The sequence below is a fragment of the Pelobates fuscus genome, chromosome 2 (assembly GCF_036172605.1).
Source record: "Pelobates fuscus isolate aPelFus1 chromosome 2, aPelFus1.pri, whole genome shotgun sequence".
In the NCBI taxonomy this organism is placed as follows: domain Eukaryota; kingdom Metazoa; phylum Chordata; class Amphibia; order Anura; family Pelobatidae; genus Pelobates; species Pelobates fuscus.
This window is the reverse complement of record NC_086318.1, coordinates 101,392,729-101,464,817: the sequence shown is the minus strand read 5'-3', so window position 1 is coordinate 101,464,817 and position 72,089 is coordinate 101,392,729.

Here is a 72,089-nt window from a genome sequence, read left to right as displayed (position 1 = left end):
CCCCCAGGCCCACATCGGAAGCATCGGTTTGCAAAAAGAAATGCTTCTTAAAGTCTGGGGCTACCAAAACGGGGTGCATGCATAGAGCTGTACGCAAATCTGTAAAAGACATTTCTGCATTATCATTCCATTTCACTGTATCTGGCGCCTTTGCTTTAATCAAATCAGTGAGATAGGCAGCTCGGGTTGCAAAGTGGGGAATGAAGCGTCTATAATAGCCAACTAATCCTAAGAAAGCTTTAACCTGCTTCTTTCTTAGAGGGAGTGGCCAATTTTCAATTGCCTCAACCTTAGTCATTTGCGGCTTTACCAGTCCCCTCCCTACAGTATAGCCAAGATATTTGGCTTCCATACAACTAATGGAACATTTGGAGGGATTAGCAGTAAGACCAGCTTTCCTTATGCGGTTTAATACTGCTTCTACCTTTTCCAAATGGGAGACCCACTCTTGGCTATAGATGACTACATTATCTAAGTATGCTGAAGCATACCTGGATTGAGGTCTTAGCAGTTTGCTCATTAACCTCTGAAAGGTTGCTGGGGCTCCATGAAGTCCAAATGGTAAGACTGTATACTGGTACAGACCCTCAGGGGTCACAAATGCAGTCTTCTCTTTAGCTGATTTTGTCAGCGGGATCTGCCAATATCCTTTTGTTAGGTCTAGAACACTTAGAAACCTGGCCTGTGCCAGTTTCTCAATAAGTTCGTCCACTCGGGCCATAGGATAAGCATCAAATTTAGAGTGTTCATTAAGTTTTCTAAAATCATTACAAAAACGTACTGACCCATCTGGCTTAGGGACTAAAACTATGGGGCTAGACCACTGGCTATGTGACTCCTCAATAACTCCTAGTTCAAGCATTTTTGCTACTTCCGTTTGTATCACCCCCCTTGTTGCCTCAGGAATTCTATAGGGCTTTAATTTTACTGTAATTCCTGGTTCTGTGATAATGTCATGGCAGATTTCGCTAGTTCTGCCAGGAATGCTAGAAAATACATCTTTATTTCTGGATATCAATTCTATGGCTTCCATCTGCTGTTCAGGGGTGAGATCAGTGCATATACTAACGTCAATCGGGGATTCGTCTACAGCAATCATACAGCTTTCCCTATCCTTCCAGGGCTTTAATAAGTTTATATGGTAAACTTGTTCAACTTTCCTACGATTAGGCTGTCTAATTTTATAGTTTACTGGCCCTAGTTTTTCAATAACCTCGTACGGGCCTTGCCAATGAGACAGGAGTTTGCTCTCAGCTGTGGGAACAAGTACCATCACTCGGTCCCCAGGTTGGAAGGACCTTACTACTGCCTGATTGTTGGCTCCTTTGAGCTTCTTCCAGGTATTGCCTGACTATTGGAGAAATTTGTGTAATGTGCTCTTTGAGTTGATCTACATAGTGAATCACATTCTTTCCAGGTACGGTTTGCTCTTCCCATTCTTCTTTTGCTATATCTAATAGACCCCTTGGGTGTCTACCATAAAGGAGCTCAAAAGGGGAAAACCCTACAGAAGATTGGGGAACCTCCCGAATAGCAAACAGCAAGTATGGTAAGAGAGTGTCCCAATTTTTCCCATCTCGACCTACAACCTTGCGCAACATGTGTTTTAGGGTTCTATTGAATCTTTCTACTAAGTCATCGGTTTGAGGATGGTACACAGATGTCCTCAAGGCTTTTATTTGCAATAATTGGCAAAGCTTTTTATTAGTCGGGACATAAAAGGGGTACCTAGGTCAGTTAAAATCTCTTTTGGTAACCCTACCCGAGAAAATACCTGGAGCAATTCCTTTGCTATGGTTTTGGAAGCAGTATTGCGAAGCGAAATAGCTTCTGGATAGCGTGTGGCATAATCCAATACAACCAGAATGTACTGATTACCCTTAGCTGACTTTTCCAATGGTCCCACCAAATCCATAGCAATTCGCTCAAAAGGGGTTTCAATTATAGGCAATGGGATTAGGGGTGCTCTTAAGTGAGGTTTTGGGGCTGCTAGTTGGCAGTTTGGGCATGAGGCACAGTACCTCTTGACCTCTTCATATACCCCAGGCCAGAAAAATCTCCTTAGAATCCTTTCCTGAGTTTTTTCAACCCCCAGGTGCCCCCCAAATAAGTGAGAATGAGCCAGATCTAACACCTTCCTTCTGAAAGATCTGGGTACCAAAAGCTGTTCAATCTCTAGCCCCTCATCTTTGATCACTCTATAAAGCAAGTCATTTCTAAGAATGAAATGGGGATACATCTCTCTGGATTTCCCATCAACCATAGTACCATTAATTTCTATAACTTGGTTACGGGCATGTTGCAATGTTAAGTCATTAACTTGTTCCCTTCCAAATTGACTTGAACCAATGCCCAAGTCCTCCATATTAACCTGTTGTAGGGTTTGGACATGGGGTTCAATCAATATTTCAGTTGAAGGTGTGGAATTAGTACTTGGGCTAGGTAAGACCACACCTTCATTACTCTCAGCTTCATTAATCAAAGCCATTTGTAAATTCATAGTTCCCCTATGCTTATCTTCCCTTTGTTCATGCCTTGACTTGTGCCTTTTACATTGATCATAAAACAAGTCAGGGTGTGTAAATGAAAAAATACATAAAGGGCTCTAACTTATGGATTCACACTGGGTCTGAATAAGGCTTTCAATGCCTGGGAAATTGCGCCAGAGAATAAGAGCATGTGGCAATTTAGGCACAACTGCTGCCAATACTGGATATGTTTGGCCAAGATAGCTTATTTTTATAGAGGTAGTAGGGTATGATACAGTACAGCCAGGCACACAAAGTACCTTAACCTTCTTTTCTGGGATCAATTGAGAAGGCTGAATCAAACTGCTTGTCACTAGAGTAATGTCACTACCTGAATCCACAAGAGCCATGGTTACCTTCCCATTTAACAAAACAGTTTTATCATATATGCATGTTTCAGTATGTTTCTCCACCACACAGATCAGTCCACAAAAGTCTTTGTTTACAGAATTATACCCACATTCCATAGGTTCTTGCAAATGTGGACACACAACCTTTATGTGTCTTAGCTCCCCACACTCAAAGCAGGTAACTTGGGTTCTCCTGGTCTGTATCAAAGGCTTTTGAATTGGGCCATAGTTCAAGGTCTTTGAGCCTGGAATCAGTCCTTGTTTCTGTTGTACTGTATGTGGTGCTGTAGATTTTAACTCTCTCACTGCTGTATATCTTTCAACCAGCGCCACCATTGAATCAAAAGTGGTAGGGCTACCCTGTCCTGCCCACTGTCGCAGACCTTGGGGTAATCCTTGCAAGAACCGATCCAAAACTAATGTCTCAATTATTTGTGCAGGTGTTGAACTCTCTGGTTTTAACCATCTCCTTGCCAGATGAATCAAGTCAAACATTTGTGACCTGGGTGCCTTCTGTTCCGTGAATTTCCAATTGTAGAACCTTTGGGCACGGATCACTGGAGTCACGCCAGTCCTTGCAAGAATCTCTGCTTTAAGAACCTCATAGCTTGCAGCCGCCTCTTCCTCTAGGTCAAAGTAAGCTTTTTGAGCATCACCAAGCAGAAAAAGTGCAACTATGCCAGCTCATTGATCATGAGGCCATTGCTCTCTGATAGCAGTTCGCTCAAAAGCAATGAGATATGCTTCCACATCATCTTGCGGTGTCATCTTTTGCAGATACTGATTTGCACGTATTGGTAGTTTTCGAGAGTTGCTGCATAATCTCCTTCAGGACCGTCCTGTCCTCTTGCTGTGCCTGCAACAAAACCCCCATTTGAGCAGTTATCAGCCGGTTAGCTTCCTGTTGCACTGTGGTAGCATGCAGCAAGGCCTTTAACACATCCTCCATGTTAATACAGGGTTCAAACAGCTAATCCCACTTCTGACACCACTTGTAGCAGGATGGCCAGGCTTTTCACAATAAACTTCAAATGCAACAGTCAGGATAAAATAGTACTGCAGTTTATTGTCACTTTCCACAATATATACAAGGTTGTGCTCTCCCACAAAATAAAACAAAAAGAAAATAAATCCTACTCCAACTTGGAGACTTACTAAACAACAGTATTACTAACTATCCAACTGGCCAGCTAATCTGGTTCCCAGTTTTAAACAAAATTAAATACAGCACTTTAAGTAGGTTTCACACAGTACCTTTGTCTCAGAGTCTCAGCCTTAACTGCCTCCTCTCTCCCAGCTGTTAGACTCCCTGATGTCTTCAGATCAGGCCCGTCACTAGCAGGCAGGCAAACCAAGCAATTGCTTGGGGCCCCGAGCTGGCCCGGGGCCCCAAGCAGAGCCGGTGTTTCCTATAAGGCTGCAGCCACCTGAGCGCTCTATAGAGAGCCTCAGGCGGCTGCAGCACTCCTGTCTCGTCCCCTCCCCTTCCCTGTAGCGTGGCCGAGCTCCTCTTCCTCCTGGCTGTCAGTCCGGCCGGGTACCGCGCGGTAGAGGAGATTCAGTTTCCTGTTCCCGGCCGGACTGACCGGAAGAGCACTTCCTTTCAGTCCTGCCGGGAACAGGAAACTGAATCTCCTCTACCACGCGGTACCCGGCCGGACTGACAGCCAGGAGGAAGAGGAGCTCGGCCACGCTGCAGGAAAGGGGAGGTAACTGAGAGGAACATAGGGGGTGGGTGGTTGTAAAAAAAACATAGGGAGGGAGGGAGAGGGGTAGTAAAAAGAACATAAGGAGGGGGAGTAAAAAAAAAAGAACATAGGGAGGGGGAGTAAAAAAAACAGGGAGGCAGAGGGGGGAGTAAAAAAACATGGGGAGGGAGGGAGGGGGGTAGTAAAAAGAACATAAGGAGGGGTGGAGTAAAAAAACATAGGGAGGGGGAGTAAAAAAAAAGAACATAGGGAGGGGGAGTAAAAAAAACAGGGAGGCAGAGGGGGGAGTAAAAAAAACATGGGGAGGGGGAGTAAAAAAAACATAGGGATGGGAGGGGGAATAAAAAAACATAGGGAGGGGGAGGGGGAGTAAAAAAAACATAGGGGGGAGTAAAAAAAACAGAGGGGGAGGGGGAGCGGGGAGTAAAAAACATGGGGGAGTAAAAAGGACACAGGAAGCGGGGAGTAAGAAGGACACAGGGAGGGGGGAGTAAGAAGGACACAGGGAGGGTGGGAGGTGAGTAAGAAGAACATAGGGAGGGGGAGGGGGAGTAATAAGAAGAACACAGGGAGGGGGAGGAGTAAGAAGAACACAGGGAGGGGGATGAGTAAGAAGAACACAGGGAGGGGGGAGTAAGAAGAACACAGGGAGGGGGGAATAAGAAGAACACCGGGAGGGGGAGGAGTATGAAGAACACAGCGAGGGGGGAAGGAGTAAGAAGAACACAGGGAGGGGGGAAGGAGTGAGAAGAACACAGGGAGGGGGGAGGAGTAAGAAGAACACAGGAAGGGGGAGGAGTATGAAGAACACAGCGAGGGGGGAAGGAGTAAGAAGAACACAGGGAGGGGGAAGGAGTAAGAAGAACACAGGGAGGGAGGAAGGAGTAAAAAAAACATGGGGAGGGGGAGTAAAAAACATAGGGAGGGGGAGGGGGGAGTAAAAAAACATAGGGAGGGGAGGGGGGAGTAAAAAAAACATAGGGGGGAGTAAAAAACAGAGAGGGGGAGGGGGGAGTAAAAAAACATGGGGGAGTAAAAAGGACACAGGGAGAGGGGAGTAAGAAGGACACAGGGAGGGGGGAGTAAGAAGGACACAGGGAGGGGGAGGGGGGAGTAATAAGAAGAACACAGGGAGAGGGAGGAGTAAGAAGAACACAGGGAGGGGGAGGAGTAAGAAGAACACAGGGAGGGGGAGGAGTAAAAAGAACACAGGGAGGGGGGAGTAAGAAGAACATGGAGGGGGGAGGAGTATGAAGAACACAGCGAGGGGGGAAGGAGTAAGAAGAACACAGGGAGGGGGGAAAGAGTAAGAAGAACACAGGGAGGGGAGGAAGGAGTAAGAAGAACACAGGGAGGGGGGAAGGAGTAAGGAGAACACAGGGAGGGGGAAGGAGTAAGAAGAACACAGGGAGGGGGAGGAGTAAGAAGAACACAGGGAGGGGGTGAGGAGAAGCGGAGATGAGTTGAACAGGGGGGGGAGGGTGAGAAGAGACTGGTAGGGGAGGGTGGGGGGAGAGGAAAGACCACCAAGAGGCAGGGCAGAGCTCTAAGGGACAGAAGAGAGCTCTCTAGGACAGGGGGCAGGACAGGGAGCTCTTTCACACTAAGTGCACAGCAGTTATAGATAATTTGCACATGTTTGTGAGAACTGAAAAACGTGTATGTATGTATGTATGTATGTATGTATGTATGTGTGTGTGTTTTTAGTATGTTGGGATTTAGTTATTGTGCACTTTTTAAAATTTATATTTGATTTTATGGTACAGTGGTGTTTTTTGCAAATGTTCAATTGTGAAAAATGTTAAAATTTTATGCACATTATATACAACAGCAGTATTTGCACTGTAAACCTGTTTTAGTTATATAAAGTGTGGGTGAACTTAAACTGTATGGCTATGCTGTGGTTCCTGTAGGCTTTGCGTATTTGTGGGGAGTGTTGGGGGGGCCTCCATGTCCATTTTGCTTGGGGCCCCCAAATCCCTTCAAACGGCCCTGCTTCAGATGCTAACCTTTTAAAACCCTAGTGCTGGTTAATTACATTCACCTGGTTGATAACATTCAAGGGGTGACTCCCACCAATTAACCCCATCATGCTGGGAATAGAGAGCACTCCAATCTATTACTAACATAGAAAGCCTCTCTCACCTTGCCACAATATATATATATATATATATATATATATATATATATATATATATATATATATATCTCACTGCAACTTGTAAAGAGAAAAAAAAACACCCAAGGCTCAAAAAAGTAAATCTAAAAGAGCAAAACAAAAATCTAATGCTTCTACCAGGAGTAAATGATATATAACACAAAGAGATAATGTAAATGGAAACACATCATAAAGGGTATATTCACTATACAGTAAATAGGAAGAAAATCAATACAGTGCACTATAATATAAAAAAAGCATCAAGTGAGAATCTACAGATAGAAGTAGTAACATTCCTAGTTAGTTACATATAATAGATAATATAAAGCTGTTACAAAATGGATACAAAATGTTAATAAAATGTTAACCACAATGTATCAGCTAAAGATGGTGCAGTGCAGGAACTCCTGCTATGAAGAAAGCCAGGAGACTTGTTTGCTCTGCTGAAGTGATCTAGCACCAGACTAAAATCCAAAACATTTAAAAGTTCTGATACATGAAAATATATATATATATATATATATATATATATATATAAAAAAAAAGAAAACATCATAGGAAGTCTGGAGAGTGACAAACCTTCAGGAACAAGATAGCCACTTTCAGAAACAGCTTGTTTAGTGAATATACCCTTTATGCTGTGTTTCCATTTAGATTATCTCATTGTGTTATGCAGATGCTCCTCAATTACCGACCGGGTTCCATTCTTACGACCCGGTCATAAAACTAATTGAGGCGCATGCGCACCATTGTAGGTCTATGTTTGGGGAAATTTCCCCAAACATAGACAAGTGCAGCAGAGCCTCAATCCCTCAAATCTATGTTTGGGGAATGTTGATGGATTCCCTGCTCTGCTGCGCTTTTCTATGTTCGGGGAAATTTCCCCAAATGTAGGCCAGCACTCTAATGTAGAGAGCTGGTAATAAGTGCAGGTAGGTCACAAAAAGAGGAGAGAACCACCTGTATATAATTTACTCATGTATATATGTACTGCAATAAATGAAGAGGTCCATGTTTTATTAAGCAAAAGTAATATACTTTTGAAAAACATGAAAATCTACAAACAGAATGTACTAAGTATTACTAACCACAAGCTGACAGAGTTAAGAAACAAGAAATATATCCAATTAAATAAAGGCTGAACAAAGGAACTAGGTTTCCCAAAAAAAGAAATCCGTGAAAGCAGTGATTCAAAAAAATGTAATGAAAGTTGATTAAAGAGAAAGTATAAATGTTGCACAGCCCGGAAAGCTAAATTTAGATGAAAGCTCCAAATTGTATGTTACCAGTAACTTGGTTTAGAAAAGAGCACTCTGAGAGAACTCTAAAAGCAGACAGGCTCACTGCAAGAGCTCGATTAAGAGCCTACTGGGCCAGGTGCCAGTGATTATGATGGGCCCAATTACATAATCATTCTGATAGAAAGCTCTATAATAGCCATACGTCCCCAGTGTCTTGTATTTGGTACATGTGTTGCTAAAGGGACACTTGCCGGATGCATTTTCTAGCCTACAAATCTTAATCTCCCTCTTTTAATTCTCAGTCCAGTCTGCTTGTCCATCTTAAACACACACCAAACAGGGCCGGATTAACATAGGGGCTGATGGAGCTGCAGCTCCAGGCCCATGCCCATGGAATAGGCCCATTGATTTAAAAAAAAAAAAAGAATACATTTATATTTTTTTCATTTTTTTTTTTACACACTACACTTAGGGTTGCCACCTGGCCGGTATTTATTTGAGGCTGCCTGGCCGATGCCGATATTGCAGTAATACCGGCAATACAAATGCCGGTATTTTTCTCAGTATAAACAGAGATTACTCTGCAATACCAGCACTGGCCAGTAGGGATCGCTGTCTGTGTGGAGAGAGGCAGGGATAGGAAGTTACAGCATATACCTGCATCTCTGTACTCACTGATCCGCGGGGGGAGCAGGTACACAGCACAGAGAGTCCAGACAGCAGCTCTCAGCCTGCAGAGACAGCCTACAGCTCAGGGATGTGAGGGAAGGGGTAAAGGCTGCAGGGAGACATGGGGACACTTAGGGACATGGGGACATGAGAACACAGACACTTGGGGACACAAACACAAATGGGGACACTGAGACATGGGGACACTGAGAGACTAGGGATACAAGGTCCCCAATTGTCTGTGTCCCCATGTCTTCCAGCCAGTGTACCTGGTGTCTCAGTGTCCCCATGTCTCCCAGTATCCCCAGTGTCTCAGTGTCCCCATGTCTCCCAGTGTCCCCAATTGTCTGTGTCCCTTAGTGACATGAGGACACTGGTAGACATGGGAACACAGACACTAGGGGCCACTAGGAGACATGGAGACACTGGGCAACATGGGGACAAAGAGACATCGGACACTGAGACACTGTGATACATAGGGACACTGTGATACATAGTCTCAGTGTCCCCCAGTGTCTTCAAATCTCACAGTGTCCCCAAGTCTCACAGTGTCCTCTAGTGACATGGGGACACTGGGAAACAAGGGGGACACAGACACTAGGGGAAACTGGGTGACATGGGGACACAGAGAGCAATCCATCTATATAGCATAATCAAACTGCAAGTAGTTTTTTGGTGATTTTACAGACTTTTCACTGTCACTCCTTGAGATTTACATCATGTGATGTCACGCATACATAATTAGTTATGCAAATTAGTAAGGCCTGTGGTTTTTTTTCCAAGATACGTGGCAATCCTAACTATTCTTCACATACTCGTGCTTAAGTATGGAAACTGGTTTTTACTATATATTGGGGCTGATGTGTATTGTAGTCCTTGCTGCTTAAGCGCAGGACTTCTCTTTTTGTATTTGTATTTACTTTGTATCACACAGCCTGGTTACAATGCTGCTGCCCATCCCATGTGTTCCCTATTAAGGTTTAATAAGTATAGGGGTGTATATAAAAAATACCCCTTTCTGTCTCATTAGAGATATCTTTGCCAGAAGCTCAAGGAAGCAGGCTGAAGGGTCAGTGTTAGGACCCGCTTAGGGGGGTCTGCCTTGACGTTGGCAGGCGGGCATTCCCTCCAATGGCCATTGGAGCAACTAAATGACCTCCATTTGTCTAAATATACATAGGGATTAAGGAGAAAGCGCAGGTAACATTTTTATTTTCTTTGGTTTTTACTATATATTGGGGCTGATGTGTATTGTAGTCCTTGCTGCTTAAGCGCAGGACTTCTCTTTTTGTATTTGTAAGATAGATATATGGAAACAAAACTTCTGTGGACTAGCTAAAATGAAATTAGTTAAGGTAATGCTGACCTTGGTCTCTCTAACACTGTGGAATGTTCCCTTTCTTTTACACTCACTACATCCACCTTTTTGCTGTCTCAGACTGTATACCAGGAGCTTCTGCCTGCTACTAAGAAGGGATAAGGAGACAAGTGGACATGTGAGTGCTAGGGGACAATCCTTAGAGAGAGCGCATCATTAGATGCATTTATGCCAAGCTCAGGAAGCTGTTCACCAGCATGCATTATTGGCAGGCAGCCTGACATGCATTCATGCCAGGCTAGCCTTCCAATTCTTTGGGCAGACACGCCTCCTTTTTGGGCATGTAGGTCCCTTTCGGGAGTTCTGGTTACATGATCCGCGTAAGTGGCCCACCCTTTTACACCGCCCATTTACTTCCTACTTCACTGGACACTGTTAGGGAGTATGGATTTACTTAAAGATTAAAGCATGAATTAGAGAGAAATTAGCATATTTTAAGAGAATCTGAGTTTTCTTATAGCTGCATCCTATGAGTTTCCCTCCAGCAACATCTCCACTAGATACATAATGCTTGAGAGCTATGACTGTTTTAGGTTGATAAGATTATGTACTTAGGCCCCTTATAATGGTCAACACCAGGCCCACTGGGCTCTTAATCTGGCCCTGACCCCAAAGCTCTCATCTCCTCTCTCATTAATCACAAACTCAAAACCTCTCCAGTGGCGTCGCTGGGGGGGGGGGGGGCAGGGGGGGCCCCTACATCATGCTATGCCCCCCCTTGGGCCCCCCCAAATGCCAGCAACCTGCTGGTGATGTGTTTAAATTCTATTCCCTCGGGCTGTAACAGTGTGTTACAGCCCGAGGGAATGCAGGAGAGAGGAGCTGGAGCGGTGCTGGGGGCTGTCTGTGGCCGAGGGAGCACTGACAGGCTCCCTGGCACAGGCCCCGCTCCCAAATGAAGCCCCGCCTCCCGAAAATAAGCCCTGCCCCCGCCGTTAAGCAGCAGCCCATGCTGCTGCTGCTGCAAAGGACAGAAGATGGCTGACCCCCAGCAACAGGTAGGCTTGATGTGCTCAGGTGTGTGTGTGTCTCTGCTAGTGAGGAAGCTTGTGTGTGTGCTTGTGTGTGTGTGTGTGTGTGTGTGTCTGCTAGTGAGGAAGCTTGTGTGTGTGTGTGTGTGTGTGTGTGTGTGTATGGACTCAGCAGTATGTGTGTGTGTGTGTGTGTATGGACTCAGCAGTCTGTGTGTGTGTGTGTGTGTGTGTATGGACTCTGCAGTCTGTGTGTGTGTGTGTGTGTGTTTATGGACTCAGCAGTCTGTGTGTGTGTGTGTGTGTGTGGACTCAGCAGTCTGTGTGTGTGTGTGTGTGTGTGTGTGTGTGTGTGTGTGGACTCAGCAGTCTCTCTGTGTGTGTGTGTGTGTGTGTGGACTCAGCAGTCTGTGTGTGTGTGTGTGGACTCAGCAGTCTGTGTGTGTGTGTGTGTTTGTGTGTGGACTCAGCAGTCTGTGTGTGTGTGTGTGGACTCAGCAGTCTGTGTGTGTGTGTGTGTGTGTGTGGACTCAGCAGTCTGTGTGTGTGTGTGTGTATGGATTCAGCAGTCTGTGTGTGTGTGTGTGTGTGTATGGATTCAGCAGTCTGTGTGTGTGTGTGTGTGTGTATGGACTCAGCAGTCTGTGTGTGTGTGTGTGTGTGTGTGGACTCAGCAGTCTGTGTGTGTGTGTGTGTGTGTATGGACTCAGCAGCAGGGCCGCCATCAGGGCATGACAACCATGACAGACTCAGCAGTATGTGTGTGTGTGTGTGGACTCAGCAGTTTGTGTGTGTGTGTGTGTATGGACTCTGCAGTCTGTGTGTGTGTGTGTGTGTGTGTGTGTGTTTATGGACTCAGCAGTCTGTGTGTGTGTGTGTGTGTGTGTGTGTGTGTGGACTCAGCAGTCTGTGTGTGTGTGTGTGTATGGACTCAGCAGTCTGTGTGTGTGTGTGTGTGTGTGGACTCAGCAGTCTGTGTGTGTGTGTATGGACTCAGCAGTCTGTGTGTGTGTGTGTGTGTATGGACTCAGCAGTCTGTGTGTGTGTGTGTGTGTGTGTGTATGGATTCAGCAGTCTGTGTGTGTGTGTGTATGGACTCAGCAGTCTGTGTGTGTGTGTGTGGACTCAGCAGTCTGTGTGTGTGTATGGACTCAGCAGCAGGGCCGCCATCAGGGCATGACAACCATAACGGTTGTCATTGGCCCAGCGGTCCTGGGGGGCCCGAGCCCCACATTCATTATGTGCACATATATATATTTAGCGATTTTCACTATATATATGTGCACAGAGGGCACCCTGCTACCTGTACATTGCAGAGGGGGGCCCAGCAGCACACACTGTCCTCCTTTCCAGCTGCTCTCTGTCTAACTTTCCTGCGGCCGCCAGAGCGTTGCCACGGGTTACTATGGCAACGCTCCGCACAGCACGCAGGCCTGTCTCGCAAGAGTTAGTCAGAGAGGAGCTGGAAAGGAAGACAGTGTGTGCTGCTGGGCCCCCTCTTCAATGTACCGCAGCTGGCTCCCTCCACCATGCCACTGGACCAACAGGGAATGCGATCTCCCCCCTCCTGGAACCAGGGAGGGGGGAATAAAATTGAAATATACACACACACAAAACAAAAATACTACCCTCCCCCCTATTTTACACACACACTGAATCCTTACAAGCACACTCTGCACTACACACACACACACACACTACGTTCACTAAACACACTCTGCACTACACACACACTACATTCACTAAACACACTCTGCACTACACATACACTACATTCACTAAACACACTCTGCACTCACTACAAACACTACATTTACTAAACACACTGTGCACTACACACACACACTACATTCACTATACACATTTTGCTCTACACACACACACTACATTCACTATACACATTTTGCACTACACACACACTACATTCACTAAACACATTCTGCACTACACATACTCACATTACATTCACTAAACACACTCTGCACTACACACACACTACATTCACTAAACACACTTTGCACTACACACACACTACATTCACTAAACACACTTTGCACTACACACACACTACATTCACTATACACGCATTTCACTCACTACACACTACATTTACTAAACACGCTCGGTACTACACACACTACATTCATTAAACACACTTTGCACTACACACAAACACACACACTGCATTCACTATACACACGTTGCACTCACTACAAACACACTACATTTACTAAACACACTTTGCACGCACTACAAACACACTACATTCACTAAACAAACTTTGCACTCACTACAAACACACTACATTCGCTACAAACACACTACATGCTCTATACACACTACATTCACTATACACACTACATCCACTACAAAAACACACACTCTGCATTCACTATACACACCTACATTCACTACACACACACTCTGCATCTAATGCATGCATACAAACATTACATACATTACACAACATGTACAATCTGCATCCACTATACACACTGCATCCATGACACACATACTGCATCCACTATACACACTGCATCCATGACACAAATACCGCATCCACTACACACATTCTTCATCCACTATACACACTGCATCCATGACACACATTCTACACCCACTATACACACACACACACTTCATCCTTGTGGGTGGACTGTGTGCTGGCCCCAGGGGTCCCAGATCTTGATCTGTGTCAGGGGCCCTAAAATGTCTGATGGCAGCCCTACTCAGCAGTCTGTGTGTGTGTGTGTGTATATGGACTCAGCAGTCTGTCTGTGTGTATGAACTCAGCAGTCTGTATGTGTGTAAGGACTCAGCAATGTGTGTGTGTGTGTTTATGGACTCAGCAGTCTCTGCGTGTGTATGGACTCAGCAGTCTGTGGGTGTATGAACTCAGCAGTCTGTGGGTGTATGAACTCAGCAGTCTGTGGGTGTATGAACTCAGCAGTCTGTGTATGTGTGTGTGTGTGTGTGTGTGTGTGTGTGTGTATGGACTCAGCAGTGTGTGTGTGTGTGTGTGTGTATGGACTCAGCAGTGTGTATGTGTGTGTGTACTCAGCAGTCTATGTGTGTGTATGGACTCAGCAGTCTGTTTGTGTATAGAATCAGCAGTATGTGTGTGTGTGTCTGTGTGTGTATGGACTCAGCAGTCTGTGTGTGTGTGTGTGTGTCTGTCTATGGACTCAGCAGTCTGTGTGTGTATATGGACTCAGCAGTCTGTGTCTGTGTGTGTGCATGGACTCAGCAGTCTGTATGTCTGTGTGTGTGTGTATGGACTCAGCAGTCTGTATGTATGTGTGTGTGTGTATGGACTCAGCAGGCTGTGTGTGTGTGTGTATGGACTCAGCAGTCTGTGTGTGTGTATGGACTCAGCAGTCTGTATGTCTGTCTGTGTGTGTGTGTGTATGGACTCAGCAGTCTGTGTGTACGTGTATAAATCAGCCTGTGTGCATTCAGCAACGCCTGTGTGCATTCATAAATCTGTGTGTGTGTGTGTATGTATTCAGTGTACTGTGTGTATGTACTCAGCAGTCTATCAATAATTAAAAATTTTATTCCTGTGAGTTGTTGTGTAGGAAGGGCCCCAGTGCACCGATTTGACCGGGGGCCCTTAACGCTGTTAAGATGGTACTGCTTGTGTGTGTCAGTGAGCTTCTATTTAGTGAGCATGTGTGTGTCAGCGAGCTTGTCTTTAGTGAGCTTGTGTGTGTCCCTAAACTTCTTTGTAGTGAGCCTTGTGTTTTTACAAGTGAGTTTGTCTGTAGTAAGCTTGTGTGTGAGTCAGAGTAGTAAGCTTTTGTCTGTGAGTAAGCCTATTTGCGCATGTCAGTGAGCTTGTGTGCTTACTGTACAATATATACATATTGACTTATAGAAATGGCATCCATTTTTTTCCAGGGCTGCTTTGGATTCTCAGTTTGGCTCTGCCAGCGAGTGCGCTTACCGCTGAATCATCTGTGTGAGCTGCCGCACACTTTAGCCCTATTACACGCGTCTGGGAGCTGCTGTTGACAGGTACTAGTAGTCTAGAGATTGGGACATGGGGTATATGCTCAGCTATCTATATAATACTATAGTGCTGTTATCTGTATAATACAGATCTGTGTGTGTATAATATCCCGGGATAGTCAGTGTTCCTGTATAGTGCTGCTCTCTGTCTTGGGATATTATACACAAACAGACCTGTATTATACAGAGAGCAGCACTATACAGGGAGCACTGACTGTCCTGGGATATTATACACACAGCCATGTATTATACAGAGAGCAGCACTATACAGGGAGCACTGACTGTCCTGGGATATTATACACACAGCCATGTATTTTACAGAGAGCAGCAATATACAGGGAGCACTGACTGTCCCAATTTATTATACACACAACCCTGTATTATACAGAGAGCACTGACTGTCCAGGGATATTATATACAGACAGTAATTGATAGCTGTGCTGCAAAATGTCCTTGGAATTTTTTTTTCAAATGTTGGCAACTATGGCACTGTATCAAAGGAAATGTGTTTGGTTTTTTAATAATCCCTGGTGGAAAATAATGAATCCTCCACCAGGGATTATAAAAAAAACAATAAAAAACAACACATTGTGTCGGGGGCGGGGCTTAATATGCGGCAGGGCGGGGTTGAATGAGCCCCCCTACTTTTGTCCCTGACCCACCATGTGCCCCCCCTAAAAATGAATCCTGGAGAAGCCACTGAACCTCTCTGCTCAGGACTGACATTCTACCACTTTCCTTAATTTCTTGTAAGCATGCAGAAGCTTTCTCCTGGAATGCAGCCTGGGGCAGAGAAAGAGATGGATGTAGTAAGTGAAGCAGAAAGGAGACATATCACACTGCCATGTGATGATGGGAGGAATGCTGGGCTTTTAAAGAAATAGGAATAAAAAGAGCATTTACACAGTGCACAAAGTCAGCTTTACCGTAACTATTTTTAACCAGTCAGTCCGCACAAGCTTTGTTTCCCTGTATTGCACTTAAAGTAGCACTATAGGATCAGGAACACAAACAAGTATTCCTGACCCTATAGTGTTAAAAACACCATCTAGCCCCATTGGCTGCCATAAATATAGTAAAATCTTACTTGTATTCTAGCCTGCTGCTGCTGGCTCTGCCCCTGATCTGCCTACTTGGCTGACATCATCAGAAATGTTATTCAAAGTCAATCGCAATGCCCATAGGAAAGCATTGGATTGGTTTAGACTGTCAAGGAGGCAGAGCAGTGGCAGAGCCAGCACAAACCAAACACAGCCTAGGACAATAAGTATCTCCTCCTAGAGATGCATTAAATCAAGCACCTCTAGCAGCCATCTGAGGAGTGGCCAGTGGAGGTATCCCTCGGCTGTAATGTAAACACTGTATTTTCTCTGAAAAGACAGTGTTTACAGCAGAAAACCTGAAGGGAATGATTATACTACATAGAACAAATACAATAAGCAATAGTTGTTCTGGTGACTATAGTGTCACTTTAAATTCATATTTGCCATTCCCACTGCACAAGATCATAGAGCAAGCACATAAGAAACTAGCAAAGCAAAATAGGGTCAATGGGCCTATTTCATGGGCATGGGCTTGGTGCTGTAGATTAATTAGCCTCTATGCTAATCGTGCCCTGCTCACAGTACATAAAATACTATAGAAAAGTAAGAGACTTTTAACACTCTGGCCTGTTTACCAGAGTACAGTGATATTGTAAATTAAGTAGGAGAAAAAATACATTTGAAAACATATGATAAGGAGAGCTGACAGAAAGCAATGACAAACCTGGACTGCTCTGAACAGATTGCAGGGTGATGACAGATGACGTCATTGGTCCGTGCAAGATAGAGACCATGGGACAGATAATGACAGAATCTGACTCAGGGTCATTCCATGTGGCAGCTTTGACAGTCGGGGGGGAAGGGCGAGATTTTCCAAAAAAATCAATATACAACACACACAATCTGATTTCTTTAAAAAAATGACAATCTTTCTAAAAATAAATTGTAAAAAGTTATTTTAGTTCTTCAATCAGTTTCTGCTCGCAGTACCAGGAAACATGATTTGTAGAGTAAGTGCTCTATGTCTGTTACTAAGGAAAAGGTACTATTAACACTAAGAATGTACAGTCTCTCAATCTGGTTTATACAATTTTTGGAGGATAAATAAGAGGAATACTCTAAGCACCATAACCACTACAGCTCACTGCAGTGGCTATGGTGCCTGAAGATAATTCCACTTCCTCCTCCCATTGTAAGACCTGGAACCCTTTTTTAACAGTTTTACTTGTTACATTGTGTCCACAGGGAACCACCATGACTCCACTACTAACGCAGGAGAGAGGAATATTCCTAAGCAGGTACTTCCATTACCTCTCCTGAGCTTGCTTGTTGTCTGGGAGCATCAGCTGCTTAGGAGCTTTAGGCTCTCTGGTGTTTTGGAGCCGGTAAGTGGCTAATCAAACCAAGCTAATAAAACCGTTCACAAAACAGTTTCACTACTTACAATGGTGGTGGGGGCGGCAGGGCACTCCTGGCACCATACTACTGCATATAGTTGTAGTGGGCATGGGGCTTTGTAGTGTTTCTTTAAAGCAGCCATTTCAATAGCTGATCCTAATAAAACTCAGACACAGAGCTTCTCCTCTTTTTTTTTTTTTAAATATTCCTAAAACCTGTAACTCCTGCATATTTTTAAAATACAGTAATCTGACACCTACCCCAAAATAGAAAATCTAATTATACCTTGTCAGATTAATTGTAGAGAATGTAAGAGAAAATAACTCGATTTCCTCCACCATCTTAATTAAGCACGGGTATGGTTATCATGCTTAAGGATTCATTCACTAAACATCGAATTGTAGTGAATTATAAAACTATGTTTTTTTTTTAAAGTGCTGATTTGGACCCAAACATCAACCCAAGTCCCAAATTTTGCAATCTGTCTTTCAGTTCATTACATTTCACTTTTTAGTGAGTAAGCCACATTGCATTTATTGCCTTTCGTACATCTGCTATAATTCAGACACAGCGAGGTATAGTCATATAGAAAACTAAAGACATTTCGTGTCAATTATGTGTCAAGGTGCAAAAGAAACTATTGATGATTTTTAAAAAAAGTATCACATTCCCAATGGATCACTACAGATTTGACTTTATAAATATAGTTAAATATGGTTAAATAACACAGTTTTAATCTCTTTCCTTCCAAAGCTTTATATGCAAGCTTTATACACTAAATTTCATTTTGCAGAACAAAGCCATCTTAATCCGCAGTTACCATACGATCTTCTCCAGTGCTGGTCTTCACTGTACACTGTACAAAGAAATACATTTTTCGGAATGGTCTCCAGTCAGTATTTACCTATGAACCAAAAAAGGGCCCTCATGTCATTTTTATGAGTCCCTGCTCATAGGAACAGGCACGTCATATTCATTAGGCCCCAGGCACTTGCTCACAGTAAGTTATTGACTATAGTTGCACTGTCTTCCCTGGTGATATAACGAATCATCTGATTCTTAGAACAGAACACACACTCTAACACAAACACCAACACTCACACTAACACACACACACTAACACACACTAACACTCACACACACACTAACACTCACACACACACTAACACTCACACACACACTAACACTCACACACACACTAACACACACACACTAACACACACACTCACTCACACACACACTAACACTCTCACACACACACTAACACTCACACACACACACTAACACTCACACACACACACACTAACACTCACACACTCACACTAACACTCACACACTCACACACACACACACACACACACACACACACTAACACTCTCACACACACACACACACACACACACACACTGTCACACACACACACACACACACACACACTCACACACACACACACACTCACACACACACTCACACACACACACTCACACACACACTAACACACACACACTAACACTCACACTAACACTCACACACACACTAACACTCACACACACACTAACACACACACACACACACTAACACACACACTCACTCACACACACTAACACTCACACACACACTAACACTCTCACACACACACTAACACTCACACACACACACTAATACTCACACACTCACACTAACACTCACACACTCACACACACACACACACACACTAACATTCTCACACACACACACACTCTCACACACACTCACACACACACACACACACACACACACACACACACACTCACACACACACTAACACTCACACACTCACACTCACACACACACACACACTAACACTCACACACACACACACACACTCACACACACACACACACACACTAACACTCACACACACTAACACACACACACACTAACACTCACACACACACATGTTTGTTTGTTTTTTTAATTTAATCCCCCCAGCCTCCCTACCTTTTGGAGTGCTGAGGGGATTCCCTGGGGTCCAGTGGTGCTGCTGGGCTCCTAGGCGGGCAGTCAGGCTGGCCGGTGCGCGAGGGAGCACTCTCCCCTGAGTGCTTCCTCTTCAGCTCCCTCGCGCGCCGCGTAGGGATGCCGGCGCCGGAAGATGACGTCATCTTCCGGCTCCGGTATCAGTGCAGTGCGCGAGGGAGCTAAAGAGGAAGCACTCAGGGGAAAGTGCTCCCTCGCGCAGCAGGGCCAGCCTCGGGGGGCCCGGAGGTGGCCGGCTCCAGGGCCCCCCAGGAGAAGAGGCTGACCCAGTGGGTAGATACAGGGTTGCAGGGGCGGCCGGGCCCCCTGGTGGGCCGGGCCCGGTCGCAGCCGCGAACCCTGCGACCCTGGTATGTACGCCACTGCCTATGGCGAAGGTTGTCTGAGAGACGATTGCACAGGACGAGTGGCTTAATACAGTATAGCATGTATTATAATATCATATCTTCTATTAAGTTTCATGAAAAAAAAAAAAAAAAAAACCTTGACGGGTAACTAGACAAGCCCACCACTAATGTTAAGCTGTAAATGTTAGGAGTTGCCAAATGTTATACAGCGTTTCAATATATCGCAATCTTTTTTAGGCTTCTGCATAAGCCATGCTGCCAATGTTATTTCACTATCCTTGTCAAGATGAATAAATAAAGAATTTAAAAAAAAAAGAAAAAAGACATTCAGGGCCTGTCGGACCGTATGAGTGCCGCCGAGCGAGACTCCAAAAGCCATACACAGCAACTCACCGTGCTACAACGAGACGTAGTCTCCTTACAACGACAGCACCTGCTGGTAGAACAAAAAATGGCGACGATGGAAGACACGAGGCAGGCCCAAAACCTCAAAGTAAGGGGAATTGCGGACTCAATCTCCGAGGTGCCCCACCTCATACGACGCCTGGTAAGCACGATCCTCCCTGCGAAGCAGGCCAAAGGTATAAGCATTGAAAACACATTCCGCATACCCAAACCCACGACAGCCCCAGCTGCGGCACCCCGGGACATAATAATTAAATTTCAAAAACGTCAAGACAAAACGGCAATAATGGCCGCCCTTAGGGGACACACTCCGTATATCTTTGAAGACATGTCCCTCACATTTTATGCGGATCTTTCTAGAGGTACGATGGCATGGCGCGCATCCCTTAGGCCACTCACCGCCTTACTCCGCGCACACAGCGTAAAGTACCAGTGGCGAACACCCCATAAACTACAGGTGCTTCGGGGGGACGATGCTTACCTGATAGCCAACCTAATGGAGGCAAGAAGACACCTGGCGGCCTGGGGCCTCCCTCAAGACGCCTTGCAGCAGCCTACTAAACCCACAGCCACTCATGCATGGAATCCGGCCACCTCCGAGACATTTGTCCCGAGAAGATCCACCTGTCAGGATCGGGATCGGGACAGGGATCCAACACGCAGAGTACGAACAGGAGAGATGTACGTATACCGGACCTTAGAATGGCCGGACTAACGTAAGGAGAAAGCAGAGAATAGTCAGAGACAAGCCGGGGTCGAGGGAACGAGAGAACAGGTAAGCGAGAGACAAGCCGAGGTCAAAGGACACGAGAGGTAAACAGGAACGATAGTACAAGCCGAGTCAAAACCAAATAGAACGATAAACATGAGAGCACTGAGGAACCAGACAAGCTAGAACCACGACAGGGCAATGAACCATTACACACATCCCTCTTTTATACCCTGGTTCTCTAATTCATGACTCCGCCCTTGCCGAGACCTGATTCGTTGTTCCGAACCAGATTGACAGGTCGGGATGTGATTGCCGTCATGACGTCGGCTCCTGAGCGTCGTGTCATAAAAGGAAGTGGGGTTCTCGCGGCCGGCGTGGGAATGACTATGAGAGCTGTGAGGATTGGATGAATCAGCCCTGCTGAGAGAACGGACGTCGGGAAGTCTAACCTCCTCCGAGGTAGAGACTTCAGGTACCCTGACAGTACCCCCCCCCCCTCAGAAACGCCCACCGGGCGGAAGGAACCGGGGCGAGACGGAAAGCGAGCATGAAAAGCCCTGAGAAGGCGAGGAGCATGCATATCCTCCTGGACCACCCAAGACCTCTCTTCAGGACCATATCCTTTCCAGTCCACAAGATATTGCACCTTCCCCCGAGAAATCCGAGAATTGAGAATGGAATTGATCTCATACTCCTCCTGACCCTCAACCTGGACAGGACGAGGGGAAGGCACAGTGGAGGAAAATCTGTTACATACCAAAGGCTTCAATAAAGAAACATGAAAGGAGTTCGGGATGCGTAAAGCAGGCGGAAGAGCCAGACGATATGCAACAGGATTTATCCGAGACAGAACCCTGTAAGGACCTATGAAACGAGGAGCAAATTTCATGGAAGGAACTTTCAAGCGGATGTTTCTGGTACTCAACCATACCCTATCGCCCGGAGAGAATACAGGAGCCACCCTTCTGCGTTTGTCAGCATGTCGTTTGGACAACATGGAATTATGAACAAGGATTTGTCGAGTCTGATCCCACAACTTTCTCAGATTGGCAACATGAATATCAACCGACGGTATCCCCTGGGAGGGGGAGGCCGACGGAAGAACGGAAGGATGGAAGCCATAATTCATGAAAAAGGGGCTAGAACGAGTAGAATCGCAAACACTGTTGTTGTGCGCAAACTCCGCCCAAGGAATCAGACCGACCCAATCGTCCTGGTGTTCAGAAACAAAACAACGCAAGAACTGTTCAACCTTTTGGTTGGTGCGCTCGGCAGCCCCATTGGACTGGGGATGATAGGCAGAGGAAAAATTTAATTTGATACCAAGCTGGGAACAGAAGGATCTCCAAAACCGGGAAACAAATTGGGAACCTCTATCAGAAACGATTTCAGAAGGAATCCCATGTAAACGAAAAATCTCCCTCGCAAAAATTTCAGCCAATTCGGGAGAAGAGGGCAATTTGAGCAGAGGTACAAAATGAGCCATTTTGGTAAACCTGTCAATTACTGTGAGGATAACCGTATGTCTTTTAGAAACCGGTAAATCAACGATGAAGTCCATAGCCAGACAGGACCATGGTTTCACAGGAATTTCTAGGGGTTGCAAAAGCCCACATGGAAGCGTATGAGGTTGTTTAGTCCTCATACAGACATCACATGCCCCGACGAATTCCTTAAGATCCTTACGTAATGAAGGCCACCAGAAATCTTTAGAAATCAGAGAACATGACTTGCGTATGCCAGGATGTCCGGCAAATTTACTGTTATGAAAACAATGCATAAGTTCCAGTTGGAGTTTAGGAGGAACGAAGTAACGGTCCCCCGGAATAGGTCCGGGTGCCAGATGTTGTAACTTCTTGATCTCATCCAGCAACGGAGAGTGAATCTTAATGCTAGTGCTGGCAATAATATTACACTTGGGAACTATAGAAGAAAAAACCATATCAGGCATAGTAGAAGGTTCATGTTGGCGGGACAATGCATCGGCCTTAGAATTCTTAGAACCAGGTCTATAAGTGAGAACATAGTTGAAATGAGTAAGGAACAAAGACCAACGAGCCTGCCTGGCAGATAATCGCTTGGCTTCCCCTATATATGACAAATTCTTGTGATCCGTCAAAATAGTAACCGGGTGTAAAGTGTCAGGATCGGGACAGGGATCCAACACGCAGAGTACAAACAGTAGCCAGATACGTATACCGGACCTTAGAATGGCCGGACTAACGTAAGTAGTACAGTATAGAATGGTCAAAGACAAGCCGAGGTCGAGGGTAACAGAAGACAGGTAAGCGAGAGACAAGCCGAATCAAGGGTAACAGAGATAAGCAGAGTAAGGTAAACAAGCCGGGTCAAAACCAAAAGGGATAATAGAATATACAAGCACTGGGTGACTAGAACAAGCTAGAACCACGACAGGGTAATGAGCTAATGAAAGAAGCTCTGTTAAATACCCTGTTCAGAGCAGTAACCACGCCTCCAAGGCGTCCTGATTGGTCCTGCAGCAATTGAGTGACAGGTCGTTCCGGAGGAGTGTCCTGATGACAACTTCCTGCCTAGATGCTGTAAAAGGCAGTCACTCCCTCGCGGCCGGCCTTGCATGACCGGATAGACCGTGGGGAAGGGAGCCATCAGGCCGTCTGGATGGAGGAACAGCTAAGTCTCTACCTCTTTCGGAGGTAGAGACCACAGGTACCCTGACAGTACCCCCCCTCTCAGATACGCCCACCGGGCGGAATACACCAGGGCGAGAAGGGAATCTAGAGTGAAACGCCCTGCGGAGACGGGGAGCATGCACCTCCTCCTGAGGTACCCAACTTCTCTCCTCAGGACCATAACCCTTCCAATCGACCAGATATTGCAGTCTCCCCTGGGAGATTCGAGAATCAACGATGGAATTGACCTCATACTCCTCCTGACCCTCCACCTGAACTGAGCGGGGAGGGGCGATCGTGGAGGAGAACCTGTTACTTATTAATGGTTTTAGCAAGGAAACATGAAATGAATTAGGAATGCGTAAGGCATTAGGCAACGCTAAATGATGCGCAACTGGGTTGATTTGAGACAGTACCCTGTAAGGTCCAATATATCGAGGAGCAAACTTCATAGACGGCACTTTTAACCAAATGTTTCTAGTACTTAACCATACTCTATCGCCTGGAACAAACACCGGTGCTGCCCTTCTACGTTTGTCAGCATGTCTTTTAACCAGCGTAGAATTGTGCAGAAGGATTTGTCGAGTTTGATCCCACAACTTTCTTAAATTGGCAACATGAACATCCACCGACGGTATCCCTTGAGAAGAAGACTCCGAAGGAAGGATGGAAGGATGAAAGCCATAATTCAAGAAAAAAGGGCTAGAATGCGTAGAATCACAAATGAGATTGTTATGTGCAAACTCCGCCCAAGGAATCAAACCGACCCAATCGTCCTGGTGTTCTGAAACGAAACAACGTAAATATTGTTCAACTTTTTGGTTAGTGCATTCAGCAGCTCCATTGGACTGAGGATGATAGGCAGAGGAGAAATTCAATTTGATGCCTAGTTGGGAGCAGAATGATCTCCAAAAACGGGAAACAAATTGGGAGCCTCTGTCAGAGACAATTTGGGAAGGTATCCCATGCAAACGGAAAATCTCCCTGGCGAATATCTCCGCTAATTCGGGCGAAGATGGGAGTTTAGGTAAGGGAATGAAGTGAGCCATTTTAGTAAATCTGTCTACCACAGTGAGGATGACAGTCTGCTTTTTGGAAATAGGCAAATCAACAATGAAGTCCATTGCCAGGCAGGACCAAGGCTTTTAAGGAACCTCTAAAGGGTGCAGAAATCCGCATGGAAGCGAATGGGGTAGCTTGGTCTTGGTACAAACTTCACATGCCCCGATGAATTCTTTAATATCCTTGCGTAAGTCAGGCCACCAAAAATCTTTAGAGACCAGCGCATAAGTCTTGCGGATGCCAGGATGCCCAGCCACCTTGCTGTTATGGAGACAGTGTAGCACCTCCAGTTGGAGAGCGGCAGGAACGAAGTGTCGATCCCCAGGAGTCTGTTTGGGTGCCAAATGCTGAAACTTCATGATCTCAGAAAGCAATGGAGAGTGAATCCTGAGATTCGTGTTCGCGATGATATTCCCCTTAGGAACTATGGAGGACAGAAGTGGTTCAGTTATAGTGGATGGTTCATATTGACGAGACAATGCATCGGCTTTAGAGTTCTTAGAACCAGGTCTATACGTAAGAACATAATTAAAGTGAGTGAGGAACAAAGCCCAGCGAGCCTGCCTGGCGGACAAGCGCTTAGCCTCCCCAATATACGACAAGTTCTTATGATCCGTTAGAATAGTAACAGGGTGTAGTGTCCCTTCCAGTAAATGTCTCCACTCCTTTAAAGCCTTAATGACCGCTAACAGTTCCCTCTCCCCGATGTCATATCTGCTCTCAGGCCCAGAAATTTTTTTAGAGAAGAAACCACAAGGGTGTAACGGTTTATCCACCCCTAACCTTTGAGACAGAACAGCCCCAACTCCTGTCTCAGAAGCATCGACCTCAAGCAAGAAAGGCAGAGTCGTATCAGGATGAACTAGAATGGGAGCTGAGGCAAAAAGTTCCTTGAGAGTCTTAAAAGCAACAAGAGCTTCCTCAGACCAGAACTTAGTATCAGCCCCTTGTTTGGTCATATTGGTAATAGGCGCAATGATAGAGGAGTAACCCTTAATGAAGCGCCTATAGTAGTTGGAAAAACCGATAAACCTTTGGATAGCCTTGAGACCTTTGGGCAAAGGCCAGTCTAAAATAGATTGGAGTTTACCAGGATCCATTTTAAAACCTTCCCCAGAAATCACGTACCCAAGAAAATCTACCTGAGACTGATCAAAACTGCACTTCTCCAATTTGCAGTATAGACCATGTTGCAGAAGTTTGTGTAACACCTTTCTGACCTGTCTATGGTGAGTCTCAATCTCCTTAGAGTGTATTAGTATGTCGTCCAGGTAAACAATAACACAATCATGCTGAAACTCCCTAAGTACCTCATTAATCAACTCTTGAAATACTGCAGGAGCATTGCATAGTCCAAATGGCAGAACAGTGTATTCGTAATGGCCATACCGGGTATTGAATGCCGTCATCCACTCGCGACCTTGCTGGATTCTCACCAAATTGTAAGCCCCTCTGAGATCTAACTTGGTGAAGATTTTGGAGCCCTTAAGACGATCAAATAACTCGGTAATCAGTGGGATAGGATAGGCATTTCTGACAGTTATTTTATTCAAGCCTCGGTAATCGATACACGGTCTCAGCGTACCATCCTTCTTCTTAATGAAAAAGAACCCCGCCCCGGCCGGAGAAGAAGACCTCCTGATGAATCCCTTTTCTAAATTCTCCTGAATATACTCCTCTAGAACCGAGTTTTCCTGAAAAGACAAAGGATATACATGGCCCCTCGGAGGCATAGTCCCGGGTAGAAGTTTAATTTTACAGTCAAATGACCTGTGTGGCGGCAAAGAATCGGCATTCTTCTTGTCAAACACTGCCCTTAAGTCTAGGTAAAGGTCTGGTATTTGTCTTTCTGTGGCCTGAGTAGGGTTCTCCTGTATGTTAATATTAGCTAATGGAGAAACCTTGCACAAACACCGATCCTGGCAGCCCTGGCCCCACGAGAGTATCTCCCCTAATTCCCAATCGATAATAGGGTTATGTTCTTTCAACCATGGGTACCCCAGAACTATGGGAACGGAAGGAGACGAAATGAGCAGAAGAGATAAATTCTCCACGTGTAGGATACCAACATTTAACTCAATGGGTATGGTCTCACGAAAGATAACAGGGTCTAGTAGTGGTCTACCATCTATGGCCTCAACGGCCAAAGGTGTCTCCCTTAGCTGGGATGGGAAATTGTTTTTACTAGCAAAGGCTTGGTCGATAAAATTCTCAGCAGCACCAGAATCTATCAAAGCCATAGCCCTTACTACTTCCCCCCCGCAAGTTAAGGAAACTGGTAGCAGAAGCCTGTGATCTTTATAATTAGGAGTAGAGGACAAAATAGAAACACCCAAGGCCTGTCCTCTAGAGAGACTTAGGTGCGAGCGTTTCCCGGGCGGTTAGAACAGTTCGAGAGTAAATGACCCTTAGCTCCACAATACATACACAAACCCTCTCTTACCCTGTACTGTTTTTCCTCCTCAGAGAGGCGGGTATACCCTATCTGCATAGGTTCAGGAAGCAAAGATACCGTGGAGTCAGGACTTGGAAAAGCGGGAGCTAACCTAAAAGAAGGTCTCCGGTTCCTCTCTCGAGTGTTCTGTCTCTCTCTTAAACGTTCATCTATACGAGAGATGAACGAAATTAAATCCTCTAAATTCTCAGGGAGTTCTCTGGTAGCAACCTCATCAAGGATTACTTCAGATAAGCCATTCAAAAATACATCCATATACGCCTGCTCATTCCACTTGACCTCTGACGCCAGAGACCTGAACTCTAGTGCATAATCCACCAGTGTTTGGTTCTCCTGTCTCAGACGCAACAGTAATCTGGCTGCATTAACCTTTCTACCTGGAGGGTCAAATGTTCTTCTAAAAGCAGCTACAAAGGCGTTATAGTTATAAACTAATGGGTTATCGTTCTCCCATAATGGGTTGGCCCATCTCAGAGCTTTCTCAATAAGTAGGGTGATAATAAATCCTACCTTTGCCCTATCTGTAGGATAAGAGCGAGGTTGCAATTCAAAGTGGATACTAATTTGGTTTAAGAAACCACGACACTTCTCAGGAGACCCACCATAGCGTACTGGGGGGGTAATGCGAGAAGAAGCACCCACTGTGGCTACCTCTAGACCTGAACCGACAGGAGAAACAGGGGTATTACGTATCTCCTCTGGTGGGTTATTGGCACGAGATAATAGAGCCTGTAGCGCAAGCGCCATCTGATCCATTCTGTGATCCATGGCTTCAAACCTAGGATCAGGAGAAGCCAGCTGACTGTTTGTACTTGCAGGATCCATTGGCCCTGTCGTAATGTCAGGATCGGGACAGGGATCCAACACGCAGAGTACAAACAGTAGCCAGATACGTATACCGGACCTTAGAATGGCCGGACTAACGTAAGTAGTACAGTATAGAATGGTCAAAGACAAGCCGAGGTCGAGGGTAACAGAAGACAGGTAAGCGAGAGACAAGCCGAATCAAGGGTAACAGAGATAAGCAGAGTAAGGTAAACAAGCCGGGTCAAAACCAAAAGGGATAATAGAATATACAAGCACTGGGTGACTAGAACAAGCTAGAACCACGACAGGGCAATGAGCTAATGAAAGAAGCTCTGTTAAATACCCTGTTCAGAGCAGTAACCACGCCTCCAAGGCGTCCTGATTGGTCCTGCAGCAATTGAGTGACAGGTCGTTCCGGAGGAGTGTCCTGATGACAACTTCCTGCCTAGATGCTGTAAAAGGCAGTCACTCCCTCGCGGCCGGCCTTGCATGACCGGATAGACCGTGGGGAAGGGAGCCATCAGGCCGTCTGGATGGAGGAACAGCTAAGTCTCTACCTCTTTCGGAGGTAGAGACCACAGGTACCCTGACATAAAGTCCCTTCCAACAAGTGTCTCCACTCCTTTAAAGCCAAAATTACCGCTAACAGTTCCCTGTCACCAATATCATACCTGCTCTCAGGCCCAGACAATTTCCTAGAAAAAAAACCGCATGGATGCAGTGGTTTATTCAAACTTAACCTTTGGGACAGAATAGCGCCTACACCTGTTTCTGAGGCGTCTACCTCGAATAAGAAAGGCAAAGATGTGTCTGGATGGACTAATATCGGTGCTGAGGCAAACTGTTCCTTGAGAGTACTGAAAGCAACAAGCGCTTCTGGAGACCATGTCTTAGTATCAGCACCCTGTTTAGTCATGTTGGTAATGGGAGAGATAATCCGATGAATCTCTGAATGGCCTTGAGTCCCTTGGGCAATGGCCAATCCAAGATAGATTGGAGTTTAACAGGGTCCATCTTAAACCCCTCTCCAGAAATAACGTAACCAAGAAAATTTACCTGAGATTGGTCAAAGCTACACTTCTCCAATTTGCAGTACAACCCATGCTGTAGAAGTTTATGCAATACCCTTCTGACTTGTTTGTGATGAATTTCAGGCTCTTTAGAATGTATTAGTATATCATCCAAATAAACTATAACACATTCATGTTGAAATTCCCTAAGAACCACATTAATCAAGTCCTGGAATACAGCAGGAGCATTGCAAAGCCCGAAGGGCATTACCGTGTACTCATAGTGGCCATACCGGGTATTGAAAGCCGTTTTCCATTCATCACCCTGCTGAATTCTCACCAAGTTATAAGCTCCCCTCAGGTCTAACTTGGTAAAAATCTTAGAACCTTTCAGGCGATCAAATAGCTCAGTAATCAGGGGAATCGGATAAGCATTTCTGATTGTTATCTTGTTCAAGCCCCGATAATCAATGCAAGGCCGTAGTGTGCCGTCTTTTTTATCTACGAAAAAGAAACCGGCTCCGGCTGGAGAAGAGGACCTCCTAATAAAGCCTTTGTCTAGATTCTCCTGAATGTACTCCTCTAAGACTAAGTTCTCCTTAGCGGATAGAGGATATACATTACCCCTCGGGGGCATAGTACCAGGTAGGAGATTAATCTTACAATCAAAGGACCTGTGTGGAGGTAAAGTATCAGCCTTCCTCTTATCAAAGACTGCCTTTAAATCCTGATACTGGGAAGGTATCTGTAAATCTGTGGGCTTGTTAGAGTTGCTAGGTGTGTCCACTAGGCACAACGGTGAGACTTTCTGTACACAACCTTTCTGGCAACCCTGACCCCAAGAGACTATTTCACCTTGTTCCCAATCAATAGTAGGGTTATGCTTTTTAAGCCAGGGATACCCCAAAACTATAGGAACTGAAGGGGATGAGATAAGCATGAAAGAAATCTCCTCCTCGTGTAAAATACCAATGGTTAGTTTAACTGGTAAAGTTTCACGAGAAATAACTGGATCTAATAACGGTCTACCATCTATGGCCTCAACGGCCAGGGGGGTCTCCTTTAACTGAGATGGGATAGCATGTTTCTTGACAAAAGTTTGATCAATAAAGCTTTCAGCTGCTCCGGAATCTATTAATGCCATAGCTTTCAGTACTCCCTTTTCCCAAGTTAAAGAAACCTGTAATAGTAGCCTATGATCCCTGTAATCATATGTAGAGGACAAAATAGAAACACCCAAGGCCTGTCCTCTGGAGAAACTTAGGTGCGAGCGTTTCCCGGACGGTTAGGGCAATTAAGGCGTAGGTGACCTCCTACTCCACAATACATACACTGACCCTCCCTTTTCCTATATTGTCTTTCATTCTCTGAAAGGTGAGTGTTACCAATCTGCATAGGTTCTGGGAGAGCTAGAATAGTAGATTCAGAATTCTGAAATGCGGGAGTTAGTCTTAAGGAAGGTCTATAGCCATAATCACGAGTGTTCTGCCTCTGTCTCATGCGTTCATCTATACGAGAAATAAATGAAATTAATTCCTCTAAATTTTCAGGAAGCTCCCTTGTGGCAACCTCGTCTAAGATCGCATCTGACAATCCGTTCAGAAATACGTCCATATAGGCTTGTTCATTCCACTTGACCTCTGCCGCCAAGGATCTGAACTCTAGCGCATAATCCACAAGGGTTAGACTATGCTGTCTAAGACGTAATAGTAATCTAGCACCACTGGCCTTTCTCCCTGGAGGATCAAAAGTCTTCCTAAACGTAGTAATGAACGCATTATAGTTATAGACTACTGGATTATCATTTTCCCACAGAGGGTTAGCCCATCTAAGAGCTTTGTCAATGAGTAGCGATATTATGAATCCAACCTTCGCCCTGTCTGTAGGATAGGCGCGGGGTTGTAATTCAAAATGAATTCCTATCTGGTTTAGGAAACCACGACAAGTATCCGGAGCACCGCCATACCGTAAAGGAGAAGTAACACGGGAAGAAATTCCCCCTGTGGCTACCTCTAGGCCTGTGTTAACAAGAGAGATAGATGGAGTACGCATCTCCTCTGCTTGATTACTCGGATGGGATAGTAATGCTTGCAGCGCTAGAGCCATTTGGTCCATTCTATGGTCCATGGCTTCAAACCTTGAGTCAGGTGAACCAAGCTGAGCGTTTGTACCTGCAGGATCCATGGCCCTGTCGTAATGTCAGGATCGGGACAGGGATCCAACACGCAGAGTACGAACAGGAGAGATGTACGTATACCGGACCTTAGAATGGCCGGACTAACGTAAGGAGAAAGCAGAGAATAGTCAGAGACAAGCCGGGGTCGAGGGAACGAGAGAACAGGTAAGCGAGAGACAAGCCGAGGTCAAAGGACACGAGAGGTAAACAGGAACGATAGTACAAGCCGAGTCAAAACCAAATAGAACGATAAACATGAGAGCACTGAGGAACCAGACAAGCTAGAACCACGACAGGGCAATGAACCATTACACACATCCCTCTTTTATACCCTGGTTCTCTAATTCATGACTCCGCCCTTGCCGAGACCTGATTCGTTGTTCCGAACCAGATTGACAGGTCGGGATGTGATTGCCGTCATGACGTCGGCTCCTGAGCGTCGTGTCATAAAAGGAAGTGGGGTTCTCGCGGCCGGCGTGGGAATGACTATGAGAGCTGTGAGGATTGGATGAATCAGCCCTGCTGAGAGAACGGACGTCGGGAAGTCTAACCTCCTCCGAGGTAGAGACTTCAGGTACCCTGACACCACCCCAACGGTACCGTCAGAGAGCCAACCATGACACCTTACGTGGAATTAAGGATCCTCACTTCTCAACTATTGCTGTTTCCTGGGCTATAAGAACTGCACTGTTCATATAACGGATTACCCCCTAAAGAACACCAGGAACATTTTTTCTTCGATTTGTTTTACCCATTCACTCAGGAACTATCCGACACCAAGATGCTGCAGCATTATATCTGAGAAATGACCCACCAGACTACGCTCTAGACTGGGCGACCCCGCATAGGTCTCCTATCTATGACCGAACTTTTACAGGAACCCGTTGACCAAGTTTATTCGGCAGTTTGTTTTTTTTTGCTTTTTTTATGTTTTGTTCTTCCCATAGGCTTTTACTTATGTTTTTTTTTTTTCGCTACAAAGGTGTGGGTTCTCTAATGAGCTCACCCCTCCTATACCTCCCCCTGGGGGAAGCTGCAACTAGATAGGCCTTATGGCATAGTAGACTAAGGGCAAGTTCAATGCCTCTCATACGGATCAAATCACACTTAGAGTCAGTTAATTAGTCTGCGGCCCTACTGCTGATACTTACCTACACAGAGAGTCCGGTGTCCTAGGGCACGCAGACTCGCCCAACTGATATCTCTGAATTACTGTATTGTGATTGTGATTATGTTTTGTTAAGCTGCCCTGGTCTATTTTGCTATGCACGCACTGAATGGCGCTAGATATATGTCCAACGTCTCAATATACCACAGCGCGCAAGCTACCCATCGCTAGTAATTGGCCTATCTTCCCTGGGCAAACTATGTCACCGAGCAACCAGCCACAGAGCTGAACCCCCCCAATTATTTGTTTAGCCTACTACTGTCACGATTCGGGGAACCCAACACGCTAACACACACACAGACACACACACAGAAAGTGTGCAGTACCGGACCTTAGAGTGGCCGGGCTAAGCACACACAGAATAGTCAGGAGATAATCCGAGTAAGGGGAACCAGAAAACAGAATAACGAGAAACAAGCCGAGGTCAAAGGGTAGGAGAAAGTCACAAAGTCAATATAACAAGCCAGGGAGTACGTAACCAGAAAGCACACGTTCAGTATCAATACTCTAAAGCAAAGACCACAACAGGGCACTGAGAGACAGGAAAGGTAAGTATAAATATCCTTGCCTTAATTCTGATTGGATAACTTCCAATCAGAATTAACAAACACACGTGGGGGGTATCTATACCCCCCACTGTGATTGTTGTACTGTCGCTTTAACGCCGGGTCACGTGAGTGACCCCGGCGTACTGATATGGGTGCCGGCTCCCAGCGTGCAGCGTTAGACATGCTGCCGCTGGGGGGAGGAGGAGGAGAGGACGCGAGCGGCGTGTCAAGAGGAGAGGACGCCGCTCGCCGACCGGTAAGAGGAGGGGGGACCGAGGGTGAGTGCTGCGACGGACAGAGGGTGAGTGCTGCGAGCGGATTGCAGCCTCCCCTCACCGCTGCCCGCGGAGCCCTGACAACTACTGCCTCCACGCAGGCTTTGAACGTAACAATCCACCACTGACCACCCTAACTCTCTAGCGCAGTCAAGATGATGTGTTAAACTGTTCTGCTCTAGTTAAACGAGTAATTCACAGGTCCGGCTGAGTAGAGCAGAGAACAAGTGAACAAGAAAAATTCCCGGAAAGCGACACCAATGCACGTAAAAATGTGTAGCATCATCCTATGCCTAAGTACTATGAATCCAAGTCAGAATAAATGCTCAACCAGGCAGTGTAAGCATAGTAAACCTGATTAGCAACACTCAAATGTCTAGAACCACTCTTATATTATCTCATGCTATTTAGTTACCTTTAACCTAGTATCTCGCCTCTTGTTAAGCGGACCAGGCCAAACTCCTTGGCAAGCGACAGTAATATATAAAAATAACTGTGCAATGTCCTCTAATGCCTCATTACTGTAACACGGTGTTGGAATAACTGTTTACCCATGCTGTTGTGGCTTTGTAAACATAATATGTTTTATTCGTGCACAAATAAAATAAAGAATTGAAAAAAAAAAATTAATTGCCAACATCTTTGCAGCCTGATAGGGCACTAAGCACACTATGCAATAGCAGTCTGCAATGCCCATGCATTGTGTAAATTAATGTTTTTAGCCAAGATACTGTATGTGGACAGTCTTTATATCATTATTTATTTATTTTTCCCTAAAAATACCATCACAATATTACAAATAACCATAAGCAAGATGTAAGTATTATTATGTATTTATGTAATTTTTTTTAAAAAAATGTAATATTTTTGCAGTGCATACGATAGGTACATATAAGCCTGAGATACCCCAACAGCTATCCTCTGGCATCATGACAAGCTTTACAATTGGGGTAGTAGAATGAACATGCACAATTTTATATTATAGTGAACATGCTAAAACCTAAGAAACATGCTGAACTTTTGCGTGAACTTATGTGGAGAGGAATCAATCAAGATTTTGTTAGCAAGAGTTATTTAAACATGGTCTTAAGTGTGCAGACTATGCTAGGCTTTTGTTTGCCGATTCAAAAATATAACAAGCTAGCAGGCAATAATAGAGCAGGCTGATAACGGGTTTAACCCCTGAAATGCCTCACTCTATCGTGGAGTGTGTTTGGAGAGAGGCAGGCAACCAAAAGATTAACGAAAACATAAAGTTAACTAAAACATCATATCAACGGCATCGTCAGTCTAGATGCAGACAGGCAGCATATAGCATTGCGTCCTGGGGAGACATGGGTGATGCGTTCGGGACTGTAGGGCAATGTCAGCCAATGCCTCAGCTTAGTATGGCGAGAAAGTATTTGGAGGCTGCTGGGATCATCTGGGTGCCCACCAGAGACAATTCTAGGCAGAGGTAACACTATGAGTCCAAGTCCTTCCTCTCTTGGAGGGGACAGAAGCTCTGGGTAGTCAGTTGTCTCTTGTGGGGTCTGTGCTTCTGCCTCTTTGGGGGATGCTTAGGGAGGGAATCCCTTTTGACTCTCTGCCCAGGTGGGCTCGGTGTGGGGTTTGGATGCTTGGTAGTAGGTTGTGTCCAACAGGGCCTCATGCACCCAATCTCCTGCTCACCTCCGTTTGCTCCTCTGTCCCCCTGCTGCTGCACGTACCTCCAACCGCTCCCAGAACTGGAAAATATCTCATCGAGGTGCTGCAGCATATGAGCCAGTGTGGTGCACCCGACTGCACCCGACTTCTGCTGCGTGTCTCTTGAAGGGGGCGCGTCCGCCATTTTGAGTACGAGTGCTGGGTCTCAGTTCCGTTAATTGCCTGCAATCAGCAAGGTAAGTGGAGCTGCTTTGTGTGGACCGGGGTGACAGCTTCTGCTTAAGAGCCTGGAGAGCGGCCGCCTCTCCGTGACTCAGTCTCGTGTAGGCCGCAAGCCTCGTTGTGTCCGTCCGACTTCGCAGTAGCTCGGGAGAGGCACCGTCTGATGCAGCAACCCCTCCCGGGTGAGAACAGTGTAACTTGCAGTGTGTGAGTGCCTATTATCGGGTATAGCACCCTGGTTTTTGTCCCCAGATGTAGGAGTATTCGTGCTGAACATGTCTGGGCTGCTTGCCTGCGCCGCTTATGCAATTTGTTTTTATGTATTTTTGCAAGATAAAGAAAATCTTAATTATCCAAAACTTTTTATCTGGTTACTATTTCTGAATAAGATTCTGAAGCATGTATGAAATAAAAGGGGGGAAAAATGCATGTTTAAGGAATTTACATTTTTGGGCAACCCTTTAACAACGTTCTATAACCAAAATAGTTTTTGTTCTTTAATAATGTGCTATTTATTCATCCCATGGTTATTTTTTTCAATGTTACGCTGTATTTTTAATAACTTACTAATATGGTTGTAGCGGAGGGCAGTATTAAAGACCACGATCTCCGCTGGTTCCACGAGTAAATCCCCAGTCAGCGCTGAAAAGTAAGGCAAGTCCCCAAATCCTCCCAATAACCGGACGAAACACAGTTTGGGAGTCAACTAACTCGCTTTATTCACAAGCTGGCATATTTAAGCAGTTCCCCATGCAAGGGGTTTCCGTATAGATAATTCAGGGGATTTCTCCCAACATGCATTGTTCTTTTCCCAACAGGCATTGCTGCACGAGAGGGATACTCCCACTAAAATGGACGATTAAGTGGATTATCCCCTCGTGCAACAGAACCGACAATTTACTTTAAAATATACATTTTACACAATATTCGGTACTTTGAGATGACCGAACGTTTGGTAGATAGCTGGGGTCTGAGCGCACCTTTTGTGAGAATACCGCTCAGATCCCAGCTGAAATGACCGAACGCCGCACAAATACAGTTTTGCATAGAAGTTCCCCTCAATCTGTTGAACGTATCTAGGGGAACGATTCTACCGAAAACCGGGCTCCCGAATGGCTTGGAAGTGCAGCGGTGTTCGCATCATCGAGTAGCCGTTTTTAGTTCCAGGCACTCGACGACCAAACACCGCTGCGAAATAGACGAATCCAAGATGGCCGACCGCCGCATGGTCGGTAGTCGAACGACGGCCACCCAGGATAGTCTATAATTACCGATTGCAACATTGTTGCAATCGGTTAACAAGTGCCACACGACCCTAAGTGTGTGATCTACCAGGGGGGCCCTTATTCGTTCGGCGAAAGGCTTAGATCGCCGCTGTTCGCCGAACAAAGTACTTGTATGCTGGTAGCTTACGGCTGCCAGCATGCGAATCACCATAGCATAACATACACACAGCAAATATACATGGCACATATTACAGCCTCCAGACAACCTTCCCATATTATAGTCCAAAAGTGGCTAGGATTGCCACAATGCTCCCCCAGAATCAAGCCGGCATACACAGTCTGATCCCAACGGATCGGCTTGGGGAGGTCCGGGAAAGTACTCACAGATCACTTTTCAAGTTCAGTTTGTCTAGATAACCCGTCGGCGTTACCGTTTTGCTTCCCTGGGCGATAGTGTATTGTAAAGTCGAAGGGCTGCAGCGCCAAACTCCAGCGCAGCAGCCGGGCGTTGTCCCCTGCTACACGGTTAAGCCACACCAACGGGTTGTGATCTGTGAGTAGGGAGAAAGGTTGTCCCTATAGGTAGGGCTGTAATTTCTTAAGGGCCCACACCACGGCCAGGCACTCCTTCTCAATGGCGGCGTAGCTTACTTCTCGTGGCAATAGCTTTCGGCTCAAGTACGCTACGGGGTGTTCGCCGCCATCAGTTCCAACTTGGCTCAGCACTGCCCCCAATCCAAACATTGAAGCGTCTGTGTGGACAAGAAATCGTTTAGTTGGATCAGGAGCAGCACGTAATGGAGCATTAATTAGTGCAGTTTTTAGTTGTTGGAATGCCTGTTCACACTCTGGGGCCCAGACAACCTGTCGAGGAAGATTCTTACGGGTCAAGTCAGTCAGGGGTTTGGCCAGGGCGCTATAATTGGGTACAAACTTTCTATAGTACCCGGCGGTACCCAGAAATGCTAACACCTGGGTTTTCGTTCTAGGGGTCGGCCATTTAGCTACCGCTTCCACTTTAGCTGGTTCGGGTTTCTGTCGCCCGCTTCCCACCCGGTGGCCCAAGTACTGCACCTCTGCCATCCCTATATGACATTTACTGGGTTTCAGCGTCAACCCTGCCTCTCCAATGCGATCTAGTATGGCCCCTATGTGTTGTAAATGCTCGGCCCAGGTCTGACTGAATATAGCTATATCGTCTAAGTAGGCACAGGCATATTCCTGGAATCCATCCAGTAGCCGATCTACCATCTGCTGAAACGTCGCCAGAGCATTTTTCATCCCGAATGGCATGACTCGAAATTGATACAAGCCAAACGGGGTGACAAACGCCGACTTAGGGATGGCATCCTCGGCTAGCGGAATCTGCCAGTATCCCTTACATAAATCTATGGTAGTGAGATACTGACCCCGTGCCATCTTATCCAGCAGCTCGTCTATCCGGGGCATCGGATAGGCATCAGACACCGTTTTGTCATTTAGCCTCCGGTAGTCGACACAGAAACGTGTTGTGCGGTCCTTTTTGGGTACCAGCACTACCGGCGATGCCCAGGGGCTATCGGAATGTTCGATCACCCCTAGCTGCAACATCTCCGCTATTGTCAGGGTACCTGTGGTCTCTACCTCCGAAAGAGGTAGAGACTTAGCTGTTCCTCCATCCAGACGGTCTGATGGCTCCCTTCCCCGCGGTCTATCCGGTCATGCTAGGCCGGCCGCGAGGGAGTGACTGCCTTTTACAGCATCTAGGCAGGAAGTAGTCATCAGGACACTCCCCCGGAACAACCTGTCAGTCAATGGCTGCAGGACCAATCAGGACGCCTTGGAGGCGTGGTTACTGCTCTGAACAGGGTATTTAACAGAGCTTCTTTCATTAGCTCATTGCCCTGTCGTGGTTCTAGCTTGTTCTAGTCACTCAGTGCTTGTGTTTTCTATTATCCCTTTTGGTTTTGACCCGGCTTGTTTACCTTACTCTGCTTATCTCTGTTACCCTTGATTCGGCTTGTCTCTCGCTTACCTGTCTTCTGTTACCCTCGACCTCGGCTTGTCTTTGACCATTCTATACTGTACTACTTACGTTAGTCCGGCCATTCTAAGGTCCGGTATACGTATCTGGCTACTGTTTGTACTCTGCGTGTTGGATCCCTGTCCCGATCCTGACATTACGACAGGGCCAATGGATCCTGCAAGTACAAACAGTCAGCTGGCTGCTCCTGATCCTAGGTTTGAAGCCATGGATCACAGAATGGATCAGATGGCGCTTGCGCTACAGGCTCTATTAGCTTGTGCCAATAACCCACCAGAGGAGATACGTAATACCCCTGTTTCTCCTGTCTGTTCAGGTCTAGAGGTAACCACAGTGGGTGCTTATTCTCGCATTACCCCCCCAGTACGCTATGGTGGGGCTCCTGAGAAGTGTCGTGGTTTTTTAAACCAAATTAGTATCCACTTTGAATTGCAACCTCGCTCTTATCCTACAGATAGGGCAAAAGTAGGATTTATTATCACCCTACTCATTGAGAAAGCTCTGAGATGGGCCAACCCACTATGGGAGAACGATAACCCATTAGTTTATAACTATAACGCATTTGTAGCTGCTTTTAGAAGAACATTTGACCCTCCAGGTAGAAAGGTTAATGCAGCCAGATTACTGTTGCGCCTGAGACAGGAGAACCGAACACTGGTGGATTATGCACTAGAGTTCAGGTCTCTGGCGGCAGAAATCAAGTGGAATGAGCAGGCGTATATGGATGTATTTTTGAATGGCCTATCTGATGTAATCCTTGATGAGGTTGCTACCAGAGAACTCCCTGTGAATTTAGAGGATTTAATTTCGTTCATCTCTTGTATAGATGAACGTCTAAGAGAGAGACAGAACACTCGAGAGAGGAACCAGAGACCTTCTTTTAGGTTAGCTCCTGCTTTTCCAAGTCCTGACTCCACGATATCTTTGCTTACTGAACCTATGCAGATAGGGTATACCCGCCTCTCTGAGGAGGAAAGACAGCACAGGAGAAGAGAGGGTTTGTGTATGTATTGTGGAGCCAAGGGTCATTTACTCTCGAACTGTTCTAACCGCCCGGGAAACGCTCGCACCTAAGTCCCTCTAGAGGACAGGCCTTGGGTGTTTCTATTTTGTCCTCTACTCCTAATTATAAGGATCACAGGCTTCTGCTACCAGTTTCCTTAACTTGGGGGAAGGAAGTAGTAAGGGCTATGGCATTGATAGATTCCGGTGCTGCTGAGAATTTTATCGACCAAGCCTTTGCTAGTAAGAACAATTTTCCATCCCAGCTAAGGGAGACACCTTTGGCCGTTGAGGCCATAGATGGTAGACCACTACTAGACCCTGTTATCTTTCGTGAGACCGTACCCATTGATTTAAATGTTGGTATCCTACACGTGGAGAATTTATCTCTTCTGCTCATTTCGTCTCCTTCCGTTCCCATAGTTCTGGGGTACCCATGGTTGAAAAAACATAACCCTATTATCGATTGGGAGTTAGGAGAGATACTCTCGTGGGGCCAGGGCTGCCAGGATCGGTGTTTGTGCAAGGTTTCTCCATTAGCTAATATTAACATACCGGAGAATCCTACTCAGTCCACAGAAAGACAAATACCAGACCTTTACCTAGACTTAAGGGCAGTGTTTGACAAGAAGAATGCCGATTCTTTGCCTCCACACAGGTCATTTGACTGTAAGATTAAGCTGCTACCCGGCACTATGCCTCCGAGGGGCCATGTATATCCTTTGTCTGTTCAGGAAAACTCGGTTCTAGAGGAGTATATTCGGGAGAATTTAGAAAAGGGATTCATCAGGAGGTCTTCTTCTCCGGCCGGGGCTGGGTTCTTTTTCATTAAGAAGAAGGATGGCACGCTGAGACCTTGTATCGATTACCGAGGCTTGAATAAAATAACTGTCAGAAATGCCTATCCTATCCCACTGATTACCGAGTTATTTGATCGTCTTAAGGGCTCCAAAATCTTCACCAAGTTAGATCTCAGAGGGGCTTACAATTTGGTGAGAATCCAGCAAGGTCACGAGTGGATGACGGCATTCAATACCCGGTATGGCCATTACGAATACACTGTTATGCCATTTGGACTATGCAATGCTCCTGCAGTATTTCAAGATTTGATTAATGAGGTACTTAGGGAGTTTCAGCATGATTGTGTTATTGTTTACCTGGACGACATACTAATACACTCTAAGGAGATTGAGACTCACCATAGACAGGTCAGAAAGGTATTACACAAGCTGCTGCAACATGGTCTATATTGCAAATTGGAAAAGTGCAGTTTTGATCAGTCTCAGGTAGACTTTCTTGGATACGTGATTTCTGGGGAGGGTTTTAAAATGGATCCTGTAAAACTCCAATCTATTTTAGACTGGCCCTTGCCCAAAGGACTCAAGGCTATCCAAAGGTTTATTGGTTTTTCCAACTACTATAGGCGCTTCATTAAAGGATACTCCTCTATCATTGCGCCTATTACCAATATGACCAAACAAGGGGCTGATACTAAGTTCTGGTCTAAGGAAGCTCTTGGTGCTTTCAAGACTCTCAAGGAACTTTTTGCCTCGGCTCCCATTCTAGTCCATCCTGATACGACTCTGCCTTTCTTGCTCGAGGTCGATGCCTCTGAGACAGCAGTTGGGGCTGTTCTGTCTCAAAGGTTAGGGGTGGATAAACCGTTACACCCTTGTGGTTTTTTCTCTAAGAAATTTTCTGGGCCTGAGAGCAGATATGACATCGGGGAAAGGGAACTGTTAGCAGTCATTAAAGCCTTAAAGGAGTGGAGACATTTGTTGGAGGGGACCCTACACCCTATTACGATTTTGACGGACCACAAAAACTTGTCCTATATTGGGGAGGCTAAGCGCTTATCCTCTAGACAAGCTCGTTGGTCCTTATTCCTGACTCACTTCAATTATGTACTGACTTACAGACCTGGTTCTAAAAACTCTAAAGCCGATGCATTATCTCGCCAATATGAACCTTCTACTGTACCTGAACCAGTTCTTTCTTCTATAGTTCCGAAATGCAATATCATTGCTAATACGAATCTCAGGATTCATTCTCCATTACTGGCCGAGATCATTAAGTTGCACCTAAACAGACTCCTGCGGGCCGTCATTTCGTTCCTCCTGCTCTTCAACTGGAACTTTTACAGTGTTTACATAATAGCAAGATGGCGGGACAGCCTGGTATTCGCAAAACTTACGCGTTGATCTCTAAGGACTTCTGGTGGCCTGCTTTACGGAGGGATATTGAGGAGTTCATCGCTGCATGTGAAGTTTGTACTAAAACCAAACAACCCCATACGCTTCCATGTGGATTCCTGCACCCCTTGGAGGTTCCAGAAAAACCATGGTCCTGTTTGGCCATGGACTTTATTGTCGATCTACCTATCTCTAAAAGACAGACTGTTATCCTCACCGTGGTTGACAGGTTTACTAAGATGGCACACTTCATTCCCCTGCCTAAAATCCCGTCTTCTCCCGAATTGGCAGAGATATTCGCTAAGGAGATTTTTCGCCTACATGGGATACCCTCTCAAATTGTATCGGACAGAGGCTCCCAATTTGTTTCCCGCTTTTGGAGGTCCTTCTGCTCTCAACTTGGTATTAAATTAAACTTTTCTTCTGCCTATCATCCTCAGTCTAACGGAGCTGCTGAACGTACCAACCAGAAAATCAAACAATATTTACGATGCTTTGTTTCTGAACACCAGGATGATTGGGTCGGTTTGATTCCTTGGGCGGAGTTTGCACACAACAATCTCGTTTGCGATTCTACTCATTCAAGCCCCTTCTTCATGAATTATGGTTTTCATCCGTCTATTCTTCCTTCGGATTCCCCTTCCCAGGGGGTGCCGTCGGTTGATGTTCATGTTGCCAATTTGAGGAAGTTGTGGGATCAAACTCGACAAATCCTTGTGCACAACTCTATGTTGGTCAAGAAACACGCTGATAAACGTAGAAGGGCGGCTCAGGTCTTTGTTCCAGGTGATAGGGTATGGCTGAGCACGAGGAACATCCGTTTAACCCCTTAAGGACCAAGCTTCTGGAATAAAAGGGAATCATGACGTGTCACACACGTCATGTGTCCTTAAAAGTGCCCTCCATGAAGTTCGCTCCTCGTTATATTGGACCCTACAGGGTGCTGACCCGTATCAATCCAGTTGCGTATCGTTTAGCTCTTCCTAATACCTTACGCATCCCGAACTCGTTTCACGTTTCATTGCTGAAACCACTCATATGTAACAGATTTTCCTCCACAATAGCCCCTCCTCGCCCCGTTCAGATGGAGGGTCAGGAGGAGTATGAGGTTAACTCTATTATTGATTCTCGAATCTCCCGGGGGAGAGTACAATATCTGGTTGATTGGAAGGGATATGGTCCTGAGGAGAGGAGTTGGGTACCTCAGGAGGATGTTCATGCTCCCCGTCTCCGCAGGGCGTATCACTCTCGCTTCCCATCTCGTCCCGGTTCATTCCGCCCGGTGGGCGTATCTGAGAGGGGGGGTACTGTCAGGGTACCTGTGGTCTCTACCTCCGAAAGAGGTAGAGACTTAGCTGTTCCTCCATCCAGACGGTCTGTTGGCTCCCTTCCCCGCGGTCTATCCGGTCATGCTAGGCCGGCCGCGAGGGAGTGACTGCCTTTTACAGCATCTAGGCAGGAAGTAGTCATCAGGACACTCCCCCGGAACAACCTGTCAGTCAATGGCTGCAGGACCAATCAGGACGCCTTGGAGGCGTGGTTACTGCTCTGAACAGGGTATTTAACAGAGCTTCTTTCATTAGCTCATTGCCCTGTCGTGGTTCTAGCTTGTTCTAGTCACTCAGTGCTTGTGTTTTCTATTATCCCTTTTGGTTTTGACCCGGCTTGTTTACCTTACTCTGCTTATCTCTGTTACCCTTGATTCGGCTTGTCTCTCGCTTACCTGTCTTCTGTTACCCTCGACCTCGGCTTGTCTTTGACCATTCTATACTGTACTACTTACGTTAGTCCGGCCATTCTAAGGTCCGGTATACGTATCTGGCTACTGTTTGTACTCTGCGTGTTGGATCCCTGTCCCGATCCTGACAGCTATTTCTTTTTCCATGTGAGTCCTGACTGCTTCAGGAACGCGGTACGGAGTCTGCCGCATGGGTAGCTGTCCTGGGGTTTCAACTCGGTGGGTGGCTAGCGGAGTGTACCCCGGCAAATTGGAGAAGATAGCCCCTTTAGCTACGATCAGCTCTTGTACCTGGGCACGCTCCTGTGGGCTTAGCCGCTCCCCCAGCTGAACCCCCTTGGAGGGCTCGGTCTGCTCCTCCTGTTCCAACAGGTCAGGTAGGGGCAAATTCTCTTGATCCTCCGAGGCTGAGGCGCATATCGCCGCCACGTCCTCTATCCTCTCATGGTAGGGTTTGAGCATGTTCACATGGAGCATGCGTCTCTTCCCTACCCCTGAGCAGGGGCCAATCACGTAGGTGGTGTCACACTTCTGTTCCACCACCTGGTATGGGCCTTGCCAGATGGCCTGCAGCTTGTCTGTGCGGACAGGTTTTAAAATCAAAACCTTCTGCCCTACCTGAAAGCTGCGGTCTCTGGCTCCCTTATCGTACCAATGGCGCTGGCGTTGCTGGGCCGCCTGGAGGTTGGTGCGCACTTCCTGAGTCAGCGCCTCCAGACGGTCCCGGAATTCCAGTACGTATGATACAATAGGGGTTCCATCTGTGCTACTCTCTCCCTCCCAATGCTCTCTAATGAGATCTAACGGTCCCCGTACCCTTCTCCCAAACAGCAATTCAAACGGGGAAAATCCTGTGGACTCTTGGGGTACCTCTCTATAGGCGAAAAGTAAATGGGGCAGAAAACGTTCCCAGTCTCGGTGGGCCTCTCCAAACGTACGGAGCATCTGTTTCAGCGTACCGTTAAATCTCTTGCATAAGCCATTGGACTGGGGATGGTATGCGGAATTTACTATTGGCTTAATGCCACATATTTTCCATAGTTGCTGGGTGACCTCGGCGGTGAATTGGGTGCCCCTATCGGATATTATTTTTTGGGGAAACCCCACCCGGGAGAATATTTTCATCAATGCCTCGGCTACCGTCTCGGCATGGATATTCGAGATAGCTACGGCCTCGGGGTATCGGGTGGCATAGTCTACTACGGTTAAGATGTACCGTTTACCGGAGGGACTGGGTTTGGATAGTGGCCCCACTATGTCAACGGCCACCCTACTGAACGGTTCTGAAATAATCGGGAGGGGACATAATTTCGCTTTGTGACGGTCACCTCGTTTGCCTACTCGCTGACATATATCACAGGACGTGCAGTATTGTCTTACATCTTTAGAAATCCCTGGCCAGAAAAATGCATGGGTCAATCTATATCGGGTACGAGTCATTCCTAAATGTCCGGATAAGGGAATATCGTGAGCAATCCTAAGTAGCTCGGGACGGTACTTCTGGGGAACCACTAACTGTTTGGTGGTCACTGTGGCGGACCCTCCCACTCCCCGTTCTGCAGTGCGATATAGTAGCCCCTTCTCCCAAGTATACCGCTCCCCCTCTGTCCCCGCTTGTTTAGTGTGTACCCTGTCTCTATACACCTGCAATGTGGGATCTGCCTTTACCTCGGCTTCAAACTTAGCTGGGGTATCCCAGGACATACGTGTCGGGTGAGGGTCTTGGTCTCTTACCTGAGCCTCAGAGTGTGTAGGTGGAGCCGTGGTGCGGGCTTGTTGCCGGGTGGTGACTGGCTGGGCTTCTTGGTAGGGAGCTTGTGGGACAAAAGCAGATGTCATCTGGCCCAAGTCATTCCCCAGTACCACATCTGCAGGTAGGTTTTGCATGAGACCTACTTCCATAACCCCCTCCCCCACACCCCAATCCAAATGTACTTTAGCAGTGGGCAAACGGTACACTGCTCCCCCTGCTACCCTCACGGCCACTGATCCACCAGTGTGAGCGGTCCCGGGGACTAGGTGGGGTGCAATCAAGGTGAGTGTGGCTCCAGAATCGCGAAGCCCTTGTAATTCTTTCCCCTCCAGCGTCACCAGCTGGCGATGATGCTGCCTGTTGTCAGTGGCTCTGACCGACATCACCTCGTGTAATATCCCTAGTGGTTTTTTGGGTTGAACACTCCACATCTCTTGGGCCGCTGGTTCCCGCTGATAATAGTGGGCTGCAGCCCTTGGTGCTGGATTCGGTCGGGCTTGGTTCCAGGTGGGTCTGCCCCGATTTTGGGTGCATTCCCGGGCTATATGCCCCCACTGTTTACAAGAGTGGCACTGGATATTGGCACGTCCATTCTACCGGGAAGCGGGTGGTACATTCCCTGGGGCCGTGCGAAAAGGGGTTGCAGTGGGACCCGGGGAAACGGGAACGCTGGGTGACCCCGTGGGTCGCGTGTAACTCTTGGAGAGGGTTATCTGATGCCTTCTTGCGTCAAAATGCTGGTCGGCTAATTGTGCCACCTCGGTTAGGGTGAGAGGTTTCCTGTCTCGCACCCATTCTTGGGTCATTGGAGCTAACCCGTCAAAGAATTGCTCTAGCAGCATTAACTGCCGCAATCCTTCCATGGTAGTGGCTTGGCTCACTTGTATCCACCCTTTGGATGCTTGGTCCAGCTTGTGTGCCCACTCGGCATGTGAGTCTTTATCTGGTTTCTTCAGGTCTCTAAATTTCCGCCGGTATGCCTCTGGGGTGATGGCATACCTTTCCAGTATCGCTCGTTTCACTTTCTCATAGTCCTTGCTGTCCTTGCTGGGTACAGCGCGGTATGCGTCAGCTGCCCGCCCTGCTAGTCTACTTGCCAGCAGGGGGACCCACGTGGTCCGTGCTAAGTCATGTAAATCGCACAGCCTCTCAAAATCTTGTAAAAACCCATCGATTTCCTCCTTTTCCTTGCAGAATACTTTAAATGCTTGATAAGGAACTTTGGGTTTTACCTGGCTGTGGGATGACTCCGTTGCGGCCCCTGCTCGAGATGCTGTATACTGCAGGCTGTGTGCCATCACGTACTCCTGCACATTCGCCATTACTAAGTTCAACATGTCCACTGATATAGGCTGTGGTAAAAATGCCAGCCTGGTCCTCATTTCTCTCTCGTAGAGAGTTTCTTCCATGACTGCTGGGGGTGTAGCGCTGCGGGCTTGGTCTCCCTCCATCAGCTCGGCAATTAGTACAGCCTTAGGTTTGCTGCTGGCTACTTTACCCCTGGCTTCCAGTAGTTCCTTTAACGTCTGTCTCTTTAATTTAGAATAATCCGTCTCCATTCACTTCGGTAGTCGGTTCTTTCGTTGGATTCTGCTTGCCATTCCCTTTTCTCATTCGGCAGTTGCAATTTGCACGAATTGCGCTCTTTCGGCTGTAAGGTCGGATCCCGTCGCTTGCCACCAATTGTAGCGGAGGGCAGTATTAAAGACCACGATCTCCGCTGGTTCCACGAGTAAATCCCCAGTCAGCGCTGAAAAGTAAGGCAAGTCCCCAAATCCTCCCAATAACCAGACGAAACACAGTTTGGGAGTCAACTAACTCGCTTTATTCACAAGCTGGCATATTTAAGCAGTTCCCCATGCAAGGGGTTTCCGTATAGATAATTCAGGGGATTTCTCCCAACATGCATTGTTCTTTTCCCAACAGGCATTGCTGCACGAGAGGGATACTCCCACTAAAATGGACGATTAAGTGGATTATCCCCTCGTGCAGCAGAACCGACAATTTACTTTAAAATATACATTTTACACAATATTCGGTACTTTGAGATGACCGAACGTTCGGTAGATAGCTGGGGTCTGAGCGCACCTTTTGTGAGAATACCGCTCAGATCCCAGCTGAAATGACCGAACGCCGCACAAATACAGTTTTGCATAGAAGTTCCCCTCAATCTGTCGAACGTATCTAGGGGAACGATTCTACCGAAAACCGGGATCCAGAATGGCTTGGAAGTGCAGCGGTGTTCGCATCATCGAGTAGCCGTTTTTAGTTCCAGGCACTCGACGACCAAACACCGCTGCGAAATAGACGAATCCAAGATGGCCGACCGCCGCATGGTCGGTAGTCGAACGACGGCCGCCCAGGATATTCTATAAGTGTGTGATCTACCAGGGGGGCCCTTATTCGTTCTGCGAACGGCTTAGATCGCCGCTGTTCGCCGAACGAAGTACTTGTATGCTGGTAGCTTACGGCTGCCAGCATGCGAATCACCATAGCATAACATACACACAGCAAATATACATGGCACATATTACAGCCTCCAGACAACCTTCCCATATTATAGTCCAAAAGTGGCTAGGTTTGCCACAATGGTTTTAAGAAACAACAGTAAATTGAGTCACTCATATTACACTTGGAATATTAGCTGTTACTATAGATAGATAACCAAAGTTACAAAGATCCATACAAAATGCAAACGAACAACAAATGTATTTGGGAAAGTCACTTCTCAGCCAGCCCTTAAATACAGTTGATACATACAATATGCTCTTAAAAGTTTACCAGCTGCTATGTGGAGCTAATCACCAGCTATCTCATTCTCATGAGAGATTTTTGTTCCATTGAGTTCAGTTTAGACTTTAGTTGATTTCACACTAACCTCTGGGGAAGGAATTAAAGCCTGTGTATGGAACTTGTGAGGAAAGATATCTGAGATACCAGATACTCCGAGATTAACTGTATTCTTTTATAAAATACAGGCAGCGCTCACTTTGAGTAAAATAGCCTTTACTGACACATTGCCAAGTCAACTGGAATAAAATATAGGTCAGACACATCCTGCATTCTATTGGTCTGCTAGTCAATACATTCTGCTACACTAGAGGTTCTAGCAAGTCTATAAACTCCTTACGCAGATAAGTTATTTTACCAAACATAACCGCATATTGATTATTGCTCCCCTATTGTATTGGCCAATAATGATAGCTTATGGTACAGTGTATATTACTCATTTTAATTCAGCACAACGTTAGAGGTTTGAGAAGGTTGTATCACTTTCTGACTCACAGACACATCACAGACACCAACACAACTTTTACATACATGCAATAGCTTTTAGCCTCAATAATTAGCTGTATGTTTGCATTCATAATCTTGTACAGTTTTTGCCAAACACAAATATGTTAATGTTAACGCTGCTTCTTCTCCCCGACTTCATTCTAAACAAACTCAATATTTGCTGGTTACTGCACATGCGTACAGCTGCGCTCCCTTTCCAGTATCCAGTAGCACAGTTGTACATGTATTCAAGAAGAACTTCAAAACTTTTTGTGGGTATATATATGGACATTTTTACAACTAGCTGTCTGATCACTGAGACATTACACAGAGAGATAGTCTGCCCCTCCCTCACCCGCATACACTTTAACCCTTGAGCTGCTGGGTTGATCATTCCAAAAAGTTCAGAGAACATTAACCAGAAATAAAATTTCCTGATTAGGCAAGTTACTTCCTAATGTAGGTAAAGTTCGAGTGAAAATATAATGTGTGGTGGGAATTTACACAAAAATACAAAACGTTGAATATTTGTTTGTTTAATCTTGAATTGGTTTGTTTTGTTTTATATATTTGTAAAACATTATGTACGCAATACATTAAAGGGACACTATAGGCACCCACACCACTTTAGTTCATTGAAGTGGTCTGAGTGCAGTGTCCCTTTTCCACCTAGTGCTGCAATGTAAACATTGCACTTCCAGAGAAACTGCAATGTTTATATTGCAGTTCTAAGTCTGCCTCCAGTGACTGTCTTCCAAACAGCCACTAGAGGGCTTCCTGGATCAAAACAGACCTTTGGTCCGGTATCTGACGCTGGACGTAATCACCATCTGCATGAGGACATCCAGCGTCAGATTTTTTCCCCATAGAAAACCCTTTATTTACTCACGCAAGGAGGGGGGACAGGGAGAGAGATAGTACCAGGAATACAGCTTTGTATTCCTGGCACTATAGTATCTCTTTAAACTAGAATGAGTGCGCTTTTAAGCTTATCTGAGCAAGGCCCTCAAAAACTCTTCTTTGTTTATGTCTAAGTGGCATAATTATTGTATGTAGTCATTTTACAGCACTGCAGAAAAAGGTTGGTGATTTATAAAGAATATTTGCAAAATCAAATTCAGAGGTAGAAGATAATTCACATGAGCTAATGCATGCTCTTTGCCTGCAGTCTAACCAATTCTAAAGCACTATCATAGCATGTTGAAAGCATCACTCCTAGCACCAAAACTACTGCAACATATTGAAGTAGTTGAGGTGCAAGACCTTGTCCCTGCAGCCTTATGTTTTAAAAATGTTTATTTGCAGAGATACATAGAGATACATTTCCATATGTAGGGTCACCTTTCTGTGCTGTCAATCAGCAAGCTAAAATGCTCTCTTCTTGGCCGGCAATATCAGTTTTGTACAACTTTTGCGGGCTTGGTGTCCAGGGCCGATCATGGGGTCACAGATGCCCGGGTGCAGATTTTGTTTTTGTGTGCCCTCAAGTGGGCATGGTCATCTTACTAACTCCTCCCCTTTGCAAATGTCCAGTACAGACATGTATGTTTATATGGCAACAACTGACCAATTATAAGCCCCATCACTTTGTGTATTCAGACACACACTCAGTGGACAGTCACAAACTCTCACTGACAGACACACTCACTGATAAACTGACACATTTTCAATGACAGATGCATGCATTCACTGATTTGAAACACTCTCACTGACAGAAACTCACTGACAGTCACACACTCTAACTAAGAGACACACTAACAATCACACACTAATTTGGCACACTCACTTGTCACAAACTCCCAGTGACAGACACACAACCTCACTGAGTTGAAACAAAATTACTGACTTGACACAAACTGACAGACACAAACACTGACACAGTCACTGACAAACACACTCTTAATGTCAGGAACACAATCTCACTGATTTGAAACACACTCATTGACAGACACACACACTGACAGACACACACACACACACACAAAGACTGATAGACACTCAATGATAGACACAGACACACTGAAAGGCACACTCACATGTTTACACATTTTTGCACAGATACACACTCACAAATTAATATTATTTCTTGTGCATTTATTTTTTTAGACCCATTCAGCCTCCCTACCTTTGGGAGAGCTGGCATGGATCCCATCCCTGGGATCCAGTGGGGATCTTTTCCCTGGGATCCAGTGGGGATCGTCTCGCTGGGGTCCAGTGGGCTCCTGTGCTCTTCCAGTTCCTCACTGCTCCCTCGACGTTTAGTGATGCCGGGACCAGAGTGACGTCATATTCCGGCTCCCGGCAATACAGAGGACACGCGAGGGAGCAGTGAGGAACTGGAAGAATATCAGCGCTCGTCATCGCCGCCTGCCTCCTCTCTCCACAGTATATTTCGGCAGAGTAGGCACCTGCCATCTGAGGTAAGCAGGTGCCATCTCTGCCTTGATTAATAAGTAACTGCCCTACTTATGGGGTGCCCACACCTTGTGGCGCCCCCCACTTTTGGGCATTGGTCGAGGTGCAACCATGCACTGCCCAGGATTGGTCCTGCTGGCGTCTTAGCATGCTAACCCCAGAAACCATGTCTGGACAGCCCATCAATGAATGAGTTCAACACAGTGTGAAAGCTCCTAAGTCATCATTTCAATAGACACAAAAAATTTACTTCAATAGAAAAAAAAAATACTTTATAATGGCACTTGAATTAATAAAGCCCTAAAGTATGAATATTGTACACAAATCCCTAAATCTCACTACAATTATTCAGAAATATGAGAAGCTTTTGACTGGAGATGTGTCCTCAATATACACGATATGAGAAGCATTTGATCCTATAGACTGTAAGCTCGTTTGAGCAGGGTCCTCTTCAACCTATCGTTCCTGTAAGTTTTCTTATAATTGTCCTATTTATAGTTAAATCCCCACTCTCTTAATATTGTAAAGCGCTACGGAATCTGTTGGCGCTATATAAATGGCAATAATAATAATAATAATAGGACAATGCACTAATAAGAAGCAAGTACTGGGCAAATGGGAGTGATTTTTTTTAGCTGCAGAGGCAGCTTCTGCATCTAATGAAATGTATGTGTTTATGGCTTGAGAAATATTAGCACAAATTATGTTTAAGCAGAGACTACCAAATTAGAGTATCTTGTTTTTTTTTTTTGCAATCATTATATTCTCCCGAAAGCTTGTCATTAAAAAATTCTGTTTGTCCCAAAAAAAAAAATATCACAATGCTTCCCTACTCACACACCAAAACATACAGTGAATCCTACACACACTGGACAGACAGTGAATCCTACACAAAATGGAGCTGCTTCCTGTTTGTTGATTTTTGTGAGCATTGATACAAACAGCCTCCATGGAACCTGTTCTACACCAGACCTGTGGAGCCAGACTGCAGCCTGAGCCCATCATCATCCTCTTGTCCTCATCTGGTGGTAAGTAGGCAATCCAGTTTATTATTAGTGGCACTAATCTCTAATTTACCTCACATTAAAGGGACACTATAGTCACCAGAACCATTACAGCTTAATGTAGTGGTTCTGGTGTCTATAGCCTGTCCCTGCAGGCTTTTTAATGTAAACACACTGCCTTTTCAGAGAAAAGACACTGTGTGCATCACTGGCGTTGGCTCATATAGCAGATCATATAGGTGGGGCATTGTGATGTCACATGGTGGGCAGAACATATGGGGCGGGGAGAGCGACAAATTTTTGTTTGCCTAGGGTGGCAAAAATTCTTACACCGGCCCTGGGGGAGACACTGATTTAACCAATCAGCATCCAATCCCCTGGAACGCTGGACAAGTGCATTGTGCACACATAACAAATTTGCTGGATGGTCTCTTCACTTAGGAACATCCTGTGTGATTCATGCAGAGCACACTGGCGGTATCACATTTCTCTCTCTCGATGCTGCACAATAATGCACTGTTTCTGTCACTAATGGACTGGTTTGAGATTGAGATGGGTGGGTAACAAAGAGGAGGAGGCTAAGCAAACTCCCCTAGCTGAGAGGTGTGCCCAGTAATGCAATCTGACCAAGTTTAAAGTACACTTATACACCCTGTTCCAAATTACTATGCAAATCATATTTTTCTCATTTACCTAAATAATTGATGTAAATAACAGTCAGGATAATTCTCATGTTATCAACTAGTAAGAGTACAATTCAAATTTTATTGAACAAACCTCCTAATGATAACAGTATTTTTTTTATACATAAACAACTTACAATGCAGTGTTCCAAATTATCACGCACAGTAAGTTTCAAAACACTTTATATGTTGTAAAGAACTGAAAATTGTCATTTGTTATGTTTGCAGCATATTTACTGAAATCAAAAGCTATTTCAATCAAACTTATAACAACATTTTAACTTTTTAAACATTTTAACAGGTCACGTTACATTTAACATAGAACTTCTTATTTGATAGCAGCTTCACAAGTCTTGCATCCATTGAACTTGTGAGTTTTTGGACAGTTTCTGCTTGAATTTGTTTGCAAGATGTCAGAATAGCCTCCCAGAGCTGTTGTTTAGATGTAAACGGCCTCTCACCCTCATAGATCTTTTGCTTAAGGATGATCCAAAGGTACTCAATAGGATTGAGGTCAGGGGAGGATGGAGGCCACACCGTGACTTTCTCTCCTATTATCCCCATAGCAGCCATTGATGCAGAGGTATTATTTGCAGCATGAGATGGTGCATTGTCATGCATGAAGATGATTTTATTACAGAAAGCATAGTTCTTCCTTCTCTACCAGGGAAGAAAGTGGTCAGTCAGAAACTCCACATACTTTGCAGAGGTCATCTTTACACCTTCGGGGACCCTAAAGCGGCCGACCAGCTCTCTTCCCATGATTCTGGCTAAAAACATGACTCCACCACCGCCTTGCTGACATCGCAGCCTTGTTGGAACAGGGTGGCCGTCCACCAACCATCCACTACACCATCCATCTGGACCATCCAGGGTTGCACGGCACTCATCAGGACTGTTTGAAAATTAGTCTTCATGTATTTTTTTGCCCAATGCAGCCGTTTCTGCTTGTGAGCATTGGTTAGTGGTGGCCGAATAGAAGGTTTATGCACAATTGCAAGACTCTGGAGGACTCTACACCTTGATGTCTGTGGGACTCCAGAGGCACCAGCAGCTTCAAATATCTGTTTGCTGCTATGTAATGGTATTTTAGCAGCTGTTCTCTTGATCCGATGCATGGATCTGGCAGAAATCTTCCTCAATGTGCCTTTATCTGCACAAACCCATCTGTGCTCTGAATCAGCCACAAATCTCTTAATAGTGCGATGATCACGCTTAACCCCTTAAGGACACATGACATGTGTGACACGTCATGATTCCCTTTTATTCCAGAAGTTTGTGTCACGACTAGTAATGTGGTCCAGCACGCAGAAACTATGTAAACATATACATAAGTAAGAAAAGGAAAATAATAGGATAGAGCGTAAACCGGACCTTAGAATGGCCGGACTAATACACTAGAGACAGAGAATGGTCAAAGGGAAAGCCGAGGTCAAGGAAGCCAGAAAATACTCAATACCGATTAAACAAGCCAAGTCAGGGAAACCAGAGATCAGAATAACCAGGGAAACGCCAAGGATCAGGATACCAGGAAATCAGAAACACAGAATTAGCACTTTCAGGAAACCAGGAAACTGAAACCACGACATGGCAAAGTAATGGAGAAAGCTAGGGGTTTAAATACCCCTCTCTAGGCTATGATTGGTCAGAGGGCGACCTCTGACCCCAAAACGTGCGTGTGCGTTGACGTCGTGACGTCACGCACACGTTAGTATAATTTTCGGGGGCGGAGCTACTCTTAGGCGCGACCACGTGGTCGGCGCCATGTTTGATTCGGGCGTGATGCCCGGAAGAACGGAAGGAGCGGTTCCCGGCTCGCCGACGAGCAGGTAAGCTCGTGTTGTCGGCGTGGCCGTGCCAGTCGGGCACGGCCGTGAGGCTCGGCGGGCCGGTAACCGCAACAGTACCCCCCACTCGAAGACCGCGCACCGGGCGGGAAGGACCCGGCTTAAGAGGAAAGCGGTTGTGAAACGACCGGATAAGACGGGGCGCATGGACCCGGTCAGCAGGAACCCAACAACGTTCCTCGGGACCATAACCCTTCCAGTCAACGAGATAGGACAAGACACCTCTGGATAATTTGGAGTCCATGATAGAATGGACTTCGTATTCTTCTTGATCACCCACCACCAAGGGCGGAGGAGGAGTGGCTAACCTGGTGTAGCGATTGCAAGTAAGGGGCTTGAGCAGAGACACATGGAAAGTATTTGCAATTCTCATATGAGCCGGAAGTGCCAAAGAATAGGTCACTGGATTAATACGTTGGGTAACTCGAAAGGGACCTATGTACCGAGGGGCAAATTTCATGGACGGGACCTTAAGCTTGATATGTTTTGTGGAGAGCCACACCCTGTCACCTGGAAGATATACAGGATTAGCGCCCCGTTTTTTGTCAGCTTGGGCCTTTGCTCGTAATGAAGCATTCTGCAGAGCTGAATGGACGGAATCCCAGGTGTCATGAATAGATTCCAAACGGGTGTTCAAGGCAGGAATTTCCGTGTCTGAGAATTCAGAAGGAAAAACAGCGGGGTGATAACCCTGATTTACAAAGAATGGACTGTGATTAGAAGATTCATGAGTGGCGTTGTTCCTGGCGAACTCAGCCATGGGTAAGAGCTCATACCAGTTAGATTGATTGGCATTTATAAAGCAACGTAAATAGGCTTCTAGAGACTGATTCGCCCTCTCTGCTGCTCCATTAGTTTGAGGGTGATATGCCGACGAAAAGGAGAGTTCAATGCCTAATTGCTTACAAAAGGAACGCCAAAACCTAGAAACAAACTGGGTACCTCTGTCAGATACTATGCTTTTAGGTACACCGTGCAACCGAAAGATCTCTCTCAAGAATATTTGAACTAGATCTTGAGCAGATGGTAATTTTTTAAGGGGGACAAAATGTGCCATCTTTGTGAACCTATCGATAACCATAAGGACTGTATTAAACCCGTTTGAACTGGGTAGATCCACAATGAAATCCATGGCTAAGTGGGTCCAAGGAGCACTGGGTATGGGCAGTGGTTGTAAGAGTCCAGGAGGCGATCTAGGAGGAACTTTAGAAACGGCACATATTTGACATGCCCCAACATATTCTTTGATATCATTTCTAAGAGCAGGCCACCAAAACCTCCGGGAGATGGCAGAGAGGGTCTTGTGAACTCCAGGATGGCCTGCTGTGAGGTTGTCATGGAACAAATCTAGTACCTTCTTTCTAAACTGAGGTGACACATACAGTTTGTCCGGAGGTTTTCCCACAGGTGCCTGAGTTTGATCCGCTATTATGGCACAGAAGAGTGGAGAAGACACTTCGGTAACTGTAGTGGCAATGAGGCATTCAGGAGGTATAATAGGATATATCACCTGTTCCGGAGCTTCATCTGTCTCAAACTGCCTAGAAAGTGCATCTGCCTTGGTGTTTTTAGTACCAGGCCTGTACGTAATTATGAAATTGAATCGGGAGAGGAACAATGACCATCTAGCCTGACGAGAGGACAGTCTCTTAGCGTCCCCGATATAAGCCAAATTCTTATGATCCGTAAAGATCAAAAGTGGCTCTTTGGAACCTTCCAAGAGATGCCTCCATTCCTTAAGGGCAAGTACAATGGCCAAAAGTTCCCTATTCCCTATGTCATAATTCTTCTCTGCAGGTGTGAGTTTGCGAGAGTAAAATCCACAAGGATGTAAAGGTGTATCAGGACTTTCTCTTTGAGACAGAATGGCTCCAACTCCTGTCTCTGATGCATCCACCTCTAGGATAAATGGTTTGGTTGGATCAGGATGGGTCAGGACAGGTGCTGAGGAAAATAAAGATTTTAACAATTCAAATGCCTCTCTTGCTTCTTTGGGCCAAGATGTACAATTTGCTCCTTTTTTGGTTAAATTGGTTATAGGGGAAATCACGGAGGAAAAACCCTTTATGAATTTGCGGTAGTAATTCGCAAAACCTATAAAGCGTTGAGTGGCTTTAAGGCCCTTGGGTAATGGCCACTGTAAGACTGCCTCCAGTTTACGGGGATCCATCTGGAAACCAGACGGAGATATAACGTATCCAAGGAATTGTATCTCCGTTTGGTCAAACTGGCATTTTTCCAGTTTACAGTAAAGGCCGTTCTGTAACAGGGTTTTCAGTACAATTCTCACATGTTCGTGATGTGTCTCTAGGTCTGGGGAATAGATGAGAATGTCGTCCAAGTACACTAGAACGAACATGTGAAGGTACTCTCTTAGGACATCGTTAATAAAATCCTGGAATACCGCTGGAGCGTTACATAATCCAAACGGCATAACCAGGTATTCGTAATGTCCCATTCTGGTGTTAAATGCGGTCATCCATTCGTGACCGTCCTTAATCCTGACTAGATTGTATGCGCTTCGGAGATCGAGCTTGGTAAAGACTCGAGCTCCCCTCAATCTGTCAAACAGCTCTGATATAAGGGGAATAGGGTAGGCATTTTTTATGGTAATCCTATTCAAACCCCTATAATCAATACAAGGGCGTAGGTCTCCTTCTTTTTTAGAGACAAAGAAGAATCCAGCCCCGGCTGGTGAGGAGGACCTACGGATATGACCCTTTCTGAGAGCATCTTTAATATATTCCTCCAAACAAAGATTTTCCTGGGGGGACAAGGCATAGACTCCTCCCTTGGGAGGCATAGTCCCTGGTAATAAGTTTATGGTGCAGTCATAAGGTCTATGAGGAGGTAATCCTTCTGACTGGACCTTGTTAAATACCTCTTTCAAATCCATATACTGCGGTGGAACTTGTGTGGTCAAGGGAGGTGCAACAGGAACATTAATGGTACCAATAGGTTGTGGGATTTGCTTAAAGCAAACACCTTTGCATCTCTCACCCCAACTCACAATCTCTCCTTCAATCCAATCCAAACGTGGATTGTGTTTCAGGAGCCAAGGGAAACCGAGTATTATCGGAACTGTAGGTGAAGATATGATTTGAAAGGTCATTTCTTCAGAGTGGAGAATACCCACGGAAACAGTGATTGGCAGAGTTTCGTGTGTGATGAAAGGCTGGGTAAGAGGCCTTCCATCAATGGCCTCGACTGCTATCGGTTTCTCTTTATGTCTTAAGGGCAGGAGATGTTTTGCAGAGAATTCTTTGTCTAGGAAATTCTCCGCTGCCCCAGAGTCAATCATAGCCTCACACTGAACAGTAGTGTTCTTGAAAGATAAGGTTACTTTGACAAGGAAACGGTTCTTAGTCAATTTAGGGGACATATACATCACACCTAAGGTCGGTCCCCGTACGTGCCTTAGGTGTGCAAGTTTTCCGGCCGAACCGGGCATGACGATCTTAGATGTCCCTTCTTGCCACAATACATACATAACCCCTCGTTACGTCTGTGTTGTCTCTCTGCCTCAGTGAGTTTAGCGCTACCCAATTGCATGGGTTCAGGTTCTGGAAGAGGCGTTTGGCTACTCACCACTGGGTTAGAGAAACGAGGGGCTATGGACAAATTAGAACGTCTGTTACGTTGTTTGTTTTTCTCTCTCTCTCTGAGCCGGTTATCAATGTCTATCATGTATGCAATAAACTCATTAAGATTAACCGGAAGGTCTCTAGCTGCAGTCTCATCTTGTATACTCTCAGCTAGACCCTCAGAGAAAGCAGCCACCAGACCACTATTGGTCCAATCAACCTCAGACGCTAATGTCCTGAACTCTATTGCATAATCGGCTACAGAACGACTGCCTTGCTTGATTCTCATAAGGGCTTTGGCAGCGTTCTTCTCCCTGCCTTTAGGTTCAAACGTAGCCTTAAAGGCCGTAAGAAAAGTATTGTAATCACGGGCTACTGCGTCACCACTTTCCCATAAGGGGTTAGCCCAGGTCAAAGCTTTTCCAGTTAATTGGTTCATCAGATAGCCTATTTTTGATCTATCTGTTGGGAATGAACCTGGGGAGGCCTCAAAGTGGTATTCAATTTGGTTTAAAAAACCTCTGAATTCCTTAGAATCACCTCCATAGCGAGGGGGCGGTGACAAGGTTATGGACGGTGGTTTATGTGGTACGGGAACCACTACAGGTGGCGGAACCACAGGTGGTACCGGAGGGACCTCTAAATAGGCAGTCCTCTGGAGCAAGGTCTGAAATGCCTGGGCAAATTGGTCTAACCTGTGGTCCATATCCTCCACCCTACTCTCACATGCGATCATATGCTTGCATAGTTCTGCAGGATCCATGGCCATGTCGTAATGTCACGACTAGTAATGTGGTCCAGCACGCAGAAACTATGTAAACATATACATAAGTAAGAAAAGGAAAATAATAGGATAGAGCGTAAACCGGACCTTAGAATGGCCGGACTAATACGCTAGAGACAGAGAATGGTCAAAGGGAAAGCCGAGGTCAAGGAAGCCAGAAAATACTCAATACCGATTAAACAAGCCAAGTCAGGGAAACCAGAGATCAGAATAACCAGGGAAACGCCAAGGATCAGGATACCAGGAAATCAGAAACACAGAATTAGCACTTTCAGGAAACCAGGAAACTGAAACCACGACATGGCAAAGTAATGGAGAAAGCTAGGGTTTTAAATACCCCTCTCTAGGCTATGATTGGTCAGAGGGCGACCTCTGACCCCAAAACGTGCGTGTGCGTTGACGTCGTGACGTCACGCACACGTTAGTATAATTTTCGGGGGCGGAGCTACTCTTAGGCGCGACCACGTGGTCGGCGCCATGTTTGATTCGGGCGTGATGCCCGGAAGAACGGAAGGAGCGGTTCCCGGCTCGCCGACGAGCAGGTAAGCTCGTGTTGTCGGCGTGGCCGTGCCGGTCGGGCACGGCCGTGAGGCTCGGCGGGCCGGTAACCGCAACAGTTTGGTCCTTAAGGGGTTAAAGGACCACTCTAGGCACCCAACTGCTATGTTTATCAATTAGTTAAGCCTTCCCCCTAATCCTCTAGTGGCTGTCTCACTGACAGCCGCTAGAGGCGCTTGCGTGATTCTCACTGTGAAAATCACAGTGAGAGCACGCAAGCGTCCATAGGAAAGCATTATGAATGCTTTCCTATGTGACCGGCTGAATGCGCGCGCAGCTCTTGCCGCGCGTGCGCATTCAGCCGACGGGGAGTAACGGAGGCGGAGAGGATGTCATGCCTTAATTATAATATCCCCTTACTTCCTGGTTCCACGGAGCTTAGCCACACCTCTTTATGACCCGGTCTCCCTATTTAATCTGACCGCACCAGCTGATCGACGCTGGATTAATGAACTACGTTCCGTGCTCACGAACCGGCTGCAACATCGTTGTGAAAGCCTGCTGTTACCGGACCGGACTGGAAGACTTCAAGTTCCCTTCACCTTCCTCATCTACGGCTAAAGCTGATCTCTATCCATGCAGGATAAACCGCCTCTGAGGAAATCTCGGGAACCAGTGTTCTATGTGCCGGAAGCTAAGTAAAACCTCTGTGATAAGCGTTACATCTCAAAGCTGTTATTTCCTGTCTCCAAAGTCCTTCGTTAAAGCTAACCCGTTACAGCTAACTTCAACTCATACTTGTCTCAGTTAGCTGCATCTATCTTACTTCAGTTAAAGTCTATGGAACAGCTATTGTAACTTCTTATCACCTAACTACTTAATACTACTAAAGGACTCTTGCTGCTTCAACTGTCGTTTACTACTTAAAGCTACAGTGCATATAATTGTGGACTTCAGTTATCGTTTACTACTTAAAGCTACAGTGCATATAATTGTGGACTTCAGTTATCGTTTATTACTTAATGCTACAGTACCTGTAAATTGGAATTAAAGCCAATACCATTTACTTTCTATAATAAACATTCGAACTATAAGAAATCTGCAGTTGTGTTCCTTCATAACAAATGTTTAAACGTGACAGATTAATCCAGCCATTGTAATGGATCCAGCAGATTTCGATTCTACTATAACTACGTTGAATCAAAGAGTTAATGCACTAGCCCAAAGTGTGCAAGACCTGCAAGTTACTAACGAAAGACTTCTCACTTATATCAGAGATTTACAAACTCATACTCCTCATACTACTCTGCACTCGGCTAGTGATCCTGCTGTGTGTAACCCTGAAAAGTTCTATGGAGATCGTTCCAGATACAGGGAGTTCCTCAACTCTTGCAAACTTTTAATTGCTTTGAAACCTAGATCCTATCCTACAGAAAGAACTAAAGTTTGTTCGGTTATTTCCTTTCTAAGAGGTGAACCTATGTCACGGGCTCATTCCTTTCTGGAAAACGATGACCCCATCTTAGATTCACTGGATGAATTTTTTGAAGCCATGTCTCTTCTCTATGAAGATCCTAACAAACAAGCTACAGCTGATTTAACAATCAGAACACTACAGCAAAGAAATAGACCCGTTGAAGATTACATTGCTGAATTCAAAAGATGGGCTATAGAAACGCAATGGAATGACATCACATTGCGCAACCAGTTTCGAATTGGTTTATCGGAAGCTGTAAAAGATGAATTATCTAGAACAGAACTCCCTACTAATTTGAACGCTCTAATTCGCCTATCAATCAGCATTGACAGAAGATTAAGAGAAAGAAAGGCCGAAAAGTCTCTTTTTCTTTCAAAAGACCGCAAACCTTTCACTCCCTCAAAAGCTCCAGAAAAGACTTCCTTAACAAGTGAACCTATGGAACTAGGGGCTCCAAAGCCTCCTGACAACCCATCTGAACCAATCGAACCTATGGAAATAGGGATAATAAGAAGTCCCCTCACTCCTGAAGAGAAAAATCGAAGAAGTATGTTAAACCTCTGCATGTATTGTGCCTCTCAAGTTCATTTAGTCTCTGATTGTCCTTCATTGAAACGGACAAAAGGCAGAAGGCAGTCTCATGCCTCTTCCATCCTAAGTGTACTTCCCTCTACAGCAAATACTCAAATGTCCCCTATCGTTCTTGTATTACAGTGGGACAATAAAAGAATCATAACCAAGGCTGTTATCGATTCCGGTGCAAATGGAGTATTCATCGACTCAGCCTTTATAACAAAGAATAAAATTCCTTGTGTTCGTAAAAGAACTTCTGTACCTGTTAAAGTGATTGACGGGTCCCTCATCTCATCGGGACCAATACTTCATGAATCCATCCCTCTAAAAGTAACCATCAATCATACTCATACGGAAAGTCTTATATTTGATGTCATCTCATCACCATTTTTTCCTATTATATTGGGGATCAACTGGTTAAGGAACCACAACCCTCAAATCTCATGGTTTCCCTTCTCTCTTGCATTTGATTCTGATTATTGCAAGAAAACATGCTTGCAATGTATTCCAAATCTTCAGTCTATGAAAGAACTAGCTAAAACCTCATGTTGTTCTGACACCGAACTGGAGTCTCCTCCTCCTACAGTCATTGGTGAATTAAAGAGAAAGTTTACAACAGCTCCTATCCTTCAACTTCCAAATCCTTCATAACCTTATGTCCTTGAAACGGATGCTTCGGAATTTGCAATTGGAGCTGTCCTTTCTCAGCACAAAACTCCTCAAGAACCTCCTTCGCCTAAAGTCATTGGAATCTTATCTTCTCTTATTGACGACATTAAAGGTCTCAGTGAAGATGCTCTTGAACTTCCTAAATCAATGAAATTATCTAAGAAAAACGGTCTCTACTATTTCAAAGACCGGATTTACGTGCCTCCCTCCTTCAGAATTAAAGTACTTGAATTTATTCATGATTCTCCTCTGGCAGGTCATCCAGGTATGAAAAGGACCCTTGAATTGTCTAAAAGATACTGTTGGTGGCCTCGTCAAGACCAAACTATTGAATCTTATGTCAAATCTTGTTCTGTATGCCAAAGATCCAATCAATTGTCCTTGTTGAAGCCTCATCATCCTGACCCTTTCCAAAGAAATGTCACTACTTCTCCTGATCCCATATTGGTCCAGGGTGAAGAAGAATACGAGATTCAAAGTATACTGGATTCAAGGATCCATCGTGGCTCCTTACAATACCTCATTAGATGGAAAGGATATGGAGTTGATGAAGATACATGGGAAAACTCCTCTGACGTTCATGCTGACAAATTAATTTCCAAGTTTCACAAACGTTACCCTTCTAAGCCAAGTCAATAGCACCCAGAGGTTGCTCATTAAGGAGGGGATACTGTCATGCCTTAATTATAATATCCCCTTACTTCCTGGTTCCACGGAGCTTAGCCACACCTCTTTATGACCCGGTCTCCCTATTTAATCTGACCGCACCAGCTGATCGACGCTGGATTAATGAACTACGTTCCGTGCTCACGAACCGGCTGCAACATCGTTGTGAAAGCCTGCTGTTACCGGACCGGACTGGAAGACTTCAAGTTCCCTTCACCTTCCTCATCTACGGCTAAAGCTGATCTCTATCCATGCAGGATAAACCGCCTCTGAGGAAATCTCGGGAACCAGTGTTCTATGTCCCGGAAGCTAAGTAAAACCTCTGTGATAAGCGTTACATCTCAAAGCTGTTATTTCCTGTCTCCAAAGTCCTTCGTTAAAGCTAACCCGTTACAGCTAACTTCAACTCATACTTGTCTCAGTTAGCTGCATCTATCTTACTTCAGTTAAAGTCTATGGAACAGCTATTGTAACTTCTTATCACCTAACTACTTAATACTACTAAAGGACTCTTGCTGCTTCAACTGTCGTTTACTACTTAAAGCTACAGTGCATATAATTGTGGACTTCAGTTATCGTTTACTACTTAAAGCTACAGTGCATATAATTGTGGACTTCAGTTATCGTTTATTACTTAATGCTACAGTACCTGTAAATTGGAATTAAAGCCAATACCATTTACTTTCTATAATAAACATTCGAACTATAAGAAATCTGCAGTTGTGTTCCTTCATAACAAATGTTTAAACGTGACAGAGGAGGAGGAGAGCTCCCCGACCAGCGCTGGAAAAAGGTAAGTTTTTACCCCTTTCCCCTTTCCAGAGCCGTGCGGGAGGCGTTCCCTGAGGGTGGGGGCACCCTCAGGGCACTCTAGTGCCAGGAAAACGAGTATGCTTTCCTGGCACTAGAGTGGTCCTTTAAGGTTTCGTGAAACATCTAATGTTTTCATACCTCGTCCAAGGCATTGAACTATTTCACTCTTATCGGCAGCAGAGAGATCCTTTTTCTTCCCCATATTGCATGAAAGTGGTGCTCTGCTTAAAAAATGTGGAACACCCTCCTTTAGTAGTTTTTCCTTAAATTGGGCTCACCTGGCAATCTAATTATCACAGGTGTCCGAGATTGTTTTCAGTGAGCAAAAGAGCCCTGAGACACAATGCCATCCATGAGTTAAACTGAAAAACAAAATATTTAATCTTTGTGACACTTAAATAGAATTTGCATAATAATTTGGAACAGGGTGTAGATGTTTACTACATACTTTTCAAAGTTGTCCTTGCTTTATTTTAGTTTGTATACACCATTTGTTTAAAAGTGCTTCCTGGTTTAAACGGGGTCGGGGTACAGAAGAGAAAAATAGGGGAGTCAAATTCGTAAGTTAAATCACGTTATACATACTAGGATACATCAATGTGCTCTAACAGTTCAATCCTATCTAGTTATTGTATGTCGTTAAGACGTCTATGTATCGTTAGCTGGTGGATATCTTGCGTATTCTCATCGGCGTATGATCACCTTGTTGGTCTCGCGGTTGGGGTGGTGTACGAGGATGAAGGGGTGAAAGAAGAAAAGGGGGGAGTGGGTAAGATATATTTTTCTTAGTAGTGTTAAGTGTATGGTGCAGTAATCGTGGGTGTTTGTAGTTTGGCGAGTAGCCAGATTCCGTGGCGTTGTCTAGTCTAGGGTAGATACCTTGTGCCCTTTCTGTGTGTCGGTGGGTCATGTATTTTTCGTGTGCTATTTCTATCGAGTAGTTGCAGAGGGTGGCGTGTGTTATCTTGGTAGGTCCCGTTATCTCCTGTGCCCATAGCCTAAGTTTGCAGTTAGCGTGTCCTTGAGGGCGAGGGTGTGGGAAGGGGCAGGGATTAGGGTAGTCTAACGTGGATGTTATCCTTTTTTGGGGGGGATTATCATTTGTCTTTAAGTGTCGTCGTGTGGAGGGGTGGTTCTGTGAGTATAATATGGTATCTGTTTGTCCTCTGTGGGGTCATTCCCCACGGTGGTTCATGAGGTGTGCGGTGGTTAGGGCTTGTCGTCCAGTCATGTGGGGGGGGGGGGAATGAGGGCTACCAGGTTATCTGGGTCTCCATTTCCTTTCATGGAGTTGACCTCCCAGTGTCAGTTCACGGCGTCATATGTGGGATCTTTGAAGTATTTGAGTTTCGTTTGGTTTCGGTTAGTGGAGTGTGGTTGATTAGGTTCTGTCCCTGTGGGAGATGGCCTAATGTACTATCGTATATAGGCTGTGTGGTGGGTTTTGATTGTTTTAGTGGGGTTTAATTGGTTTTCACGGCCTTGGGGGAAGCCGTGTGTCAGGTGAGGGAGGTGTGGGTCGGTGAGATGGGTGTTAGTTTGTCAGGTCTCAGTGGTTGTGCAGTAGGTGGTGTATTAGCCATGGATCCCATATCTTGTTGTGGTGGTGGGTGGTGTCATGTATAAGGGCTGAGAGTTTGTCCATCTCCATTGCCTCTTTTGTTTTTTGTATCACCGTCTCCAGAGTGGGGGGATTTTGGTTGCCCCACTGTTCTGCAATTGTACGTCTAGCAGCTAGTGCTATCTTTGCTAGTAATTTTTTTTGAGACCTGACCAGGGGGGCGTAGGGTTTAGAAAGTAGCCATATCCACGGGTGCATGGGAATGTCCGTGCGTAGGACTTGGGATGCCAGGTTGGTTACGGCTGTCAATAATTGGGATATGTGGGGGCAGTCCCACCATGGTGGATGTAGGTGCCTTGGGCTCCGCAGCCCTTCCAGCATGTATCTGTGGTGGAACAACCCATTTGTTTTACTCGTAGGGGTGTTAGATACCAGCGGTGGAGCGTTTTGTATGCCTGCTCCTTGTGGTTTACGTATATCGTAAGGGAAGCTGTTGCTTCCCATATGCTTGCCCAGTCCGGGGGGGTCAGTCGGGGGGCCGATGTCCTTTTCCCATGTTCTGGTGTAAGAGATTGCTTCTGTCTGGGAGGTGGAGTTTAGTTGGAGGTAGATGGAGGAGATTTGGCTTTTGTGTACTGGTTTGTGCATGCAGTTATGTTCGAATTGGGTAAGTTTGGCGGTTGCCGTGGCCGTGTGTAGGGGGTCAGAGAGAAAGCTGCGGATTTGTATATATCTGAATTGGTCATGGGTGGTTAGTGGGGTTTGTCTGGGCAGGTCTTGAAATTGGAGTAGTTGGTTGGCTCTGAAGAAATGGAAAAAACGGAAGAGTCCGTTGTCTTCGTAGTGTGCAAAGTCTCGGGGTGTCATCCCGGGGGGGAATTGTTTGTTGTGTAGGATTGGAGTGAGTGGGGAAGGTTTGTTGATGAGAGGGGTTTTGCGGATGACTCTGTCCCATACTTGGAAAGATGTTTGTAGGGTCGGGGCTGTTTGGGGGGTGTTTGGTCTCAGTTGTTTTGGAAGCCAAAGGAGTAGTGAGGGGTGGTCTCCGCCCAGTAGTTCATGTTCTAAGTCAGCCCATAGTTTCGTGCCAGGTGCGGCATGTAGATGCTGTATCTGTGCTAATTGGGTGGCTTGATAATAATTGTAAAAGTTTGGGAGTCCGAGACCTCCAGTTTTGGTGTTTTGATACATTGTTGATCGTTTAATTCTTGGTCTCTTTTTGGACCAGACGAAATTGTCAATTTTGGTTTGGAGTAGTTTGAAGTCTTTTCGGGATATTTGGATGCTTAGGGTTTGAAAAAGATATAGGAATCTAGGGAGCAGATTCATTTTAATGGAGGCTATCCAGCCCAGCCATGATATTGGCATGTTGTCCCAATGTTGAAGGTCTGTGTATGCTTGTTGGATTAGGGGGGTGTAATTCACATTGTATAGGGTAGAAAGGTGTATGGGGAGTAGTATACCGAGGTATCGGATATTATCATCCCTAAAGGTGAATGGGTGTGTGGTTTCCAGTTGCCTCAGGGTTGGTTCGTTGATTTCTAGTGGCAGGGCTTCGGTTTTGTCGAGGTTTAGTTTGTACCCCGATAGTGTCGCGTATTTATCTAATAGTGTGATCAGGGGTGGGAGGGATTGTGTGGGTTTCGTAATTGTCAGTAATATGTCGTCCGCATAGGCTGCAATTTTTTTATTCGTCTCTGTTTATTTTGAGACCCTGTATCGATGGGGAATTCCGTATTTTTTGCAGAAAGGGTTCTAAGGATAGGGCGAAAAGGAGAGGTGACAGTGGGCATCCATGTCTCGTTCCGTTGTGGATTGTGATTGTCGTTGGTGTCGCATTGGGTATCAGGAGTGTGGCTGTTGGTCTGTGGTAGAGGGTAGTTAGGGCTGTGGTGAAGGGTGCTGGAAATCCGAATCTCTTAAGGGTGGAGAATAGGTAGGGCCAGAGTAGGCGATCGAATGCCTTCTCTGCATCCATGGAGACGAGAAGGGTCGGGATCTGTCGATGTTGGGCTACCCACATGAGATCCAGGGTACGTCTAGTGTTGTCGCTTGCCTGCCTGGAGGGGATAAATCCCACCTGATCTGGGTGAATCAGTTTCGGGAGGAAGGGTTGTACACGGTTTGCCAGGAGTTTAGTAAATATTTTGGTGTCTACATTTAACAGGGAGATGGGCCTGTAGTGTCCCGGGTCAAGGTGTGTCTTATTCAGTTTTGGGATGAGGCATATGTTTGATCTCAGCATGTCGTTTGGCAAGGAGTCTCCCTGTAGAAGTGAATTGAAGAGTGTAGAATTTTGTAAAGTATTTGGTGAAGATAGAGGCTATGTGGTCAGGGGTGTCGTATGTCGTACCTTTGGGTGAGTTAATTTTGTCTATCCGTTTTGTTTGGGTTCTATGGCGTAGTTTGCGTGCAAGGAGGGAGTCTGCTTTGTTGGATTTGTCATAGAAGAGTTGTTTGGTCCATAGGAGTGCTTTTTGAGAGTCTTTGGTCATGAATGATTTGATGGATTGTTGATGGGATTTGATTTGAAGGAGAATGTTTGGTGTTGGGTTTGTTTTGTGTTGGTCTGTGAGGGTCCGTAGTTGGAGTAGGTGGTGTAGTTCCGCCAGTTTTTGTTTTTTCTGTCTGGTGGCCTGCTCTATTAATTTCCCCCTGATTACTGTCTTGTGTGCTGCCCATAATGTGCCCATTGAGGGTACCGAATCTTTGTTGTCCTTGAAATAGTTCCCTAGTTCGGTACGTATGGTCTTTCTTATATCTGGGTTATGGAGTAGGGTGGGGTTCAAGCGCCATGTCCATGTCCGAGTTGAGAGAGGGATCTGAAGTTCTAGTGTTATGTCCGCATGGTCTGACCATGTAATGGTGCCTATGGAGGTGTTTGTAGCCAGGGGAAGTAGGGAGGGGGAGATCAGGAACATGTCGATCCTGGAGTATGAAGAATGTGGGTGTGAGTAAAAGGTGAAGTCTGGTGTGTCGGTGTGTTGTAGTCTCAAGACATCTAGGAGACCGGTGTGGAGTGCGAGATCCGTCAGTGATTTGTCAAGTTTAGTGGGGTGTTTGAGGTTTTTGGTGTTGGTGGATGTGGTCCGTTTGCGGTCTATAAGGGGGGACATGACCGCGTTGAAGTCTCCCCCTAGTATTATGTGGTGTGAGGTAAATAGCTTTAGGTGGGCCTTGAGGGTTATCCAGAAGAGCGGGTCTGGTTTGTTGGGCGCGTAAATGGTAGAGATGGCATACCTGTGGTTCCCCAGGTTACCTGTGATAGTCAGGAATCTACCTTGTGGGTCCGCTATTGTGTTTTGGAATGTTATCGGGCAAGATTTGTGTAGGAGTATAGCCACCCCATTATGTTCATCATGTTGTGTAGTGTTTGTTTTTAAGGGGGAAATTTCTATTTTCCTCGTAGTGTGTCTCCTGGAGTAGGATTATGTCTGCCCTTGTACGGGTCGCCCAGCGCATCAGTTGATGTCATTTGGCTGGATTATTTAGGCCCTTGCAGTTAAGTGATATCCAGGAGATTGTCCTAGGCATTGTTTGTAGTGGGTCGTTTGCGGGTTTTGTGGTGAAAGGCCTGCGGGTCTGGATCTCTTTATCCAGAGAGGGTTGGGTGGGGGGTGTGGGGTGGGTCGTGGGCTGGTCATATGAGTGGGTGGTATGGGGTTGGGGTAGAGGGGTTGGGGGGTGGGGGGGTTATGGTATGGGTGATACCTGGTCTTACAGCTCCGTTGCCAGGTGAGTTGGGGGCGTCGTTGGTGCCTGCGGAATGGGGTTGTATGGGTAGTGTGCCCCTTAGGGGTCTGGCTGTGTGTGTGTCCGGGAAAGAGGAGGAAGGTTTTCACGTTCCCGTTACCTCTCCCCTCTAGCACAGCGTGTTGTGTTTTACTCACGGTTTTTGTGAGATGTTAGTCAGCCAGATTGTCGTGAGTAGTTCCCTTGTGTTTGTTGTGGTTACATCGGTTCTGTGGCCGGTTGGTTTGGGTAGGAGGGTCGTGCTTGGGGTTGATGGAGTCAGGAGGCATCTGCGATGATATCCAGAGAGGTTGGAACACGTGGGGGTTAGCGAGTGATGTACCAACATGTGTCGTGGTAGACATCTGCCCAAATTATAACAGTAAGATACATATATCATCAACATTGTGAGAAAAGAAAACACAGAAAACAATGTTTAACCGTTAACTATTTAAAGCATTGTCAGTTCACTTTACATTCCTGCCGGTGTTGTGTATGTGTGTGTTATGTGTGTCTGCATGTCCCCGTCCCTGAAGTCAGGTAAGATCGTAGGGTTTGATGAGCCCCTAGCCGTCACAGGGTGGTAGTGCGTGGATGTCTAGTTGCTATTTTTCGGTCTCCCTCTGTGGGGAGTGGTTGATATTGTTTCGATGGTCTATTTGGGGTGGGTTCCTCTGAGTGGGGAGGGATGTGTTTGTGTTGTTCGTGTATGTGATCATGGTTTTTGTGTGTTTACGATATGTGTGTTTGGTGTCGGTGGGGTTGTCCTCTTGTGCAAGCATAGGTGTCTCATGCACCTGTAATGGGTGGTCCGCCTGCAGTCTTACTATGCCCTATGAGCAATGAGTGTTTTGCGGTGTGCCCATGTCTCAGGTATGTGTTGTATGTTGACAGGTATGGGTGTGTGGCTGTCCTGTGTTCCCCCCGAAGTCCATATTACAGTGTACTTGCAATAATCCACATCGACGATTGGCGGTCTTCTGGTAAAAACAGGCTGTGGCGGTGGAATTTCAGGAGGCAGGGTGAGTAAGTTCTTAGTGGTGTTCTGCAGGCCTGCATCCTTTGCTGTTGATGTGGGTGTAGTAGGCTGAGGTCCGCCGGAGTGTGGGTATTAACGGGGGGTGATGGTATAGGGTGAGGTCCATTAACTTCTCGGTTGGTGAGTGCTAAGGGATCTGTGGCAGGTGGGTTGCTGCGGTTTTCCATATATTAGTCCAGTCCGTTTGGAGTTCCTGCCTGTGTGGGGTTATGGGGCGGAGGGGGGAAACTTTGGAGGCAAGAGTCCTTGTTGCTCACCCAGATTCCACTCCGTTGGTTTTGGGGGTACCGTTGGTGAGTGTGGCCCCCCTGGGGCCTGTGTGGGTGCTGGGATGGTGTCAGGGTTTCTTTGCTGTTTTAAACAGCAACCCTTTTCTGTTTCAGTGATTGAGTTTCAGCTGCAATCACTATGAGCTCCTTCTGCTTGTTGCCACGGTTACTCACCTGTGAGTAGTAATCAACCCTGCTGCTAATCAGTTCTGCCTATTTAAGCAGCTAAGCCCAGAACCTCCTTGCCCTTGCGTGGTTTCCTGTTTCCCAGAAGTCTCCTTGTTCCTGTGTTTCCTGTTTGCTCCTGGTTCCTGACTCCGGCCTTGTTCCTGACTCCGCTGCTCTCCGTGCTCCTGATCCTGGCTTGTCTGACTACCCGCTCTGGTGACTGACCCCTGCTTGATTCCTGGACTTTGCTTTTGTTATTTATTAGTTATTTATTAATAAAGGTGTGTTTGCATCTACTTCTGTCTCTGTCTGGTTCCTGGTTCCTGACATTACGCAAGGGCCATGAATACAGATGGTACAGGCAAGACACCTATACCTAACCTATTTACCCGGTGGGACCAGCAGAACCACCTTTTGGACCAGTATGCCCATCTGGATCCAGTACCCGGCCAGCCTGCGATTGCGGCCGCCTCTGCCTCACTTCCTGTTCTAGCACCGGTTGTAGCCTCCAAACCTGTAGCGGCTAGAGAAATGACTGGGTCTGTCCCGCTCCCTCAGTATTTTGGAGGTGACCCAGCACAGTGCAGAGAATTTATAAATCAGGTTAAAGGATACCTTGAAACCCTGCCCCAGGCATTTCCTACAGACAGTGACAAAGTTCACTTCATGATTTATTTGCTGTCTGAAAAGGCCCTAGCTTGGGCAAAACCTCTCTGGGAGGCAGAGAAGCCTATTATTTACAATTACCCTGAATTTGTTGCATCCTTCAATAGGGTTTTTGATATTCCAGCTCGCTCCACCCCTACTGCCGAACTACTCATGTCTAATGCTCAGGGCACAAAAACTATTGTCGAGTATGCCAGTGAATTCCGTACCATGGCAGCAGAGGGTGGCTGGAACAACGAGACTCTCGTGGCTGCCTTTGCACAAGGTCTCTCCGATGTGTTTAAAAATGAGATTGCAGCCAGAGAATTACCTAAAGATCTCGAGGAACTGATATCATTTGTCACCCTCATTGACATCAGACTCCGAGAGAGATCCTCATCCAAGGAGCGCCTGCGGAGGCCTCTTGTAAATTTGGCACCAAGCTTTTCTTGCCCACCCTCACCTCCCTCACCTCCCATGCCTCCTGGTCCTGAGTCCTCTGTCTGTGTGGAGCCAAAGCAGTTAGGCTTCTCACGCCTCTCGGTCGAGGAGAGAGCCTTTAGGAGGAGGGAGGGTCTGTGCCTATACTGCGGACACCACGGTCACTTGTTAAAATTTTGCCCGATTCGTCCGGCAAAGGGCCCGCACCCAAGATACTGTCAGGGGCAGATCTTGGGTGGTCTTTCTGCAGACCCAGAGATATGTGTGCGCAAACCCTTGGTGCCTGTTATCCTCTCCTGGCCTGATTCATCCATTGAAACCCGGGCGTTACTTGATTCTGGGGCCGCAGGCTTGTTTATAGATTGTGCATTTGCAGCAAAGCACTCTATACCCTTACAGTCTCGCAACTCCCCACTAGCCTTCGAAGCCATCGATGGCAGACCAATACAGCCAACCCACGTGACCCAAGAAACCGTGCCCATATCTCTGGCTGTAGGGGCTCTACATCATGAGACGACCCAATTCCAGGTAATTTCCTCTCCATATTACCAGGTTGTTTTGGGATACCCTTGGTTACAGAAGCATAACCCCACAATTGATTGGCGCAAAGCTGAGATATTATCATGGTCCCAGCAATGCACATTGTCCTGTCTCCAGAAACCGTTCAAAGTTTTGGGCGCATGTTCTGCCTCTTCCTTACCCGCTGAGTACCAAGAATTCCAAGATGTATTTGACAAGGGTCAAGCCAGCGTTCTGCCACCACACCGTCCGTATGACTGTGGTATCGAACTCCAACCGGGTACCAATCCTCCCCGGGGCCGGATTTACCCACTGTCTGTAGCAGAGAATCGAGCCATGGAGGAGTATGTTACCGATGCACTGTCTAAGGGTTTTATTCGGAAGTCATCTTCTCCTGCCGGGGCCGGCTTTTTCTTTGTAAAGAAAAAAGATGGCGAGTTGAGACCCTGTATCGACTATAGGGGTCTCAATCGCATTACTATTAAGAATGCCTACCCCATTCCATTAATCACGGAATTATTTGACCACCTCA